This window comes from Lactuca sativa, chromosome 5 (genome assembly GCF_002870075.4).
Source record: "Lactuca sativa cultivar Salinas chromosome 5, Lsat_Salinas_v11, whole genome shotgun sequence".
Classification (NCBI taxonomy): Eukaryota; Viridiplantae; Streptophyta; class Magnoliopsida; order Asterales; family Asteraceae; genus Lactuca; species Lactuca sativa.
This window is the reverse complement of record NC_056627.2, coordinates 345,650,951-345,723,039: the sequence shown is the minus strand read 5'-3', so window position 1 is coordinate 345,723,039 and position 72,089 is coordinate 345,650,951. Positions and strand designations below refer to the sequence as shown.

The 72,089-nt window shown below is 38.4% G+C and overlaps 2 protein-coding genes across 2 annotated transcripts; both read left to right on the top strand.

Annotated features, from left to right (window-relative positions):
- The first annotated feature begins 6,031 nt into the window (after positions 1-6,031).
- On the top strand, positions 6,032-7,912 carry LOC111912974 (uncharacterized). Its single transcript, XM_052764088.1, has 6 exons — positions 6,032-6,122; positions 6,356-6,465; positions 6,560-6,628; positions 6,723-6,841; positions 7,100-7,154; positions 7,286-7,912. The coding sequence occupies exons 2-6, from the start codon at positions 6,364-6,366 to the stop codon at positions 7,490-7,492; spliced, it is 552 nt and encodes a 183-aa protein (XP_052620048.1). The 5' UTR covers positions 6,032-6,122; positions 6,356-6,363; the 3' UTR covers positions 7,493-7,912.
- A 23,010-nt stretch (positions 7,913-30,922) lies between these two features.
- On the top strand, positions 30,923-53,559 carry LOC128126146 (uncharacterized). The gene is made up of 12 exons (XM_052763904.1): positions 30,923-30,956; positions 31,041-31,505; positions 33,248-33,712; positions 35,453-35,917; positions 37,660-38,124; positions 39,865-40,332; positions 42,069-42,536; positions 44,273-44,740; positions 46,477-46,944; positions 48,681-49,148; positions 50,885-51,349; positions 53,090-53,559. Exons 1-12 carry the CDS (start codon positions 30,923-30,925, stop codon positions 53,557-53,559), a joined length of 5,169 nt encoding a protein of 1,722 aa, XP_052619864.1.
- The last annotated feature ends 18,530 nt before the right edge of the window (positions 53,560-72,089 follow it).

Below are 72,089 nucleotides of genomic sequence, written 5' to 3'. Positions count from 1 at the left end.
CCCTTCACACCTCGCACATGAGGTTCGTGAACCCAGAGGACATAACTCATGAGACTGACCACTATAACCAGGTATATGCATAAAGGTGGTATATAGTTGAGATCAAAAAGATTTAAGATGTGTGCTTCCTCCCTACTCCCTGTTCCTCGTTGGGTTGTGGGTCTGGGGTGGAGTCGCACAACTGAACATCCTGCCGACCTCAATTATATACGGCTTGCATACACCAAGTATTAGTGGTTAAGCCGAGTATGAGCTCTACCCCGAACCTCATAGTAAAGCCCTTCATCCTATTCCATAAAATAGGAGCTGGAGTCAAGAGAACCACTGCGGGTTGAGCTACTATAATGACCACAGATCCGAAATTTGCTATCATACCGGTTAAACCCACATAGTAGCTAACACCCTTAGTTAGTAAAGGGATTAAAGTTCCGAGTAATGGAACCCTATACTCACTAGATTTGACCTAGACCGGGAAAACACTCAGGAACTTCCAAAAAGTAGTTGTAGAAGATGTTCGCACTACTCAGGCGCTTCTTCCACCCTGTTACAGACAAGTAGTGCCTATAACCCTCCACCCTCTCGCATGGAGGAAATCGTCGTCGCCCTGTAGATGATAGACTTCATTCTCTGAAGTAAACACTAGAATACCAAGAACCACAGGATAACCTCCGCAGCCAAGAATACTTGATCAAAGTGCGAAAGTAGTTGCGTTAAGCCTCATGACCCAGATCCCGAAGAGATTATAGACTTAACACCAGCCTTGGTGTTAGCCGAGGGGTTATGCAGGAGCATGCGCTTTCCGCACTAGAATAAACCAAAGTCTTAGAGATTCATTGGACTATTAGGTGTTCCACGAATACTATCTCACGTAGAAATAGTAGAACCACCTCCCGAGGTAGTCCAACACTCGTCTAGTGAAACCCTGTCTCCTCGACCCTAAGGGTTTCCGTTAGAAATATCTCAAGCATCAGAAGTGCAGGTTCATTTCGCACGAGCTCGAGATAGACACCCTATAACAAAAAGATACCGTAGACACGCAACCCATCCGATGACATAGAAAGTCTCTAAAAGCCAATTGACAGGAAACGCAAAACCAAAGACAACCTGAGCTTCCTAAGAACCAACCTGAAGGACTACACATCTAGTACAAGTGAGAACGTTAGGAACTTCGAAATGGCGGTCACGCCAGTGATGATCTTGCCATAAAAGTACACTATGTTCTAAGTACTGAAAAGCTCTACCCTTCCTAGAGCTTAGGACCATTTGAGAATCCTCACGGAGATTTGGTCCAACCCTCGTCAGACCACTACTACTTCCGGATATTCCACAAGTTTCACACCCGATCGATCCACTTCTTAGACTTGATATGTGTTTACCCGACGTCACTCTTCGTATCCCACTCATCTTGATAGAGACCATTGAAATCCGCATCCCGTAGGTGAAGGTTTGTTGGAAAGACAAACACAAACCAAAGTTCACTTGGGAATGCGAGGACAAACAAAATAGGAAGTACCCTCCTGCCTCTACTCGGTCATTTATACCTACTTCCTTGCCTAGACCTGAATTTCGGGACGAAATTCCCTTTAACGGGGGGATGATGTGACAACCCAAAGTTTATTCCGTTACATTACCCCGTTTCCATTAACGAAATATTCCATGTTATAAAAGTTTCGTTAATAAGAGGTCGTCAAATAAATAAATGTTTTATTTATTTATATTCTATGTCGTTATTCGTCATAATAAAATAAAGTAAAAGCATGTAGATTACATTTCCATATTATTTTGGAAAAAGTTAAATTTTATTACGACCACTAAATCGGGTGCGACCAAAAGCCCCGTTTAACGGCAGTATTAGGTAGATTTCCACTGAGCTTCAACTCCAACCCCTATATAAGGGAGAGTAAACTCCATTTCCACCTTTTTACTCTCTCTCTAAACTCTCTCTCTACAAATTTTTCCCGAGCCAAAAATCACCTGTTTCGAGCCCTAAAGGAGTAGGTAAACTATCCTAACTTGTTGTATAGCCTATCTAGCATGCAAATTCATGTTTAAATCATAAAATAAGGACAAAATGATGTGTTTACGGCCCAAGAACACTCTTGGACCGTAAACACCATTTAATGGGGGGTTTTTAAGCCCCAAAACCCCTCCAAATTGTCCCTAAGGCTTAGGTACGACTTGTAGGCTTATGGATTCAGACTTAGAACAACTTGAACTATAATTTTAGGGAGTAAACTTGATTTTACTGCCCAAGAACTTTCTTGGGCCGTAAACTCCTCTTCATGGGGAGTAAACTAAAGATTGTGTGCTAGAAATGCCCCAAACACCCCTCTATGGCCTTGGAAAAATACCTTGAAGCAATTCCATCATTGTAAGGGCCTTAAACTTTAATAAAACTAAGGGAGTAGGAGTTCACGGCCGTGAAATCCCATGGAGGTGATTCATGGGCCGTAAACTCCCATTAGGTGTCCAAAAGGTGCCAAAACTCCTTCATTTGACTTGGAAAAATACATAGGATTTATTCTCTACCACTTAAGCCCTTAAAACACCCAAGGAACGTGTCAATAGGAGCTTACGGCCATAAACTCCCATTTGGTCCATTTAAGTGCCTTAAACCCATTCATACCTTTTATATTTGGACCTAGCAAAATTCCACAATTGAGATAAGGCCTTTAAACATCCTAGAACACCCTCACCATGAGTTTACAGCTGTAAACTCATGGGGAGTTGTCCCAGGGCCGTGAACTATGTATATAGAGTTTACTCTTGAAGAGTAAACTCCATTCCTAAGTCATTCAAGCCCTTAGATGTTACCCGGGACACCCCTAACGCTTAATTAAAAGTGTTTTCGCACTTAGGAAGCGTATACTTGTTTAATTAGTATTAAATGTACTAATTGTATGTGAACATATGTTATCATATGTTAAATAGGTCACTAAGTGTGTCCAAGTCTTTACTTGACACCAAGCACCCAACCGACACCTTCGTTGGATCCACTTACATCAGGTGAGTTCATACCCCTGAATGAACCTTTTAAATGTTTTTACATGTTTTATAGGGGGGAATACAAGTTAAACATGCCAGCTATCATATCAATCACATGTGATTGATAACCCGCATGCACAAGGATTTACCACACTGTAAACTGTTTTACCAAGTAGGATACTATAAATGGTTTTCCAAAAGGTTTTCACTTGTTCAAAACACTTAGTTATACTGTTTTATCAAAGTTCATTTTAAACTGGTTTATGAAAAGTTTCCAAAGAATTTCTAAAGGTTTTCAAACTTATTTTACCAAAGAACACCAAGTTGTGATTTTCTCAAGTATAAAGGTTTTCTTCCATGTTTTGATACTCCCTCTTAGTTTAAACTCCTACTTGATAACGCTTTCACTTCGTGATGCGTTTATACTTGTTATTGCCTCTATTTCGCTTATACTTGTAGTCGTTTATGCCTATTAGACGCTCTTACTTCACTTGTTGTCGCTTCTACTTCGTGATACACTTATATTTGGTAACGCTTATACTTCACGATCCGGTTATTCCACACTGTACGTTTATACTTCACGATCCGGTTATTCCACACTGTACGTTTATACTTCACGATCCAGTTATTCCACACTGTACGTTTATACATCACGATTCGGTTATTCCACATTGTACGTTTATACATCACGATTCGGTTATACTTCACGATACGTTTCCACTTGTTACATACTCAGACGTAGTTAGGTGTATGCCTGTGCTTGTATAGGTGCATATAAATAATGATTGAAGGACTTAGGAAGGCTTGTCCACCCTATTTCCTTTTCTTCATTGAGATGTGGTCTGGTGGGATCGGATGGCCGTCCGAAGGTCGTTTGATTCATTAGTTATATATTATGTATACGAGGATAGACATATAGGTTTACATTAGTCAGTTCAGTTGTGAGTCTCTACCACTAGTTCAACACTTATATTGGAAACCCACTACCCACTATTTGGGATGCATCTTCGGGACACGACCTTCTCCGTCGTCTAGTTGGTAACCAGAGTCTCCTGTAGGGAGAGCGGACATTGTGTGTATAGATCTATACGAGATTGACACCCCCGCACCCTGACTGCTAGCTATAGTCTACGGCCTACCAAGCCAAGGGGTGACAAATGTCATATTTTATATTGACGCTTGCAGGGCGTCAGGTACTCTAGTGTCGGTTAGTATGGTTACGAGTATCCCAGGTTACCTTATAATTCATGGCCTTAAGGTAACGGTATTTTACACGGTATTTTACATTGTATTCTACATTGTATGCTGGAAATCCACTCTCAAAGTCACACTGTTTTTAGACCTTGCTAGCTGTATCTTTCATTTGATATTGTCTGGGGTCTGTATTCCTTGTTTTAGACCTTACTAGCTGTATCTTTCATTTGATACTGTCTGGGGTCTATATTCTTTGTTTTAGACCTTACTAGCTGTATCTTTCATTTGATACTGTCTGGGGTCTGTATTCTCTGTTTAGACCTTGCCAGTTGTACCTTTCATATGGTACCGTCTGGGGTCTGTGTCTCCCTTTGTTAGACTGAGCCAGGCGTGTCGTTTGTTCGATACTCTCCTGGTGTCTAAGATTCCTTTTGCCTTAGTCAGCAGTGTTCACTGCTGAGGCATATGTTATTCTCCGATTTCTCTTGCTTTTTTTAATAATCAAATTTTGTATTTTGATAATGATAGCGATTAAGGGAAAACTACTTTTTACCACATAACTTCGTCCAGTCTTGGTAGAAGACTGCTTTTATTAAAGAAAATATAGGATTTTCTGGAAAGGACTCTAACTTAATGGATACTCTAAAACTACCACTTTTATTAAAGTTATTTGAATGAAATGACACTAAATACTTATGAACTCACTAGCATTTGTAAAAATGCTGATACTCGCTTTTCAAATAACTTGTATTCTCAGGTCAGCATTAGACAGGTACATTCCAGGAGCTTCTGACGAAGACATTTTAGTACCAAGCTGCACCTATATATTTACTTGTATTACTTTGATGTATTGTAATGTAAACCATGTAAAACTATTACTTTTAATGCAATGGTTGTTGTATTTTGATTACTATAATGCATGTGTTGTGATACTTGACATGACGTCATCCACCCCAGAACGTTTCCGCCGTTCCGGTTTTAGGGTGTGACAAGTTAAGACTTAAGCAATTAAAGTGTTGGTTTACCTTGCAACCATTGTTGGAAAACACAAAGCATAAACTCTCACAATTTTGTCATGTACCTGTAAGTTTCTGGTTAATAGTCTGTCCTTGGCTTTGTGTTGTTCATTTTTGATTGATTGGTTGATTTTGTCAACAAACAGGCTGCCAACATTCTTAATATACATGAAACAACCAGAACTACTGCGGTGAGCGCATGTTTATTGTCAATAGTATGTGTAGAAGGAATCTGATAATATTTATTGTCTCTTTCTCTCTCTCTCTCTCTCTCTCTCTCTCTCTCTCTCTTTCTCTCTCTCTTTCTCTCAGTGTAGCAAGAGCTCAAAATTTACAAGAGTGGACTAACAGGGCAGAAACTTTTGACAACCTCACCAATTCTGTTAGTATCATTTTCCTCCTTTACTACTTACTACTGTAGTTCAGTTCCTACTTGTATGTCTGAAAGAAGATTAAATTCCGTGTTGCAGGTGAAGATTGCAATGGTTGGGAAATATGTTGGCTTAACTGACTCCTATTTGTCTGTTGTTAAGGTACAATTAGAGTTATAGTTTTGCAATAACATTACAGTATGTTTGTTTTAGTTTTACTAAACTTGAACTTGAACTTGAAATCAAGTGCAGGCACACGATTTTGCATCTTCATGGACTGTATGGTTTATCATTTGGGTATTGTCTCATAATCTCATTATGTCTTTTCCCCTTTACTTCATCATTTCCTTTGTTAAAAAAAAGGTCTAATTACCCTTTGATTCCTCTCTGGATCCCCCATTTGTAACTTTATTTCCTTTTTGATTAATATATTTGTTTCTAATTCCAAACCAAGTTGATGAAGAAGACTACTATCATTGGAGACTTAAGAAAGGGAATGTCTTGAAATTTTCGCATGATTCTGTTGCCACAAAATCACAATTAGCTCAATGAATTAGTGAGTGAAAATTTTCTTATTGCTTTTTTGTAATTTAACGTTAGGTTAAATGCATATTTATGTAACAACATTAACCAAATGAGGACAAATTCCTGCATTAAGTGGAAACAAAAGTTTCCATCTTTTTAATATAACCGAGAGTCTGAGACTAGATGATCAGACAAGGCCTAAAGGGTAATCTTGTCATATCAAAATTAAAGCTTTTTATTTTCTTTTCCATGTATTGAATTTAGCTGATGTCATGGTTGGATCACGAACTCTGATTGGAGGAATTTTTAGACGCTCAGGCCTTAAGCGCTTTGAAAGTAATAAATATTTGGATTACACCCTCACTCCTATACAGGTAATTCATAAAGTGTTGTTTGGATAAAATTATATTTGAGGACAAATTTGGAAAAAAGTTAGGAGATAACAAAGTTTTATGCAACTTGTTTCAGAAGGAGCGTCTTCAAAGGCTTCAAGAAAGATTGAACATACCATTTGATGAAGAAAGCCTTGAACATCAAGTATATTTCAACACTGCTTTAGATTTTTGTTTATAATAATGAATAATGATTATTTTGGAAAATAGTTAACATAAATAAAAATTTATGTTATCAGTCGAAAGCTCTTATAGATTTGTGGTATTTAGCATATCCAGATGTTAAACTTCAAGGTTTGACCTCAGAGCAATGGAAGGATATGGGGTGGCAAGGAGTCAATCCATCAACCGACTTCAGGTTCCATTGCACTTTTTTTTTTAATTATTTGAATTTCTTGATAAATACAAATATCTATTTTGTTCATGATAACATATTAGTTATGAATGTATAAAAAATTTCAAATTGTTTGTTGGTATGATTATAGATAGATGGGTAATAAGGTCATTTACTCAAACATTACATTCGGTCCAAAAAAGAAACAGACTATTCTATATTCTATCACATCTCCTGTTTTTATACAAAATGTTTTTCTGATGGAGTTTTTTTTTTCTATAGGGGTTGCAGTTTTATTTCACTAGAGAATTTACTGTTTTTAGCTAAAAAAATTACGGTAAAGTTTTCTTAAATGCTGCAAATAATGATGTATCAGATTACTTTACTGTTTGTTGTATTTTTTAAGTTTTGTTTTATTTTCTATATATTGTTCAATTACTAATTGATATATACATGTTCAAAATAAAGTCTACTTTTCGTAGGTTATTATTTAAAGAATCTGGTGAACGAGCAACATGGAAATACCCTATTGCCTCAAGCTCTTGGAAGCCACTGGCATTTCTACTGTCCCTGGTTCAGGCTTTTGCCAAAAAGAAGGGTAGCTTACTTTTCTCCTTTGCCATTTATACCCTTCTTGTTTATTTATTTAATAAATTAGTTTTGAAGTCCTGGTAATATCTTTTTTTTATTTCATTTATTATCGAGTTATTTTTTTACATTAAGAATTATTTTGTTTTGTTTGGTATGATGGAATCGCAAGAATGGAATGAAATTGAGCATTCCCAAAGGCATTTGAATTTTGATTCCTTCCATTTTGTTAATTTTCATTCCGTCCTGGATTGGAATGAAAATTGTAATATAACCCTTTTTATTAAATTTTTTTTAGTATTTCATGATATTAATTAAATGTTATTAACAAATAGCCGCAATGAATAGCTCATGTCTAAAGGAAACTAATCATCACATTAAAACTATCTTTCGAAAGAAACTTTTTGCTGCCCGACGCTTAGCGCGGGTAAACGGCTAGTCATATTAAAGATGTTTATATGTTATGTTCTAGGATTTGGTTTTTGTCCCCTTAATTCTAGTATGTGTTCTGCCCCCGAACAACAAATATGTTCACTAAAGCACTTAGAGGTGAATGTTTCGAATTCTTACGTACCAATTTAGGTGTTTGTGATTTTCACAATCCAATTTGAAGAGAATTGTGTTGGTAATTTTAGTGTTATCAACATATTTTGATGTAATTATAATTAATAATAAGATAAGTTGAACTTCATTTACTAACTGAGCTTGGAGGTGCGGGGTGCATACTCGGTGTAATAATTGTGAACTCGGGAATATGGGTGTTTGTGGGCAACGCCCCTGGGTGCAGGATTCCAAGGGGCTGCAGCCCCTTAGTGGGGTCCAAGGGGCAGAGCCCCTGGCGGGGCTCGGGGCAGTGCTTCGAAACCTAAACGGATTTCTATGTCGAGTATGACTCATGCCATGCATTTTCTTGCCAAAACCTATAGTGATATCGTGATGATGTCATTAGTTGGTTATGTCTTAATAACCAATGATTTTTGGCGCCAAAAGGATGCAACTTCCGTTTAACTGCTATTCCCTCTAGTATGAGAATCCTTCTCTGGTACCAAAAAAAGGGTTGGAACTTTCATACACATAAATTATATATTGATTCATTATATCTCTCTAGAACACAAAAACAACAATGTATATTTTGTGTTTCTAATTTAGAAGTGACCTGACTTCTAAATTGAAATTCTTTGGATTATCTCAAATTTGATTTCGTAATACATTAGGCTATAAGGTCAAAATCACAGATTTTAGAAAGTGACTGTGTTGAGTCCATTTGTGTTGCGTCTTGGGCCATATATTTTGTATCCGGATTGGGCCTGTCCATCCGTGTCTATCTAGATTAGTTTCGTTGTTATCTAGATTTGCTGTTAGGGTTATAGTATATATGCATGCATGTATGCGTATATTGATAACGGTGATTAATTACGTAGATTCTTGTAACCCTAAACACCTCTACAGATTGAAGTTCTTTATCGAGCTCTTCTGAGGTGTCATCCCATTAATCATACGACATATTCAGTGCCATACTTGTGTTCTTTATTATGTTCTTGTTTAATATCCTGCTTAGAATCATACAATCCAAAAAGAACTTTGTTCTAACAATTGGTATCAGAGCAGGAGATTGTGTGATCAATACACATTACTTCTATATTCATAATACTTTAGGGTTTCCGCTTTTATCGTATAAATAGAAGCCGTCGTCTTCTTATCGACGACAACTCTGTTTTTTATAAAACTCTAATCTCATGTTTACAGGTTTGATTCTAGTAGCTCACCATGTCTCACGATGATTCGCATACAAACCCCATAAACATCTCAAACAGCATCAGATCAACAACCAGAGTACCCATACTCTATACTCAAGACTACGAAGTATGGGCTCATCACTTTGAAGATTACGTGGTTGGATCTGAAGACAATGGCTATCTCATCTGGGAAGCTATCACTCGTGGACCGTTTGTACATTCGGGAACAAACACGAATGTTAAGTCGCAAACGGATTACAACAAGCTGGTGACGGATGTTGAGAAGATGCCACAGGATGAGAAGGACAAGCTCTTGTGTAATGTTAAAGCCATGCGAATGATAAGATTCGCCCTGCAATCTGACACCTTTCGGCTAGTTGGTTCATGCATAACTGCTAAAGAGATATGGGATAGGTTGAAGGAACTTTACTCAACTGATGAAGACCTGGAACACTCCATTCAAACTCTGTTGCTGTCAGAATTTGGAGTTTTCGAATAGAAACCTGAAGAGAAGCTTGTACAGACCTTTGATCGGTTCAATCATCTCCTCAGTAAGATGATCAAGCATGGGATAGAGAGAAAGCTGATCGAGCAGAAAGTAACGTTCATGAACGGGCTGAGACCAGAATGGATGGCCGTGGTTTCCACTGTGAAGGCGCATGAACAATTCAAATTGTACTCGCTGGCGAAACTAGTAGGTATACTAAAGTCTCATGAAAGTGTTGTAACCAAGGAAGCGAAAGTGATCTATGGTGTGGGATCGTTGGCTCTTGTTTCTAAAGGAAAAAGTACTGCAAAAGAAGAAGAAGAGTCCGACATGTCAGAATGCGACCTTACAAGTGAGGAGTATGCCATGATGGTCACAAATCCAAAGAAATTTGCAAGAAGAAAATTTCCCGTCAGCAAGAACCGAAACTAGCAGGGAAGTTATAGTTCTGAAAAGATGAAGGATGAACCGAAAGTCTCCTCTCAAAAGGATGAAGAGAAAAAGGAGAGCAAGCTTGCTGGAGACTTTGGATACGACTGCAACTATTGTCACGACAAGAATCATTTTGCCAAAGATTGCATGTTGAGAAAGATGGCTGAGAAATGAGAGGGTGAAGATGATGAGGCATATTATATGCAAAAATTAGAAGAAGTAAAGAAGAAAAAGGCATCCAATAGCTCGATGAATGCCTTAATCGTACAGGAGAATGCAAGGGAAGATGAGTTTGGTGGCGTAGAAGTCTGGTCAACCGACTCTGAAGACGAGGAGGTAAGAAGGCCCACTCATGGAAAGGCATATGTGGCAAAGAATGAAGGTTCAGGTGGAAAGTGCTTTATCGTCACTGCTGGTCCATCAACCGAAAGCACAGATACGGAACTGAACCTGACAGAAAACAAGTGCTTTATGGCCAAGCCAGTGAGTGAGAAGATCAACGACTGCGATTGATTGATCAAAAAGGTACATTCTATTCTTGAGTCTCTTAAAATCTCAAAAACTGATTATCAAGAAGAATTAAATGAATTAAACTTTAAATTCTCTAACCTAAGTAGTAGCCTCATGCAAACCCGCTTAGCAAATTCTAACGTAACTGACCAACTCGGCAGGGTGTCTTCAAAAAGTGAGGAAAGGAGAATGTGGATTGAACTGAAGGAAGCGAAGTTAGTTAGAGCTAGGGATGAATGTATTTATTTGCAAAGGGACAATTTAAAGTTATTAAAACAAAGAAATGTTTTCTGTTTAATTGCGAAACGTCTTTATACTAACATTGCTCAATTACATTTAAGCTGTGAAATTGGCATTTAAATTCATAAAATGATTTTGCCCTTTCTTGAATTTAAGGAAGATGAAGTTATAGCAGAATGTGAATCAGAGGTGTCCTCTGAAGAGACATCAAGTTCGTATAGGCTAGGTTTGGATAAGATAGAAACCTTCATCGATTCTAAGGAACATAAGAGTATGTTAAAAAATATCTTAGATGAAAATGATAGGCAAAAGATTAAAACTGAAACTATACAAACATTCGATCTGTCAAATGCTAAGATTGTTCAAGATAATAAAATAAACTTAGATAATTCGTCTGAATTTGATACGGAAAGCGAGATGAGTGAAATCTCAGTAGAGGATGAAGTTGATTGCTCGAAGTTTATGAAACATGAAACCCGAGAATGAAAAACCTCTTATATCAGAAAACTCTGTTGAGTTTGCTCATCTGTCAAAAGAACATAAACCAAAACTCAAGGAAAAGGCCTTGGTCTACTAAAAGGTTCAGACCATGCCAAATCAGGTTTATGCTGTGACTGGGGTCACTCAAAGGCAAACGACAGAATTCAGAATCATAGTTGACGAAGATAACGCTGAAGGATGCGAAGACTATTTCTGGTATGCTCCTATTGACAACGCAGATGGGACTGTGGGACTATCTGAGAAAACCACATGGAGAGTTAAAGGTAGATACATACCAGAGCCCATCAACAAACCCTCCAGTTTCGATATTCCAAGCTCAAGTGGAACCAAAGATGTTCCTGAGGAGCCAATGGTTGAACCTGATGTTCCAATCAAGAGGGAAGAACCGAAAGTTCAAACTAAGAAGAGCACAGAATCTAAAATGAAAGGTAAGACAACTGCAACTCAGAAGGAGAAACCAAAGGCCAACTTCAATATTCACAAATCTCAGAAGGAGCTAGCTGAACATAAACGCTTGAGAAATCAGAGATATGCCACGAATCTGAATGAAAGGAAAAAGCATTGGAATTCTCAAAACCCCAACTATGAGCCTCTCAGGAAAGAATCCATGGACAAGGGAAAGGAAAAGTTAAAGGAAAATTTCAGTCCAAATTCCTACTATTCCAAATCCCAGAACCGAAAGTCATGTCTCGATCCTGAACCCACTTTTGGTCCTCGACCCAGACTCGGTCCCCGACCTAGATTCGATCCTCAACCCAGATTCGGTCCCAATCCTAGTAATGGATCCTCCAAGTCCCAAGTTGAAACAAATTCTTTAAAGGACATGAAAGGAAAAGGAAAGCTGGTATCAGACTCTGTGAAGGAAAATAAGAAATCCTCTTCTAAACCTAGGAATCAAACGAAAAATCCTAAACCATCAAAAACAACCCCAACTGATACACTAAAATTTAAAGAAGATAAAACAAAAATCAAGGTGTATACCATTAAAGAAAAGATCAAACCACTCTCATTAAACGAACCTTTTTAGTTGATGTTTCTGCAGTTATTCCTTTCTCTGTGAAAAACTCACCAGGACCCAAGAAACTTTGGGTTCCTAAATCTGCTTGAATTTGCAGGTAATCAGTGACGAGCAGTTTGACGACGAATGGTATATAGACAGTGGCTGCTCACGTCACATGACAGAGAGGAAGGATGAGATAAGAGAGTTTCGGTCCTTGAAAGATGGTGGGTCCGTGAAGTTTGGAAACAATTCCTATGGTACAATCAAAGGATACGACATGATAACAAATGGAGACTTCTGGATCAGAAAGGTGGCTTATGTAGAAGGATTGCAACACAATCTCATCAGCGTGTCACAATTAGTTGTTGGCACGGGTTTGAAGGTATCATTCGATGATGAGGGGTCTGAGATAGTGGAAAAACAATCCAAGAAGGTACTGCTGAAATTTGCACGAAAGGGAGAGATGTACCCTCTGAATCTTAACCCAATTCGAGGGACACCAGCTATCTGTCTGCTGTCAAAGGCAAACACCGATGAAAGCTGGTTATGGCATCGACGTCTATAACACCTGAATTTCAAAGACATCAACAAATTAGTGATTGGTGATCACGTTCGAGGCCTTCCTCTTCTCAAGTTTGAAAAGGAGCATTTATGTGCAGCATGTGAGATGGGTAAACAGAGCAGAAGAAGCCACCCTACACACATCAATACTAAGATAGTGGAAGCACTTGAACTGTTACACATTGATTTATGTGGACCTTCTACTATAGAGAGTATCGGTAGAAGTAAGTATATTCTTGTTATTGAAGATGATTTTTCACGCTTCACTTGGGTTTTCTTTCTTAAGTAGAAATCAGATGCAACTCCTAAGCTGAAGGCATTCATCACGCTTCAGTGTTTTTTTTAGAAAATTTCAAAAATTCCAAAAATATTTTATCTTTCTGTTTTTATTCTTTTTCAGAAAATTTCAAAAATTGCAAAAATATTTTATCTTTTTGTTTTTATTCTTTTTCAGAAAATTTCAAAATTCCAAAAATATTTTTTTATTTTTTTGCCTCGTATGTTTGTATGTTTGGTGTGTTTCTTTACTTTTCATAGGTGATATGAATACCCATATAATCGACTGTGGATCTAAGGAAGGTAAGATTCAATTTCAAAATGAACTAGTTAAGGGTCCCTAGAAGCATGCTGCTGCATGTTGTCTTAAGCCTCTATGATCTTGAGCAGGCCTTAATGATTCGATTAACACCCATCGTTTCTTCCAAATCAGGCTAATTTATAATACTCGGTCTAGAGCTACCTTACTCTTCTCATATGAGTAAAGAGTTTCTCTGCTTTGTCAGGATTATCTAGCAGAAGGTACATTCGGTTCTTTAGCCACCTCCTTATATTCTCCATCTACTTTCGGTTCACCAACGTAACCCTTGAGACTCTCGGTCTTTACCACTGAGGTTTATGGTTACACAACATCTATGTTTGTGATCTTAGATACGTATACCACGTGCTGAGTGAAACCCAATATCCAACACCAAAAATGGATTGACGGTGAATTATATATTCAAGAACTTACTGGTTACTTGAGGAAATCTCTCTTTTTATTTTTGTGTGATCTTTTATGAAATTGTCTACTACCAAGGCATTTCTTCCCAAAGAGATCCAGTTTATTTTTCTTTTGAGATTTCTGATTTCTCTATAGTCACTAAAACAATAAAACCCACCTACCTGTTCTATAGACCACATCGGTCTCACAGGTACTTCTTCCAATGTTCGGTTTTATGTTGAAACTCGAAGTTCGGTTGAAGATAAACTACCCTAAGCCTGTGATTAAAAGAAGCCTTTCAATGTTTATTAACAAACAGTTGATCGTATTTTTCGGGAAACCACACAAGCACTTCAAGTCTCTCTTAACTTTGAAGGAAGTGATTCTTGCCCAGAATCCTCTGCTTTCTGTCTAATTATAAGACATCACTCACATCCCATACACATTTGATTTGTTTCTTTATCTTTGTCACACTTATGCACGAAATTTTTTATTTTCCAACATTCTGGTTACTGTTTGGCTTGAGTTTTGGATTATTTATTGTAACCAAACGAGGGGCTAATGTGGAATTTTAAACGCTGATTGAAGATAAGATTTAGGCGCGTGAATTTCAACGGTTTTTAAAGCCATGCGTGCTGATGTATACCTGGGAGTAACCAAACTGTCACATCGCGTTTTTTTATCAGGCGACGTTTAGTGATCTCATCATAATCATCACGGTTTTCGTAAGAAGGAAGGCGAACATTTGATGATTGTTTAGATTTACGTTGATGATATCATCTTCGGCTCCACGAATCCTAGCTTAACAGCTGAATTCAGAAAGTTGATGGAGACTAAATTTGAAATGAGCACAATGGGTCCAATTAACTTTTTCCTTGGTTTGAATATTAGACAGGGACCAGAAGGTATCTTTATAAACCAGGAAGCATACACCAAGAACTTGCTGACAAAATTTGGAATGAAGGGTGACTCAAAAGTGAAGGTTCCTATGGCATTTGGAACTAAGCTAACCCCATCTTAGGAGAAACCTGCTGTGGATATAACACTTTATCGACAAATGATCGGGTCCCTTATGTATCTAACAGCTAGTATACCAGATATTATGTTTGCTGTTTGTTACTGTGCCAGGTTTCAAGCCAATCCAAGAGAACCTCACATGCTTGCTGTGAAGAACATTTTTCGATATCTGAAGAAAACTTCATCTCTCGGTCTCTGGTATCCTGCAAGATCTGGATTTTTCATCCAAGCCTTCTCTGATGCTGATCTAGGAGGATGTGGACTGGACAGAAAGAGTACTACAGGTGGATGCCAATTTCTTGACGGGAAACTTATTAGTTGGCAGTCCAAGAAACAAACCTGTGTTTCATTATCCACAGCTGAAGCTGAATATATTGCTGCAGCATCCTGCACCTCTCAAGTGGTTTGGATTCAAAGTCAACTAAGAGATTATGGGCTAAGTATGAAGAAGATTGCTCTTTATTGCGATTCTGAAAGTGCAATTAGGATTTGTCATAATCCAGTGCAACACTCAAAAACTAAGCATATTGCACTTCGGTATCATTTCATCAAGGATCATGTAGAAGATGGGAACATAGAAGTACACTTTGTACGATCTGCTGATCAACTGGCTGACATCTTTACTAAAGCCTTACCAGAAGCAACCTTTAGCAAAATCTTACAAGGCTTGGGTATGATGGAAGGAGAGTCGGTACCGAATCCTCAATACTCTCATTAAAATTAGACAACCGAAATGGACTGACCGCTCGGTCTATTTCGGATCTAGACATTTAGGGAACCGAAATGGACAGACCGCTCGGTCTATCTCGACTCCGTAATTTTATGGAACCGAAATGAACCGAACGCTCGGTCTATTTCGCTTCACTCATTTGAAATATGGTTTCGGTTGTATATTCTGTGTATATCTCTCTTTTGATTTGAACGTAATTATTTTATCTTTCTGTTTTTATTCTTTTTCAGAAAATTTCAAAAATTTCAAAAATATTTTATCTTTCTGTTTTTATTCTTTTTCAGAAAATTTCAAAAATTTCAAAAATATTTTATCTTTCTGTTTTTATTCTTTTTCAGAAAATTTCAAAAATTTCAAAAATATTTTATCTTTCTGTTTTTATTCTTTTTCAGAAAATTTCAAAATTCCAAAAATATTTTTTTATTTTTTTGTCTCGTATGTTTGTATGTTTGGTTTGTTTGGTGTGTTTCTTTACTTTTCATAGGTGATATGAATACCCATATAATCGACTGTGGATCTAAGGAAGGTAAGATTCAATTTCAAAATGAACTAGTTAAGGGTCCCTAGAAGCATGCTGCTGCATGTTGTATTAAGCCTCTATGATCTTGAGCAGGCCTTAATGATTCGATTAACACCCATCGTTTCTTCCAAATCAGGCTAATTTATATTACTCGGTCTAGAGCTACCTTACTCTTCTCATTTGAGTAAAGAGTTTCTCTGCTTTGTAAGGATTATCTAGCAGAAGGTACATTTGGTTCTTTAGCCACCTCCTTATATTGTCCATCTACTTTCGGTTCACCAACGTAGCCCTTGAGACTCTCGGTCTTTACCACTGAGGTTTATGGTTACACAACATCTATGTTTGTGATCTTAGATACGTATACCACGTGCTGAGTGAAACCCAATATCCAACACCAAAAATGGATTGACGGTGAATTATATATTCAAGAACTTACTGGTTACTTGAGGAAATCTCTCTTTTTATTTTTGTGTGATCTTTTATGAAATTGTCTACTACCAAGACATTTCTTCCCAAAGAGATCCAGTTTATTTTTCTTTTGAGATTTCTGATTTCTCTATAGTCACTAAAACAATAAAACCCACCTACCTGTTCTACAGACCACATCGGTCTCACAGGTACTTCTTCCAATGTTCGGTTTTATGTTGAAACTCGAAGTTCGGTTGAAGATAAACTACCCTAAGCCTGTGATTAAAAGAAGCCTTTCAATGTTTATTAACAAACAGTTGATCGTATTTTTCGGGAAACCACACAAGCACTTCAAGTCTCTCTTAACTTTGAAGGAAGTGAGTCTTGCCCAGAATCCTATGCTTTCTGTCTAATTATAAGACATCACTCACATCCCATACACATTTGATTTGTTTCTTTATCTTTGTCACACTTATGCACGAAATTTTTTATTTTCCAACATTCTGGTTACTGTTTGGCTTGAGTTTTGGATTATTTATTGTAACCAAACGAGGGGCTAATGTGGAATTTTAAACGCTGATTGAAGATAAGATTTAGGCGCGTGAATTTCAACGGTTTTTAAAGCCATGCGTGCTGATGTATACCTGGGAGTAACCAAACTGTCACATCGCGTTTTTTTTCAGGCGACGTTTAGTGATCTCATCATAATCATCACGGTTTTCGTAAGAAGGAAGGCGAACATTTGATGATTGTTGAGATTTACGTTGATGATATCATCTTCGGCTCCACGAATCCTAGCTTAACAGCTGAATTCAGAAAGTTGATGGAGACTAAATTTGAAATGAGCACAATGAGTCCAATTAACTTTTTCCTTGGTTTGAATATTAGACAGGGACCAGAAGGTATCTTTATAAACCAGGAAGCATACACCAAGAACTTGCTGACAAAATTTGGAATGAAGGGTGACTCAAAAGTGAAGGTTCCTATGGCATTTGGAACTAAGCTAACCCCATCTTAGGAGAAACCTGCTGTGGATATAACACTTTATCGAAAAATGATCGGGTCCCTTATGTATCTAACAGCTAGTAGACCAGATATTATGTTTGTTTTTTGTTACTGTGCCAGGTTTCAAGCCAATCCAAGAGAACCTCACATGCTTGCTGTGAAGAACATTTTTCGATATCTGAAGAAAACTTCATCTCTCGGTCTCTGGTATCCTACAAGATCTGGATTTTTCATCCAAGCCTTCTCTGATGCTGATCTAGGAGGATGTGGACTGGACAGAAAGAGTACTACAGGTGGATGCCAATTTCTTGACGGGAAACTGATTAGTTAGCAGTCCAAGAAACAAACCTGTGTTTCATTATCCACAGCCAAAGCTGAATATATTGCTGCAGCATCCTGCACCTCTCAAGTGGTTTGGATTCAAAGTCAACTAAGAGATTATGGGCTAAGTATGAAGAAGATTGCTCTTTATTGCGATTCTGAAAGTGCAATTAGGATTTGTCATAATCCAGTGCAACACTCAAAAACTAAGCATATTGCACTTCGGTATCATTTCATCAAGGATCATGTAGAAGATGGGAACATAGAAGTACACTTTGTACGATCTGCTGATCAACTGGCTGACATCTTTACTAAAGCCTTACCAGAAGCAACCTTTAGCAAAATCTTACAAGGCTTGGGTATGATGGAAGGAGAGTCGGTACCGAATCCTCAATACTCTCATTAAAATTAGACAACCGAAATGGACAGAACGCTCGGTCTATCTCGACTCCGTAATTTTCTGGAACCGAAATGAACCGAACGCTCGGTCTATTTCGCTTCACTCATTTGAAATAAGGTTTCAGTTGTATATTCTGTGTATATCTCTCTTTTGATTTGAACTTAATTATTTTATCTTTCTGTTTTTATTCTTTTTCAGAAAATTTCAAAAATTCCAAAAATATTTTATCTTTCTGTTTTTATTCTTTTTCAAAAAATTTCAAAAGTTCCAAAAATATTTTATCTTTCTGTTTTTATTCTTTTTCAGAAAATTTCAAAATTCCAAAAATATTTTTTTTATTTTTTTTGTCTCGTATGTTTGTATGTTTGGTTTGTTTGGTGTGTTTCTTTACTTTTCATAGGTGATATGAATACCCATATAATCGACTGTGGATCTAAGGAAGGTAAGATTCAATTTCAAAATGAACTAGTTAAGGGTCCCTAGAAGCATGCTGCTGCATGTTGTTTTAAGCCTCTACGATCTTGAGCAGGCCTTAATGATTCGATTAACACCCATCGTTTCTTCCAAATCAGGCTAATTTATATTACTCGGTCTAGAGCTACCTTACTCTTCTCATATGAGTAAAGAGTTTCTCTGCTTTGTCATGATTATCTAGCAGAAGGTACATTCGGTTCTTTAGCCACCTCCTTATATTCTCCATCTACTTTCGGTTCACCAACGTAACCCTTGAGACTCTCGGTCTTTACCACTGAGGTTTATGGTTACACAACATCTGTGTTTGTGATCTTAGATACGTATACCACGTGCTGAGTGAAACCCAATATCCAACACCAAAAATGGATTGACGGTGAATTATATATTCAAGAACTTACTGGTTACCTGAGGAAATCTCTTTTTTTATTTTTGTGTGATCTTTTATGAAATTGTCTACTACCAAGGCATTTCTTCCTAAAGAGATCCAGTTTATTTTTTTTTGAGATTTCTGATTCCTCTATAGTCACTAAAACAATAAAACCCACCTACCTGTTCTACAGACCACACCGGTCTCACAGGTACTTCTTCCAACGTTCGGTTTTATGTTGAAACTCGAAGTTCGGTTGAAGATAAACTACCCTAAGCCTGTGATTAAAAGAAGCCTTTCAATGTTTATTAACAAACAGTTGATCGTATTTTTCGGGAAACCACACAAGCACTTCAAGTCTCTCTTGACTTTGAAGGAAGTGATTTTTTCCCGGAATCCTCTGCTTTCTGTCTAATTATAAGACATCACTCACATCCCATAAACATTTGATTTGTTTCTTTATCTTTATCACACTTATGCACGAAATTTTTTATTTTCCAACATTCTTGTTACTGTTTGGCTTGAGTTTTGGATTATTTATTGTAACCAAACGAGGGGCTAATGTGGAATTTTAAACGCCGATTGAAGATAAGATTTAGGCGCGTGAATTTGAGCGATTTTTAAAGCCATGCGTGCTGACGTATACCTGGGAGTAACCAAACTGTCACATCGCGTTTTTTCAGGCGACGTTTAGTGATCTCATCATAATCATCATGGTTTTCTCTCTCCAGGCAATGGTATATAAAGGGTTGAACATCTTATTTGTCTTTTACCAGCGTTCAATTCTCTCAAACTTACCAGCATTCAAGTGTCTCAAACTACGAGTAAACAGTGTTCATCATCTTCTTCATCCATCAATGGCGACTTCTTCTTCAGTACATGAACACACGGCATCATCATCCTTGATTACCATTAAACCTAACCAAAATATGATCATTGAACTTAATCCGTTCTTATATGACTCATATATGATGCAGGTTGTGGAATGTTTAAAATATTCCCCCTGGTTTTAGCCCAAACCCAGGTTGAAGCAGTCCCAATGTCGCTATTATCACAGGTTTATTCCACGGCGACTTATGACAAAAACAAAGATCGTATCTATTTTACCATCCACGACAAGAAGGCTTCGGTTTCAAAGGTGAAGTTCTGTTCAATTTTGAATCTTGCAGTCGATTCCTCTGTCATCTCGCCGGACTTCATCACCACATCTCAGCTATTTTCAATGACGTACGAGATGGGGTATACCGATGTACTAACAACCATCACTAAAGTGAAGAAATCTTGTTTACCCTCTCAGTGGAATGGCTTGCTCACTCTACTGCTTAAGAGTTTGGCAGAACGATGTGGTGGTTCCGATACTACTAGCAAGGGTTTTCTCGCTATTCTTTACGGCCTCTACAACGGGATCAATCTTGATTATGGATCTATAATCTGGTCTCAGGTGGTGCAGAGTCTCAATACATCGACACGACATTCTGAAGTTTCATGTGGGCGTTTTTGGACCCTGATTACAAGGAAGGCAATTAATTCTTTAGAGATTCCGATCATGTAGGATGCTCTACTTGCTTCTGTTGCCACATTCCATAGAAAGAAGATAATTCTCTCTAATCCGCTTAAGTTTCCTCATTATGGAATGATTCCTGAGACTATGTATCGTGGCGTTACAGAAAAGAGCAATGTCTTGGCTGGCTATAGGAATCTTCCTTCTATCGGACCAAGAGTTTTGTCTCCAGAGCAACAAGCAACTTTGGATGCACTAGAAAAGCCTACCAACAGAGGAAAGAGGGTTTCAAAGAAAGAGGATCCTGGGGAACGTAAGTCCAAGAACTCTAAACGCAAGTCTGGTGAAGGAGATACTTCTCAACCGAAACAGAAGAAGATAAAGAAGATGGCTCGCAGACCTAGAGGGAACACTCCTCTAAGCACAGATCATGCAGATAAGCAAAGTGAGGAAGAAGAGGTTCATCATGTCTCACCCCGAGAGCCCACTCCTCCACAATCTCCTACTCCACCAGAATCTCCAAATCACAACAGAGTTCCAACTCCAACCCAATCGCCAAAACAGACTGTTCCACTTTCTGTTCCCCCTGTTACTACACCCCTTACCACTCAAGCAACAACTTTGCCAACCCCACCACCAATTACTTCAGTTCCTATTTCTACTATACCCTTATCTTCTCCACTTATAACCGAATCCACAACCACTACCATTCCCAAATCCACCATGGAAGTCAATATATCTGATACAGGGGCTACTACTGTGACTGCAACTCCAATCGATACCAAACTACCTTCACCAACCCCATCATCTGATTCTGGTGCTACTGTTGGGGGAGATGATGAAGAATTTGACTCGATTTACTACTGTCCTTACCGACTTCAAACCGATGATGAGATTGATGCTCCTGTCACAAGTCAACAAATACAGGGCGTTCATGAGAAGTTGTATCATTTGCTTGCTGACAACAAAGCTTATGGTGGTGTTGTTCTTAAAGCATTTCTGGAGACAGCCATTGAGCAGTATACTCAGGCAATTGACAATTCTACGAAGGTAGTTAATGAGTCTACCTCCACCTGTAAGCAGGCCACCAAAGACGTTTCTGAGATTGTTCATACAACTCAGATTTTTCTTGAGTCGTTAAAATCTCATGCTGACACCCATGCAGCACACTATCAATCCTCTGTGGACTCCTTTTCTAAGTCCCTTCATGATGAAACTACTAAGTTTGAGGCTGTACGCTCTGAGCTTAAAACAGAAACCACTTCTTTCTTAAAATCAGTGGATTCTCGTTTTGATGCTCTTGCTGCTAATCTTGCAACAGAGGGTGCCTTGAAGGAGGATTTGGCTAAAAAGCAAGCAACAATTGATGTTCAGAAAGTGCAGCTGGCCCAGGCAGAGAAAGAAATTTCTTTGATGAAAGTTCAGAGGGCTGTTTATAAAAGTTATGCAGGAGATGTAAAAGATTTGCTGACAAATTTGCTTGAAGCGCATGATCCGATCTTAACTCTGACTATTTGGAATCATCTTCAATCCAAACTTCTTCCTGCTATTGCCATTTTAAGTGAAATGAAAGGTGTTTCGGAGGGGGTTGTACCTCCAAAACAAGGGGAAGAGAGTAGCGCTCGTTATTTTGTTCGACCGAAACCGATTGTAAAGACAGAAGATGAACAACCGAAAGTCACAACAGAACTGAAGGTTAATTTAGCTTCGGGTTCTGGTTCTCAATCAAAGCAGAAAAGGATTAATGATGACAGTGAGAGTGATGTTGAATAAACTATAGCCGATGCTCTAAAACGAAAGAAAAGAAACAGAGAGCTTGATGAAACGATGAAAGTGGTTAGTGAAGCAGAGGAGCAGGAAAAGAGAAACAAGGAAGAAGAGGATGTCTTGTAATGCAAGAAGGCTTTGTTTCCTGAGTGGAACAGAGACACACTTATCAATCAAGCAATTGAATTTCCTTATGTTTATTGGTTGGAACCAGTTGCTTCATTTGATTGTGATAACTCTAAAGACTCGCAGTTTGATATGCCTATTACCAGAAAAGCTTTTACATTTCACTGCTTTGAGGCGACTGTTGAGTTTCCACATCCACACCCGAAGGTTGACAGGGAATTGATCGATTTTTACTTGAAGTATGGTCAACTGCAGTACTTAACTTGGAGTGCACAGAAGATTATAAAAGTTAAGGTACTGACACCTTCACCTGCTGGGAGATTCGTAAATGTCAATTTCAAAATCACCCGTGGTTCAGCAAACACGGTGTCTATAATCTCTCTAGCAGATCTTCCTAACCTCAATCCTCATGACTGGATTCTGCTATACAACATTCTGCTCTCTGATCCTAGGGAGTATGAGCCGATTTTAGATCATCTTAAGAGAATGTTGGCCTCCTATATTCATGAGCTTGCAACTATGGATCAGGAGATAGCAAAGGTAATGAATAAAAAGCCGACTGTGAAGCCAACGCCTAAACCTGGTGATGTAAACATGATGAAATTAGGACAGATAGATTCAGCAAATCTAACTGTCATGTTCACGAAAGGAGAAGGACTCAAGTTTCTGTTTGCTCTGGCTGATAAGCATCTGTTTTCAACAGACTGTTTGGAGCATATCATCAATATCATACACCGATGCAAGCAGAATTCAGCGGCTGATAAAAAGAATTTTACTGACATGCTTCGTTGGTATATTACTTTTCGCCATCATATGATAGCCATTATACTGAAGGTGTTCAAAACTGTGAAGAAGCCTCCAGCTGTTAAAAAGGAATGAGGTTTCGGCTCCAAAGACGCAAAGGAGGAGATTGTTGAGTCCATTTGTGTTGCGTCTTGGGCCATATATTTTGTATCCGGATTGGGCCTGTCCATCCGTGTCTATCTAGATTAGTTTCGTTGTTATCTAGATTTGCTGTTAGGGTTATAGTATATATGCATGCATGTATGCGTATATTGATAACGGTGATTAATTACATAGATTCTTGTAACCCTAAACACGTCTACAAATTGAAGTTCTTTATCGAGCTCTTCTGATGTGTTATCCCATTAATCATACGACATATTCAGTGTCATACTTGTGTTCTTTATTACGTTCTTGTTTAATATCCTGCTTAGAATCATACAATCCTAAAAGAACTTTGTTCTAACAGACTGCAATCACGATAAAAGAAATATCCAAATATATTGATATTTTTAAGACCCCAAATTCTAACATATTCTTGACATACATCCATTATCAACCTTATCCTCACCTTACCTTGTCCATAGCTAAATGTTATCCTAGCTTATTCTTTGGGATTACGTTATCGCATTTTTCTTATCTTTAGGCTTTATGTTAGCTACCTATTTTCTATATAAACCACAAGATGTAAGCTTTTGTAGTGAATTCATAATAACATTTGTTGATTTAAATCTGATAGTAAATTTATATGGAATTTGTGTACCTTAATCAATAAATTCTGAAATAACTTCTTCTAGCTTCTATCATTTTCTTTTTTGCTTTATTTGGGTTTTTATCCATTTCGTATTTTAATACTACCATGGCATCGTTTATTTGTCATACTAGTTTTTAACAGAAGTATATGGTGGTCATGAATGCTGCCGGTTTTGGTTACACATGGAACTAAAGTGTGGTCATGAGTGTCATGTTGGTTACTAAGTGGATTATCGGTTTTTCACTCGATCTCCCATTTTCCAATTACCAAATTTACATAACAGATAATTTATGGTGCTTTCATCTGATTTTTGCCTCACAGATTGTAAAAACAATTAAAGCGAAAACTTTAACAATATGAGTTTGTATTTTGGTTGTGGTTATTACATTAACGAAATTCGAAACTACGTCCATAACTAGTTTGATATTTGGTTCAGTCCTTGAGCTTTATTTGATCACAGAACAAAAAGAAGATAAATTAATAATTATTTTGGTTATAATGAAATATCAGTTTAAAAGTCTTATTAAAGTAAATACATGTACTATTAAGAAACCTTTGTAAAATAAAGTTCATGAAACACGACTAATTAATAAGAATATTACCATTTCAAATTACATATAAACTTTATTTTTCAACGATTACAGAGAGATTGATGCCGATTGTGTTAGATTTTGAGTTTCAAATATCAATAAAAAGACTTGTAAAATTCAAGGATCCGGTATATAAAATACTTTCCAAAATCTATGATTTTGATCCTATTGCATCGGTATCATGAAATTTGTTTTGAGATAATCCAAAAAAATCGATTTGATATTATAGCCATTTTCCAAATTTCAAACACATAAATATCTTGCTTTGTGTTGCATTCGTCAGATAAATTTTCATAGAGAAGAAACGGCTTTTGTGATATATATTTTCAACAAATTTCAAATTTTATATATATATATATATATATATATATATATATATATATATATATATATATATATATATATATATATATATATATATATATATATATATATATATATATATATATATATATATATATATATATATAGTTAGGTTGTGAGACAGCCTAATTTTGTGAGACCGTAAGACGCATTTTTTTAGTTTATTTTATTTTTTTAGTTAATTCAAGTTTCGAAAATAATATTTAAAAAAAGAATTTTTGGATTTTTCCATTTATTTTGCATTTTAAAATTATTTTTTAGAATATATACAGTGTAATATTCTATTAGAATAGTTCACGTATTTTAAAAAAAACGGAATTTTATTTATTTATTTTTATTTTTTTTAGTTAATTCAAGTTCCGAAAATAATATTTAAAAAAAGATTTTTTAGATTTTTCCATTTATTTTGCATTTTAAAATTATTTTTTAGAATATGTACAGTTTAATATTCTATTAGAATATTTCACGTATTTTTCAAAAATAAAAAAACGAGATTTTTTTTTAGTTAATTCAAGTTCCGAAAATAATATTTAAAAAAAGAATTTTAGGATTTTTCCATTTATTTTGCATTTTAAAATTATTTTTAGATTTGGTCTCACGGTCTCATAAAATTAGAATGGTCTCAAATGAACCTGAAAACACACACACACACACACACACACACACACACACACACACACACATATATATATATATATATATATATATATATATATATATATATATATATATATATATATATATATATATATATCAAAGATGATAGGTTTAATAGAAAACAAAACCCTTTTTTTGTAATGGACGCAGACCTTGTGTTTTGGCAGGAAAATTTTGGGTTGGGCTATCTTTATATGGATTTTTTTTAGGGTCGGGACATATTTTTTGGTCCGGGACAGTGTCCCGCTTCCACAAGAGTAGCTCCTTCTTTTTGAATATATATATATATATATATATATATATATATATATATATATATATATATATATATATATATATATATATATATATATATATATATATATATATATATATATATATATATATATATGAAATTTCTAGGTCCATACTAGTGCGACTTCCTCGGACCACTTGTTTCCAAGTTCTTATTAGTTATCTAAGTGTATATAACCAAATGAAACTCAAACTTGTTTTATATAAAATCATGACTACACAAAATGTATTACACTAAAATAATTGAAAAGTTTTAGGGTGTATATGGAGGTCGCTAACAAAAAACAAATGAGGTGTCACATTTAATTTTATTATGTGTGTAAACCTTTAGGTTTATCATAAAATCAAGAGCAAATTATACGAATGGTCCCTGCTGTTTGGAGTAATTTGTTTGTTTGGTCTCTAACTTACTTTTTTAAAACTCGGATAGTCCCTATCATTTGGTTTTGTTTCGCACTTGGTCCCTATCATATTTAAAAAAAACTATATTAACCTTCTTTATTTTATTTTAAAATTGCTTATTGTTTATTTTTTATTTATTTAATAAAAAATGTCTAATAATGTAAATTAAAGAAAAAGTCAAAATCAATTAAATACAAAAACCTAACATCTAGAAACATGGGGCACAAATGTTTCGTCCCCATTTCCTGACTTGCTACCTTTTTTCTAATTATCACCGCCGACGATATATCTGTTGATTTAGGTGTCTAAGTCAATAACTAAATTTATATATTTTTGAAATAAAAACAAAGTCTTTTTTGGGCTGCCTTCAAAACTAGCAACCGAGAAGAATTATATTTGGAGAGAGAGAGGATAATTTATTAATATTGTTGAGTCTATTTGTGTTGCGTCATGGGCCTTATGTTTTGTATCCGGATTGAGCCTGCCCATCCGTGATTATCTAGTAGTGTTATAGTATAAATATGCATGCATGTATGCATAATACAAAGTTAATTATTACGTTCATTATTTTTGTAACCCTAAACACCTCTACAGTCGAAATTTTTAATCGAACTCTTTTGAGGTGTTGAAATATTAATCATTCGACACATTCAAAGCCATACTTGTGTTCTTATTTACTTTCATAATTGTTTGCTTGCATAGAATCTAACGATCCTTAAAGAACTTTTGTTCTAACAATTGGTATCAGAGCAGGAGACTATGTGATCAATACACATTCCTTCTGTATTCAGAATTCCTTAGGGTTTCCGCTTTTATCGTATAAATAGAAGCCATCATCGTTGTTTCAACGGCAACTCTGTTTTTTAGATAAAACCTTAATCTCAACTTTACAGGTTTGATTCTAGAAGCTCACCATGTCTCACGAAGATTCACAAACAAATCCCATCAACATCTCAAACAACATTGGATCTACTACCAGGATACCCATACTCTACACTCAAGACTATGAAGTATGGGTGCATCACTTTGAAGACTACGTGGTTGGATCTGAAGACAATGGCTATCTCATCGGGAAGCCATCATACTTGGACCGTTTGTTCACTCGGGAACGAACATGACAGTTAAGACCCAAAAGGAATAGAACAAGCTGGTGGCCGATGAACAGAAGATGCCACAGGATGAGAAAGACAAGCTACTGTGTAATGTGAAGGCCATGAGAATGATAAGATTCGCCTTGCAATCTGACACATTTTGTTTAGTTAGTTCATGCACGACGGCCAAAGAAATCTGAGATAGGTTGAAAGAACTCTATTAAACTGATGAAGACTTGGAACACTCCATTCAAACGTTGCTGCTGTCAGAATTTAGAGTTTTCGAACAGAAACCAGAGGAGAAAATCATACAAACTTTTGATCGGTTCAATCATCTCCTAAGTAAGATGAATAAACACGGAATAACAAGAAAGTTGATTGAGCAGAAGGTGACTTTCATGAATGTGTTGAGACCGGAATGGATGGCTGTGGTTTCTACTGCGAAAGCGCATGAACAATTTAAATCTTACTCGCTAGCGAAACTTGTGGGAATACTTAAGTCCCATGAAAGTGTAGTAACCAAAGAAGCGAAAGTGGTTTCTGGTGTGGGATCGCTGGCTCTTGTCTCAAAAGGAAAAAGTGTTGCAAAAGAAGAGGAAGAGTCTGATATGTCTGAGTGTGTCCTTACAAGCGAGGAGTATGCTATGATGGTCACCAATCCAAAGAAGTTTGCAAGGAGAAAATTTCCCGTTAACAAGAACCGAAACTGGCAGGGAAGTTATAACTCTGAGAAGGTGAAGGATGAAACAAAAATCTCCTCTAAAAAGGATGAAGATAAGAAAGAGAGCAAACTTGCAGGAGACTCAGGATACGACTGCAATTACTGTCACGACAAGAACCACTTTGCCAAGGATTGCATGCTAAGGAAAAAGGCTGAGAAAAGAGATGATGAAGATGACGAGGCGTACTATATGCGCAAGTTGGAAGAGATCAAGAAAAAGAAGGCGAATAACAGTTCTATGAATGCCTTGATTGTACAGGAGATTGCTGATGAAGTCGAGTTCAGTGGCATCGAAGTTTGGTCAACCGATTCTGAAGATGAAGAGGTGAGAAAGCCCACTCATGGAAAGGCTTATGTGGCAAAGGAAGTAGGTCAACCGAAAGTGCGAGTGAGGAACCGAACCTGACTGAGAACAAATGTTTTGCAGCAAAGCCAGTTAGTGAGCAGATCAACGACCGCGATCGTTTGATCAAAAAGATACAATCTATCCTAGAATCTCTTAAAGTTCCAATAACAGAATATGAAGAAGAATTAAATGAATTAAAACCTAAATTTTCTAATCTAAGTGGTAGTCTCATGCAAACTCGGTTAACAAATTCTAACCTAACTGACCAAATCAGCAGGGTGACAACGAAGAGTGAGGAGAGACGGATGTGGATAGAGCTGAAGGAGCAGGAGTTAGTTAGGGCTAGGGATGAAAGTATTTATTTACAAAGATACAATCTAATGTTTTTAAAACAAAGGAATGTTTTTTGTTTAATTGCTAAGCGTTTATATACTAATATTGCTCAATTGCATTTAAATTATGAGATAGGAAAGAAAATTCATAAGATGATTTTGCCCTCTCTTGAATTTAAGGAAGACGAGGTCATAGCTGAATGTGAATCAGTAGTGTCATCAGACGAGACATCCATGTCTTACAAAATAGGACTGGAAAAGATAGAAGCCTTCATTGATGCTAAGGAACACAAATGTATGCTAAAAGACATTTTAGATGAAAATCATAGGATGAAAATTAAGTCAGACACTATTCATTCATTTGATCAATACAATGCCAAATTAACTTCTGATAATAAAATGGACTTAGAAAATACGTCTGAATTTGATGAGGAAAGTGAGATGAGTGAAATCTCAGTAGAAGACGTGGTTGATTGCTCTGAGTTTATGAAGAGCGAAACCGAGAATGAGAAACCCCTAATTTCTGAAAATTTGGTTGAATTCACTCGCCTGTCAAAAGACAAGATACAGAAACTCAAAGAAAAGGCGATGGTTTATCAAAAGGTTCAAACTGTGCCAAATCAGGTTTATGCAGTTACAAGGGTCGCTCCAAAGCAGACGTCAGAATTAAGAATCCTAGTCGATAAAGATAATGCTAAAGGGTGCGGCAACTACTTCTGGTCAGCCCCTATTGACAACGCAGACGAAACCGTAGGCTTGTCTGAGCAGACTTCCTGGAAAGTTAAAGGAAGATATATTGCTGAACCCATAAACAAACCCTCAAATTTTGACAAACCAAGCCCAAGTGGGACCAAAGAAATCCCTGAAGAACCAAAGGAAGAACCAAAAATTCCAACCAAAACAACCGAAACTCAAAAGGAGAAGCCAAAGGCCAACTTCAACATCCACAAATCGCAGAATGAGCTAGCTGAACAAAAATGCTTAAGAAATCAAAGATATGCAAAGAATCTGAATGAGCGAAAAAGTTACTGGCAATCTAAAAATCCCAACTATGTCCCTCCTAAGAGAGCATCATCGGACAAAGGAAAGGAAAAACTAAAGGAAAATTTCAGAGCAGGAGACTATGTGATCAATAGACATTCCTTCTGTATTCAGAATTCCTTAGGGTTTCCGCTTTTATCGTATAAATAGAAGCCATCATCGTTGTTTCAACGGCAACTCTGTTTTTTAGATAAAACCCTAATCTCAACTTTACAGGTTTGATTCTAGAAGCTCACCATGTCTCATGAAGATTCACAAACAAATCCCATCAACATCTCAAACAACATTGGATCTACTACTAGGATACCCATACTCTACACTCAAGACTATGAAGTATGGGCACATCACTTTGAAAACTACGTGGTTGGATCTGAAGACAATGGCTATCTCATCGGGAAGCCATCATACTTGGACCGTTTGTTCATTCGGGAACGAACACGACAGTTAAGACCCAAAAGGAATATAACAAGCTGGTGGCCGATGAATAGAAGATGCCACAGGATGAGAAAGACAAGCTACTGTGTAATGTGAAGGCCATGAGAATGATAAGATTCGCCTTGCAATCTGACACGTTTCGTTTAGTTAGTTCATGCACGATGGCCAAAGAAATCTGAGATAGGTTGAAAGAACTCTATTAAACTGATGAAGACTTGGAACACTCCATTCAAATGTTGCTACTGTCAAAATTTGGAGTTTTCGAACAGAAACCAGAGGAGAAAATCATACAAACTTTCGATTGGTTCAATCATCTTCCGTTATATTACTGGGCTGATGCTGTTGCGACCGCATGCTACACTCAGAATCGGTCCTTTCTAAACAAGAGATTCTCAATTACTCCATATGAGAGCTTAAACAAAAAAAAGCCAAATGTCAAATTTTTCCACATATTCGGCTCAAGGTGCTTTATTTTCAATTCAAAAGAGAACCGAAATAAGTTTGACGTCAAAGCCGATGAGGGAATCTTTCTAGGTTATTCACTAACATCAAAAGCATACAGAGTGTCGAATAAACGCTCCAAACGAATTGAAGAAACCTACTATGTCACCTTTGACGATAATTACATGAAGAATGTTCAAAGAAGTGAAAGTGACTTAGGTGAAATATTTCCATAGTCTGGACAAGTCTCGGTTCCAATATCCAACTTGTTTGAAGAATACATGCGACTGTTTGATGAACCAGAGAAAGCCACAAACTCAGAGGCGAATACAGCAGATAACAAGATTGATAATCTCAAAAAGGTGATAGATGAAGCTGCCAAAGAAATGGAAAGTAAACCTTCCAAATCAACAGGTGGTCCATCGTCAAATGACTCTCCAAGTAACGTCTCAAAGCTCAAGGGGGAGAGTTCAACTACACCAAAGGCAACCGAAGTATATTCTGAGGGGGAGCATCCAATTCCGTCACCAACTAATAAAGATCCAGGTGAAGGGGAAAGTACTGCTCCAATACCACCCAATAGTAGTCCTATCAAGGGGGAGAATCCGACTCCCACAGAGGATGCAAACTCTGATGCTGCCACAGGATACACTTCGCTAGTTGAGGGGGAGAAAGGAAATACAACTGACGAAGGTGATGATGATCAATCAGAATTTGAAGTTGAAGTGAACGTTGAGTTAGATCCAGCATATGATCCAACTATCCTCCGTTAGTAAAATGGACCAAGGACCATCCCAAAGCACAAATTATTAGTGAGGCTTCAGAAAAATTTCTTACTCGTTCTCAATTGAAAGCGAAACAAACTGCATTATTCTCTAAAGTTGAATTCTGTATGTTTAATTTGTTTGTTTCCAAGATTGAACCGAAAACTGTAAATGTTGCACTAGATCATTCAGATTGGGTCCAAGCAATACAAGATGAACTTCATGAGTTTGAACACAACCGAGTTTGGAGGCTGATTCCCACACCAAAGGATGCTTCTGTGGTTGGCTTGAAATGGGTCTTCAGAAATAAGTTGGACAAGGAAGGGAATGTCATTCGCAACAAGGCTCGGTTGGTGGTCAAAGGTTATTGCCAAGAGGAAGGAATAGACTATGAGGAAACCTTCGCTCCTGTAGCTAGGTTGGAATCAGTTAGAATCTTCTTGGCGTATGCTGCTCATAAAAACTTCGAAGTTTTCCAAATGGATGTCAACTGTGCCTTTTTGAATGGAGAATTGGAAGAAATTGTTTATGTTGAGCAACCACCTGGGTTTGTGAACGAGAAATTCCTTGATCACTGCTATGTGCTGGATAAAGCAGTCTATGGATTAAAGCAAGCACCGAGAGCCTGGTATGAAATTTTAACTCGCTTCTTAAAAATGTCCAAATTTAAACAAGGTTCGGTTGAACCAACCTTCTTCCGAAAGAAAGAAGGCGAACATCTTATGATAGTTCATATTTATGTTGATGATATCATCTTCGGCTCTACGAATCCTAGCTTAACAACTGAATTCAGGAAGTTGATGGAGACTAAATTTGAAATGAGCGCAATGGGTCCACTTAATTTTTTCTTTGGTTTAAATATTAGACAGGGACCAGAAGGTATATTTATCAACCAGGAGGCCTACACAAAGAACTTACTGACGAAATTCGGTATGACGGGTGACTCAAAAGTGAAGGTTCCTATGGCATTTGGCACTAAGTTAACACCATCTCTGGAAAAACCTGCTAACGACATAACACTATATCGTCAAATGATAGGGTCCCTTATGTATCTAACAGCTAGTAGACCGGATATTATGTTTTATGTTTGTTATTGTGTTAGATTTCAAGCTAATCCAAGAGAACCTCACATGGTGGCACTGAAGAATATATATTCCGTTACCTGAAGCGAACCTCATCTCTCGGTCTCTGGTATCCTGCAAAGTCCGGATTCTTCATTAAAGCTTTTTCTGATGCTGATCTTGGAGGATGTTGTCTAGATCGAAAGAGCACTACATGTGGATGCCAACTTCTTGATGGAAAACTTGTTCGCTTCTCTTCCGTTATATTTCTGGGCTGATGCTGTTGCGACCGCATGCTACACTCAGAATCGGTCCTTGCTAAACAAGAGATTCTCAATTACTCCATATGAGAGCTTAAACAAACAAAAGCCAAATGTCAAAATTTTCCACATATTCGGCTCAAGGTGCTTTATTTTCAATTCAAAAGAGAACCGAAATAAGTTTGACGTCAAAGCCGATGAGGGAATCTTTCTGGGTTATTCACTAACATCAAAAGCATACAGAGTGTCGAATAAACGCTCCAAACAAATTGAAGAAACCTACTATGTCACCTTTGACGATAATTACATGAAGAATGTTCAAAGAAGTGAAAGTGACTTAGGTGAAATATTTCCAGAGTCTGGACAAGTCTCGGTTCCAATATCCAACTTGTTTGAAGAATACATGCGACTGTTTGATGAACCAGAGAAAGCCACAAACTCAGAGGCGAATGCAGCAGATAACAAGATTGATAATCTCAAAAAGGTGATAGATGAAGCTGCCAAAGAAATGGAAAGTAAACCTTCCAAATCAACAGGTGGTCCATCGTCAAATGACTCTCCAAGTAACGTCTCAAAGCTCAAGGGGGAGAGTTCAACTACACCAAAGGCAACCGAAGTATCTTCTGAGGGGGAGCATCCAATTCCGTCCCCAACTAATAAAGATCCAGGTGAAGGGGAAAGTACTGCTCCAATACCACCCAATAGTAGTCCTATCAAGGGGGAGAATCCGACTCCCACAGAGGATGCAAACTTTGATGCTGCCACAGGATACACTTCGCTAGTTGAGGGGGAGAAAGGAAATACAACTGACGAAGGTGATGATGATCAATCAGAATTTGAAGTTGAAGTGAACGCTGAGTTAGATCCAGCATATGATCCCACTATCCTCCGTTAGTAAAATGGACCAAGGACCATCCCAAAGCACAGATTATTAGTGAGACTTCAGAAAAATTTCTTACTCGTTCTCAATTGAAAGCGAAACAAACTGCATTATTCTCTAAAGTTGAATTTTGTATGTTTAATTTGTTTGTTTCCAAGATTGAACCGAAAACTGTAAATGTTGCACTAGATCATTCAGATTGGGTCCAAGCAATGCAAGATGAACTTCATGAGTTTGAACACAACCGAGTTTGGAGGCTGATTCCCACACCAAAGGATGCTTCTGTGGTTGGCTTGAAATGGGTCTTCAGAAATAAGTTGGACAAGGAAGGGAATGTCATTCGCAACAAGGCTCGGTTGGTGGTCAAAGGTTATTGCCAACAGGAAGGAATAGACTATGAGGAAACCTTCGCTCCTGTAGCTAGGTTGGAATCAGTTAGAATCTTCTTGGCGTATGCTGCTCATAAAAACTTCGAAGTTTTCCAAATGGATGTCAACTGTGCCTTTTTGAATGGAGAATTGGAAGAAATTTTTTATGTTGAGCAACCACTCGGGCTTGTGAACGAGAAATTCCTTGATCACTGCTATGTGCTGGATAAAGCAGTCTATGGATTAAAGCAAGCACCGAGAGCCTGGTATGAAACTTTAACTCGCTTCTTAAAAATGTCCAAATTTAAACAAGGTTCGGTTGAACCAACCTTCTTCCGAAAGAAAGAAGGCGAACATCTTATGATAGTTCATATTTATGTTGATGATATCATCTTCGGCTCTACGAATCCTAGTTTAACAGTTGAATTCAGGAAGTTGATGGAGACTAAATTTGAAATGAGCGCAATGGGTCCACTTAATTTTTTCTTTGGTTTAAATATTAGACAGGGACCAGAAGGTATATTTATCAACAAGGAGGCCTACACAAAGAACTTACTGACGAAATTCGGTATGACGGGTGACTCAAAAGTGAAGGTTCCTATGGCATTTGGCACTAAGTTAACACCATCTCTGGAAAAACCTGCTAACGACTTAACACTATGTCGTCAAATGATAGGGTCCCTTATGTATCTAACAGCTAGTAGACCGGATATTATGTTATATGTTTGTTATTGTGTTAGATTTCAAGCTAATCCAAGAGAACCTCACATGGTGGCACTGAAGAATATATTCCGTTACCTGAAGCGAACCTCATCTCTCGGTCTCTGGTATCCTGCAAAGTCCGGATTCTTCATTCAAGCTTTTTCTGATGCTGATCTTGGAGGATGTGGTCTAGATCGAAAGAGCACTACATGTGGATGCCAACTTCTTGATGGAAAACTTGTTTGCTTCTCTTCCGTTATATTTCTGGGCTGATGCTGTTGCGACCGCATGCTACACTCAGAATTGGTCCTTGCTAAACAAGAGATTCTCAATTACTCCATATGAGAGCTTAAACAAACAAAAGCCAAATGTCAAATTTTTCCACATATTCGGCTCAAGGTGCGTTATTTTCAATTCAAAAGAGAACCGAAATAAGTTTGATGTCAAAGCCGATGAAGGAATCTTTCTGGGTTATTCACTAACATCAAAAGCATACAAAGTGTCGAATAAACGCTCCAAACGAATTGAAGAAACCTACTATGTCACCTTTGACGATAATTACATGAAGAATGTTCAAAGAAGTGAAAGTGACTTAGGTGAAATATTTCCAGAGTCTGGACAAGTCTCGGTTCCAATATCCAACTTGTTTGAAGAATACATGCGACTGTTTGATGAACCAGAGAAAGCCACAAACTCAGAGGCGAATGCAGCAGATAACAAGATTGATAATCTCAAAAAGGTGATAGATGAAGCTGCCAAAGAAATGGAAAGTAAACCTTCCAAATCAACAGGTGGTCCATCGTCAAATGACTCTCCAAGTAACGTCTCAAAGCTCAAGGAGGAGAGTTCAACTACACCAAAGGCAACCGAAGTATCTTCTGAGGGGGAGCATCCAATTCCGTCCCCAACTAATAAAGATCCAGGTGAAGGGGAAAGTACTACTCCAATACCACCCAATAGGAGTCCTATCAAGGGGGAGAATCCGACTCCCACAGAGGATGCAAACTCTGATGCTGCCACAGGATACACTTCGCTAGTTGAGGGGGAGAAAGGAAATACAACTGACGAAGGTGATGATGATCAATCAGAATTTGAAGTTGAAGTGAACGCTGAGTTAGATCCAGCATATGATCCAACTATCCTCCGTTAGTAAAATGGACAAAGGACCAGCCCAAAGCACAGATTATTAGTGAGACTTCAGAAAAATTTCTTACTCGTTCTCAATTGAAAGCGAAACAAACTACATTATTCTCTAAAGTTGAATTTTGTATGTTTAATTTGTTTGTTTCCAAGATTGAACCGAAAAGTGTAAATGTTGCACTAGATCATTCAGATTGGGTCCAAGCAATGCAAGATGAACGTCATGAGTTTGAACACAACCGAGTTTGGAGGCTGATTCCCACACCAAAGGATGCTTCTGTGGTTGGCTTGAAATGGGTCTTCAGAAATAAGTTAGACAAGGAAGGGAATGTCATTCGCAACAAGGCTCGGTTGGTGGTCAAAGGTTATTGCCAAGAGGAAGGAATAGACTATGAGGAAACCTTCGCTCCTGTAGCTAGGTTGGAATCAGTTAGAATCTTCTTGGCGTATGCTGCTCATAAAAACTTCGAAGTTTTCCAAATGGATGTCAACTGTGCCTTTTTGAATGGAGAATTGGAAGAAATTGTTTATGTTGAGCAACCACCCGGGTTTGTGAACGAGAAATTCCTTGATCACTGCTATGTGCTGGATAAAGCAGTCTATGGATTAAAGCAAGCACCGAGAGCCTGGTATGAAACTTTAACTCGCTTCTTAAAAATGTCCAAATTTAAACAAGGTTCGGTTGAACCAACCTTCTTCCGAAAGAAAGAAGGCGAACATCTTATGATAGTTCATATTTATGTTGATGATATCATCTTCGGCTCTACGAATCCTAGCTTAACAGCTGAATTCAGGAAGTTGATGGAGACTAAATTTGAAATGAGCGCAATGGGTCCACTTAATTTTTTCTTTGGTTTAAATATTAGACAGGGACCAGAAGGTATATTTATCAACCAGGAGGCCTACACAAAGAACTTACTGACGAAATTCGGTATGACGGGTGACTCAAAAGTGAAGGTTCCTATGGCATTTGGCACTAAGTTAACACCATCTCTGGAAAAACCTGCTAACGACATAACACTATATCGTCAAATGATAGGGTCCCTTATGTATCTAACAGCTAGTAGACCGGATATTATGTTTTATGTTTGTTATTGTGTTAGATTTCAAGCTAATCCAAGAGAACCTCACATGGTGGCACTGAAGAATATATATTCCGTTACCTGAAGCGAACCTCATCTCTCGGTCTCTGGTATCCTGCAAAGTCCGGATTCTTCATTCAAGCTTTTTCTGATGCTGATCTTGGAGGATGTGGTCTAGATCGAAAGAGCACTACATGTGGATGCCAACTTCTTGATGGAAAACTTGTTCGCTTCTCTTCTGTTATATTTCTGGGCTGATGCTGTTGCGACCGCATGCTACACTCAGAATCGGTCCTTGCTAAACAAGAGATTCTCAATTACTCCATATGAGAGCTTAAACAAACAAAAGCCAAATTTCAAATTTTTCCACATATTCGGCTCAAGGTGCTTTATTTTCAATTCAAAAGAGAACCGAAATAAGTTTGACGTCAAAGCCGATGAGGGAATCTTTTTGGGTTATTCACTAACATCAAAAGCATACAGAGTGTCGAATAAACGCTCCAAACGAATTGAAGAAACCTACTATGTCACATTTGACGATAATTACATGAAGAATGTTCAAAGAAGTGAAAGTGACTTAGGTGAAATATTTCTAGAGTCTGGACAAGTCTCGGTTCCAATATCCAACTTGTTTGAAGAATACATGCGACTGTTTGATGAACCAGAGAAAGCCACAAACTCAGAGGCGAATGCAGCAGATAACAAGATTGATAATCTCAAAAAGGTGATAGATGAAGCTGCCAAAGAAATGGAAAGTAAACCTTCCAAATCAACAGGTGGTCCATCGTCAAATGACTCTCCAAATAACGTCTCAAAGCTCAAGGGGGAGAGTTCAACTACACCAAAGGCAACCGAAGTATCTTCTGAGGGGGAGCATCCAATTCCGACCCCAACTAATAAAGATCCAGGTGAAGGGGAAAGTACTGCTCCAATACCACCCAATAATAGTCCTATCAAGGGGGAGAATCCGACTCCCACAGAGGATGCAAACTCTGATGCTGCCACAGGATACACTTCGCTAGTTGAGGGGGAGAAAGGAAATACAACTGACGAAGGTGATGATGATCAATCAGAATTTGAAGTTGAAGTGAACGCTGAGTTAGATCCAGCATATGATCCAACTATCCTCCGTTAGAAAAATGGACCAAGGACCATCCCAAAGCACAGATTATTAGTGAGACTTCAGAAAAATTTCTTACTCGTTCTCAATTGAAAGCGAAACAAACTGCATTATTCTCTACAGTTGAATTTTGTATGTTTAATTTGTTTGTTTCCAAGATTGAACCGAAAACTGTAAATGTTGCACTAGATCATTCAGATTGGGTCCAAGCAATGCAAGATGAACTTCATGAGTTTGAACACAACCGAGTTTGGAGGCTGATTCCCACACCAAAGGATGCTTCTGTGGTTGGATTGAAATGGGTCTTCAGAAATAAGTTGGACAAGGAAGGGAATGTCATTCGCAACAAGGCTCGGTTGGTGGTCAAAGGTTATTGCCAAGAGGAAGGAATAGACTATGAGGAAACCTTCGCTCCTGTAGCTAGGTTGGAATCAGTTAGAATCTTCTTGGCGTATGCTGCTCATAAAAACTTCGAAGTTTTCCAAATGGATGTCAACTGTGCCTTTTTGAATGGAGAATTGGAAGAAATTGTTTATGTTGAGCAACCACCCGGGTTTGTGAACGAGAAATTCCTTGATCACTGCTATGTGCTGGATAAAGCAGTCTATGGATTAAAGCAAGCACCGAGAGCCTGGTATGAAACTTTAACTCGCTTCTTAAAAATGTCCAAATTTAAACAAGGTTCGGTTGAACCAACCTTCTTCCGAAAGAAAGAAGGCGAACATCTTATGATAGTTCATATTTATGTTGATGATATCATCTTCGGCTCTACGAATCCTAGCTTAACAGCTGAATTCAGGAAGTTGATGGAGACTAAATTTGAAATGAGCGCAATGGGTCCACTTAATTTTTTCTTTGGTTTAAATATTAGACAGGGACCAGAAGGTATATTTATCAACCAGGAGGCCTACACAAAGAACTTACTGACGAAATTCGGTATGACGGGTGACTCAAAAGTGAAGGTTCCTATGGCATTTGGCACTAAGTTAACACCATCTCTGGAAAAACCTGCTAACGACATAACACTATATCGTCAAATGATAGGGTCCCTTATGTATCTAACAGCTAGTAGACCGGATATTATGTTTTATGTTTGTTATTGTGTTAGATTTCAAGCTAATCCAAGAGAACCTCACATGGTGGCACTGAAGAATATATTCCGTTACCTGAAGCGAACCTCATCTCTCGGTCTCTGGTATCCTGCAAAGTCCGGATTCTTCATTCAAGCTTTTTCTGATGCTGATCTTGGAGGATGTGGTCTAGATCGAAAGAGCACTACATGTGGATGCCAACTTCTTGATGGAAAACTTGTTCGCTTCTCTTCCGTTATATTTCTGGGCTGATGCTGTTGCGACCGCATGCTACACTCAGAATCGGTCCTTGCTAAACAAGAGATTCTCAATTACTCCATATGAGAGCTTAAACAAACAAAATCCAAATGTCAAATTTTTCCACATATTCGGCTCAAGGTGCTTTATTTTCAATTCAAAAGAGAACCGAAATAATTTTGACGTCAAAGCCGATGAGGGAATCTTTCTGGGTTATTCACTAACATCAAAAGCATACAGAGTGTCGAATAAACGCTCCAAACGAATTGAAGAAACCTACTATGTCACCTTTGACGATAATTACATGAAGAATGTTCAAAGAAGTGAAAGTGACTTAGGTGAAATATTTCCAGAGTCTGGACAAGTCTCGGTTCCAATATCCAACTTGTTTGAAGAATACATGCGACTGTTTGATGAACCAGAGAAAGCCACAAACTCAGAGGCGAATGCAGCAGATAACAAGATTGATAATCTCAAAAAGGTGATAGATGAAGCTGCCAAAGAAATGGAAAGTAAACCTTCCAAATCAACAGGTGGTCCATCGTCAAATGACTCTCCAAGTAACGTCTCAAAGCTCAAGGGGGAGAGTTCAACTACACCAAAGGCAACCGAAGTATCTTCTGAGGGGGAGCATCCAATTCCGTCCCAACCTAATAAAGATCCAGGTGAAGGGGAAAGTACTGCTCCAATACCACCCAATAGTAGTCCTATCAAGGGGGAGAATCCGACACCCACAGAGGATGCAAACTCTGATGCTGCCACAGGATACACTTCGCTAGTTGAGGGGGAGAAAGGAAATACAACTGACGAAGGTGATGATGATCAATCAGAATTTGAAGTTGAAGTGAACGCTGAGTTAGACCAGCATATGATCCAACTATCCTCCGTTAGTAAAATGGACCAAGGACCATCCCAAAGCACAGATTATTAGTGAGACTTCAGAAAAATTTCTTACTCGTTCTCAATTGAAAGCGAAACAATCTGCATTATTCTCTAAAGTTGAATTTTGTATGTTTAATTTGTTTGTTTCCAAGATTGAACCGAAAACTGTAAATGTTGCACTAGATCATTCAGATTGGGTCCAAGCAATGCAAGATGAACTTCATGAGTTTGAACACAACCGAGTTTGGAGGCTGATTCCCACACTAAAGGATGCTTCTGTGGTTGGCTTGAAATGGGTCTTCAGAAATAAGTTGGACAAGGAAGGGAATGTCATTCGCAACAAGGCTCGGTTGGTGGTCAAAGGTTATTGCCAAGAGGAAGGAATAGACTATGAGGAAACCTTCGCTCCTGTAGCTAGGTTGGAATCAGTTAGAATCTTCTTGGCGTATGCTGCTCATAAAAACTTCAAAGTTTTCTAAATGGATGTCATTTGTGCCTTTTTGAATGGAGAATTGGAAGAAATTGTTTATGTTGAGCAACCACCCGGGTTTGTGAACGAGAAATTCCTTGATCACTGCTATGTGCTGGATAAAGCAGTCTATGGATTAAAGCAAGCACCGAGAGCCTGGTATGAAACTTTAACTCGCTTCTTAAAAATGTCCAAACTTAAACAAGGTTCGGTTGAACCAACCTTCTTCCGAAAGAAAGAAGGCGAACATCTTATGATAGTTCATATTTATGTTGATGATATCATCTTCGGCTCTACGAATCCTAGCTTAACAACTGAATTCAGGAAGTTGATGGAGACTAAATTTGAAATGAGCGCAATGGGTCCACTTAATTTTTTCTTTGGTTTAAATATTAGACAGGGACCAGAAGGTATATTTATCAACCAGGAGGCCTACACAAAGAACTTACTGACGAAATTCGGTATGACGGGTGACTCAAAAGTGAAGGTTCCTATGGCATTTGGCACTAAGTTAACACTATCTCTGGAAAAACCTGCTAACGACATAACACTATATCATCAAATGATAGGGTCCCTTATATATCTAACAGCTAGTAGACCGGATATTATGTTTTATGTTTGTTATTGTGTTAGATTTCAAGCTAATCCAAGAGAGCCTCACATGGTGGCACTGAAGAATATATTCCGTTACCTGAAGCGAACCTCATCTCTCGGTCTCTGGTATCCTGCAAAGTCCGGATTCTTCATTCAAGCTTTTTCTTATGTTGATCTTGGAGGATGTGGTCTAGATCGAAAGAGCACTACATGTGGATGCCAACTTCTTGATGGAAAACTTGTTCGCTTCTCTTCCGTTATATTTCTGGGCTGATGCTGTTGCGACCGCATGCTACACTCAGAATCGGTCCTTGCTAAACAAGAGATTCTCAATTACTCCATATGAGAGCTTAAACAAACAAAATCCAAATGTCAAATTTTTCCACATATTCGGCTCAAGGTGCTTTATTTTCAATTCGAAAGAGAACCGAAATAATTTTGACGTCAAAGCCGATGAGGGAATCTTTCTGGGTTATTCACTAACATCAAAAGCATACAGAGTGTCGAATAAACGCTCCAAACGAATTGAAGAAACCTACTATGTCACCTTTGACGATAATTACATGAAGAATGTTCAAAGAAGTGAAAGTGACTTAGGTGAAATATTTCCAGAGTCTGGACAAGTCTCGGTTCCAATATCCAACTTGTTTGAAGAATACATGCGACTGTTTGATGAACCAGAGAAAGCCACAAACTCAGAGGCGAATGCAGCAGATAACAAGATTGATAATCTCAAAAAGGTGATAGATGAAGCTGCCAAAGAAATGGAAAGTAAACCTTCCAAATCAACAGGTGGTCCATCGTCAAATGACTCTCCAAGTAACGTCTCAAAGCTCAAGGGGGAGAGTTCAACTACACCAAAGGCAACCGAAGTATCTTCTGAGGGGGAGCATCCAATTCCGTCCCAACCTAATAAAGATCCAGGTGAAGGGGAAAGTACTGCTCCAATACCACCCAATAGTAGTCCTATCAAGGGGGAGAATCCGACACCCACAGAGGATGCAAACTCTGATGCTGCCACAGGATACACTTCGCTAGTTGAGGGGGAGAAAGGAAATACAACTGACGAAGGTGATGATGATCAATCAGAATTTGAAGTTGAAGTGAATGCTGAGTTAGACCAGCATATGATCCAACTATCCTCCGTTAGTAAAATGGACCAAGGACCATCCCAAAGCACAGATTATTAGTGAGACTTCAGAAAAATTTCTTACTCGTTCTCAATTGAAAGCGAAACAAACTGCATTATTCTCTAAAGTTGAATTTTGTATGTTTAATTTGTTTGTTTCCAAGATTGAACCGAAAACTGTAAATGTTGCACTAGATCATTCAGATTGGGTCCAAGCAATGCAAGATGAACTTCATGAGTTTGAACACAACCGAGTTTGGAGGCTGATTCCCACACCAAAGGATGCTTCTGTGGTTGGCTTGAAATGGGTCTTCAGAAATAAGTTGGACAAGGAAGGGAATGTCATTCGCAACAAGGCTCGGTTGGTGGTCAAAGGTTATTGCCAAGAGGAAGGAATAGACTATGAGGAAACCTTCGCTCCTGTAGCTAGGTTGGAATCAGTTAGAATCTTCTTGGCGTATGCTGCTCATAAAAACTTCAAAGTTTTCCAAATGGATGTCATTTGTGCCTTTTTGAATGGAGAATTGGAAGAAATTGTTTATGTTGAGCAACAACCCGGGTTTGTGAACGAGAAATTCCTTGATCACTGCTATGTGCTGGATAAAGCAGTCTATGGATTAAAGCAAGCATCGAGAGCCTGGTATGAAACTTTAACTCGCTTCTTAAAAATGTCCAAATTTAAACAAGGTTCGGTTGAACCAACCTTCTTCCGAAAGAAAGAAGGCGAACATCTTATGATAGTTCATATTTATGTTGATGATATCATCTTCGGCTCTACGAATCCTAGCTTAACAACTGAATTCAGGAAGTTGATGGAGACTAAATTTGAAATGAGCGCAATGGGTCCACTTAATTTTTTCTTTGGTTTAAATATTAGACAGGGACCAGAAGGTATATTTATCAACCAAGAGGCCTACACAAAGAACTTAATGACGAAATTCGGTATGACGGGTGACTCAAAAGTGAAGGTTCCTATGGCATTTGGCACTAAGTTAACACCATCTCTGGAAAAACCTGCTAACGACATAACACTATATCGTCAAATGATAGGGTCCCTTATATATCTAACAGCTAGTAGACCGGATATTATGTTTTATGTTTGTTATTGTGTTAGATTTCAAGCTAATCCAAGAGAGCCTCACATGGTGGCACTGAAGAATATATTCCGTTACCTGAAGCGAACCTCATCTCTCGGTCTCTGGTATCCTGCAAAGTCCGGATTCTTCATTCAAGCTTTTTCTTATGTTGATCTTGGAGGATGTGGTCTAGATCGAAAGAGCACTACATGTGGATGCCAACTTCTTGATGGAAAACTTGTTCGCTTCTCTTCCGTTATATTTCTGGGCTGATGCTGTTGCGACCGCATGCTACACTCAGAATCGGTCCTTGCTAAACAAGAGATTCTCAATTACTCCATATGAGAGCTTAAACAAACAAAATCCAAATGTCAAATTTTTCCACATATTCGGCTCAAGGTGCTTTATTTTCAATTCAAAAGAGAACCGAAATAATTTTGACGTCAAAGCCGATGAGGGAATCTTTCTGGGTTATTCACTAACATCAAAAGCATACAGAGTGTCGAATAAACGCTCCAAACGAATTGAAGAAACCTACTATGTCACCTTTGACGATAATTACATGAAGAATGTTCAAAGAAGTGAAAGTGACTTAGGTGAAATATTTCCAGAGTCTGGACAAGTCTCGGTTCCAATATCCAACTTGTTTGAAGAATACATGCGACTGTTTGATGAACCAGAGAAAGCCACAAACTCAGAGGCGAATGCAGCAGATAACAAGATTGATAATCTCAACAAGGTGATAGATGAAGCTGCCAAAGAAATGGAAAGTAAACCTTCCAAATCAACAGGTGGTCCATCGTCAAATGACTCTCCAAGTAACGTCTCAAAGCTCAAGGGGGAGAGTTCAACTACACCAAAGGCAACCGAAGTATCTTCTGAGGGGGAGCATCCAATTCCGTCCCAACCTAATAAAGATCCAGGTGAAGGGGAAAGTACTGCTCCAATACCACCCAATAGTAGTCCTATCAAGGGGGAGAATCCGACACCCACAGAGGATGCAAACTCTGATGCTGCCACAGGATACACTTCGCTAGTTGAGGGGGAGAAAGGAAATACAACTGACGAAGGTGATGATGATCAATCAGAATTTGAAGTTGAAGTGAACGCTGAGTTAGACCAGCATATGATCCAACTATCCTCCGTTAGTAAAATGGACCAAGGACCATCCCAAAGCACAGATTATTAGTGAGACTTCAGAAAAATTTCTTACTCGTTCTCAATTGAAAGCGAAACAATCTGCATTATTCTCTAAAGTTGAATTTTGTATGTTTAATTTGTTTGTTTCCAAGATTGAACCGAAAACTGTAAATGTTGCACTAGATCATTCAGATTGGGTCCAAGCAATGCAAGATGAACTTCATGAGTTTGAACACAACCGAGTTTGGAGGCTGATTCCCACACTAAAGGATGCTTCTGTGGTTGGCTTGAAATGGGTCTTCAGAAATAAGTTGGACAAGGAAGGGAATGTCATTCGCAACAAGGCTCGGTTGGTGGTCAAAGGTTATTGCCAAGAGGAAGGAATAGACTATGAGGAAACCTTCGCTCCTGTAGCTAGGTTGGAATCAGTTAGAATCTTCTTGGCGTATGCTGCTCATAAAAACTTCAAAGTTTTCTAAATGGATGTCATTTGTGCCTTTTTGAATGGAGAATTGGAAGAAATTGTTTATGTTGAGCAACCACCCGGGTTTGTGAACGAGAAATTCCTTGATCACTGCTATGTGCTGGATAAAGCAGTCTATGGATTAAAGCAAGCACCGAGAGCCTGGTATGAAACTTTAACTCGCTTCTTAAAAATGTCCAAACTTAAACAAGGTTCGGTTGAACCAACCTTCTTCCGAAAGAAAGAAGGCGAACATCTTATGATAGTTCATATTTATGTTGATGATATCATCTTCGGCTCTACGAATCCTAGCTTAACAACTGAATTCAGGAAGTTGATGGAGACTAAATTTGAAATGAGCGCAATGGGTCCACTTAATTTTTTCTTTGGTTTAAATATTAGACAGGGACCAGAAGGTATATTTATCAACCAGGAGGCCTACACAAAGAACTTACTGACGAAATTCGGTATGACGGGTGACTCAAAAGTGAAGGTTCCTATGGCATTTGGCACTAAGTTAACACCATCTCTGGAAAAACCTGCTAACGACATAACACTATATCGTCAAATGATAGGGTCCCTTATATATCTAACAGCTAGTAGACCGGATATTATGTTTTATGTTTGTTATTGTGTTAGATTTCAAGCTAATCCAAGAGAGCCTCACATGGTGGCACTGAAGAATATATTCTGTTACCTGAAGCGAACCTCATCTCTCGGTCTCTGGTATCCTGCAAAGTCCGGATTCTTCATTCAAGCTTTTTCTTATGTTGATCTTGGAGGATGTGGTCTAGATCGAAAGAGCACTACATGTGGATGCCAACTTCTTGATGGAAAACTTGTTCGCTTCTCTTCCGTTATATTTCTGGGCTGATGCTGTTGCGACCGCATGCTACACTCAGAATCGGTCCTTGCTAAACAAGAGATTCTCAATTACTCCATATGAGAGCTTAAACAAACAAAATCCAAATGTCAAATTTTTCCACATATTCGGCTCAAGGTGCTTTATTTTCAATTCGAAAGAGAACCGAAATAATTTTGACGTCAAAGCCGATGAGGGAATCTTTCTGGGTTATTCACTAACATCAAAAGCATACAGAGTGTCGAATAAACGCTCCAAACGAATTGAAGAAACCTACTATGTCACCTTTGACGATAATTACATGAAGAATGTTCAAAGAAGTGAAAGTGACTTAGGTGAAATATTTCCAGAGTCTGGACAAGTCTCGGTTCCAATATCCAACTTGTTTGAAGAATACATGCGACTGTTTGATGAACCAGAGAAAGCCACAAACTCAGAGGCGAATGCAGCAGATAACAAGATTGATAATCTCAAAAAGGTGATAGATGAAGCTGCCAAAGAAATGGAAAGTAAACCTTCCAAATCAACAGGTGGTCCATCGTCAAATGACTCTCCAAGTAACGTCTCAAAGCTCAAGGGGGAGAGTTCAACTACACCAAAGGCAACCGAAGTATCTTCTGAGGGGGAGCATCCAATTCCGTCCCAACCTAATAAAGATCCAGGTGAAGGGGAAAGTACTGCTCCAATACCACCCAATAGTAGTCCTATCAAGGGGGAGAATCCGACACCCACAGAGGATGCAAACTCTGATGCTGCCACAGGATACACTTCGCTAGTTGAGGGGGAGAAAGGAAATACAACTGACGAAGGTGATGATGATCAATTAGAATTTGAAGTTGAAGTGAATGCTGAGTTAGACCAGCATATGATCCAACTATCCTCCGTTAGTAAAATGGACCAAGGACCATCCCAAAGCACAAATTATTAGTGAGACTTCAGAAAAATTTCTTACTCGTGCTCAATTGAAAGCGAAACAAACTGCATTATTCTCTAAAGTTGAATTTTGTATGTTTAATTTGTTTGTTTCCAAGATTGAACCGAAAACTGTAAATGTTGCACTAGATCATTCAGATTGGGTCCAAGCAATGCAAGATGAACTTCATGAGTTTGAACACAACCGAGTTTGGAGGCTGATTCCCACACCAAAGGATGCTTCTGTGGTTGGCTTGAAATGGGTCTTCAGAAATAAGTTGGACAAGGAAGGGAATGTCATTCGCAACAAGGCTCCGTTGGTGGTCAAAGGTTATTGCCAAGAGGAAGGAATAGACTATGAGGAAACCTTCGCTCCTGTAGCTAGGTTGGAATCAGTTAGAATCTTCTTGGCGTATGCTGCTCATAAAAACTTCAAAGTTTTCCAAATGGATGTCATTTGTGCCTTTTTGAATGGAGAATTGGAAGAAATTGTTTATGTTGAGCAACCACCCGGGTTTGTGAACGAGAAATTCCTTGATCACTGCTATGTGCTGGATAAAGCAGTCTATGGATTAAAGCAAGCATCGAGAGCCTGGTATGAAACTTTAACTCGCTTCTTAAAAATGTCCAAATTTAAACAAGGTTCGGTTGAACCAACCTTCTTCCGAAAGAAAGAAGGCGAACATCTTATGATAGTTCATATTTATGTTGATGATATCATCTTCGGCTCTACGAATCCTAGCTTAACAACTGAATTCAGGAAGTTGATGGAGACTAAATTTGAAATGAGCGCAATGGGTCCACTTAATTTTTTCTTTGGTTTAAATATTAGACAGGGACCAGAAGGTATATTTATCAACCAAGAGGCCTACACAAAGAACTTAATGATGAAATTCGGTATGACGGGTGACTCAAAAGTGAAGGTTCCTATGGCATTTGGCACTAAGTTAACACCATCTCTGGAAAAACCTGCTAACGACATAACACTATATCGTCAAATGATAGGGTCTCTTATGTATCTAACAGCTAGTAGACCGGATATTATGTTTTATGTTTGTTATTGTGTTAGATTTCAAGCTAATCCAAGAGAACCTCACATGGTGGCACTGAAGAATATATTCCGTTACCTGAAGCGAACCTCATCTCTCGGTCTCTGGTATCCTGCAAAGTCCGGATTCTTCATTCAAGCTTTTTCTGATGCTGATCTTGGAGGATGTGGTCTAGATCGAAAGAGCACTACATGTGGATGCCAACTTCTTGATGGAAAACTTGTTCGCTTCTCTTCCGTTATATTTCTGTGCTGATGCTGTTGCGACCGCATGCTACACTCAGAATCGGTCCTTGCTAAACAAGAGATTCTCAATTACTCCATATGAGAGCTTAAACAAACAAAAGCCAAATGTCAAATTTTTCCACATATTCGGCTCAAGGTGCTTTATTTTCAATTCAAAAGAGAACCGAAATAATTTTGACGTCAAAGCCGATGAGGGAATCTTTCTGGGTTATTCACTAACATCAAAAGCATACAGAGTGTCGAATAAACGCTCCAAACGAATTGAAGAAACCTACTATGTCACCTCTGACGATAATTACATGAAGAATGTTCAAAGAAGTGAAAGTGACTTAGGTGAAATATTTCCAGAGTCTGGACAAGTCTCGGTTCCAATATCCAACTTGTTTGAAGAATACATGCGACTGTTTGATGAACCAGAGAAAGCCACAAACTCAGAGGCGAATGCAGCAGATAACAAGATTGATAATCTTAAAAAGGTGATAGATGAAGCTGCCAAAGAAATGGAAAGTAAACCTTCCAAATCAACAGGTGGTCCATCATCAAATGACTCTCCAAGTAACGTCTCAAAGCTCAAGGGGGAGAGTTCAACTACACCAATGGCAACCGAAGTATCTTCTGAGGGGGAGCATCCAATTCCGTCCCAACCTAATAAAGATCCAGGTGAAGGGGAAAGTACTGCTCCAATACCACCCAATAGTAGTCCTATCAAGGGGGAGAATCCGACACCCACAGAGGATGCAAACTCTGATGCTGCCACAGGATACACTTCGCTAGTTGAGGGGGAGAAAGGAAATACAACTGACGAAGGTGATGATGATCAATCAGAATTTGAAGTTGAAGTGAACGCTGAGTTAGACCAGCATATGATCCAACTATCCTCCGTTAGTAAAATGGACCAAGGACCATCCCAAAGCACAGATTATTAGTGAGACTTCAGAAAAATTTCTTACTCGTTCTCAATTGAAAGCGAAACAAACTGCATTATTCTCTAAAGTTGAATTTTGTATGTTTAATTTGTTTGTTTCCAAGATTGAACCGAAAACTGTAAATGTTGCACTAGATCATTCAGATTGGGTCCAAGCAATGCAAGATGAACTTCATGAGTTTGAACACAACCGAGTTTGGAGGCTGATTCCCACACCAAAGGATGCTTCTGTGGTTGGCTTGAAATGGGTCTTCAGAAATAAGTTGGACAAGGAAGGGAATGTCATTCGCAACAAGGCTCCGTTGGTGGTCAAAGGTTATTGCCAAGAGGAAGGAATAGACTATGAGGAAACCTTCGCTCCTGTAGCTAGGTTGGAATCAGTTAGAATCTTCTTGGCGTATGCTGCTCATAAAAACTTCAAAGTTTTCCAAATGGATGTCATTTGTGCCTTTTTGAATGGAGAATTGGAAGAAATTGTTTATGTTGAGCAACCACCCGGGTTTGTGAACGAGAAATTCCTTGATCACTGCTATGTGCTGGATAAAGCAGTCTATGGATTAAAGCAAGCATCGAGAGCCTGGTATGAAACTTTAACTCGCTTCTTAAAAATGTCCAAATTTAAACAAGGTTCGGTTGAACCAACCTTCTTCCGAAAGAAAGAAGGCGAACATCTTATGATAGTTCATATTTATGTTGATGATATCATCTTCGGCTCTACGAATCCTAGCTTAACAACTGAATTCAGGAAGTTGATGGAGACTAAATTTGAAATGAGTGCAATGGGTCCACTTAATTTTTTCTTTGGTTTAAATATTAGACAGGGACCAGAAGGTATATTTATCAACCAGGAGGCCTACACAAAGAACTTACTGACGAAATTCGGTATGACGGGTGACTCAAAAGTGAAGGTTCCTATGGCATTTGGCACTAAGTTAACACCATCTCTGGAAAAACCTGCTAACGACATAACACTATATCGTCAAATGATAGGGTCCCTTATGTATCTAACAGCTAGTAGACCGGATATTATGTTTTATGTTTGTTATTGTGTTAGATTTCAAGCTAATCCAAGAGAACCTCACATGGTGGCACTGAAGAATATATTCCGTTACCTGAAGCGAACCTCATCTCTCGCTCTCTGGTATCCTGCAAAGTCCGGATTCTTCATTCAAGCTTTTTCTGATGCTGATCTTGGAGGATGTGGTCTAGATCGAAAGAGCACTACATGTGGATGCCAACTTCTTGATGGAAAACTTGTTCGCTTCTCTTCCGTTATATTTCTGTGCTGATGCTGTTGCGACCGCATGCTACACTCAGAATCGGTCCTTGCTAAACAAGAGATTCTCAATTACTCCATATGAGAGCTTAAACAAACAAAAGCCAAATGTCAAATTTTTCCACATATTCGGCTCAAGGTGCTTTATTTTCAATTCAAAAGAGAACCGAAATAAGTTTGACGTCAAAGCCGATGAGGGAATCTTTCTGGGTTATTCACTAACATCAAAAGCATACAGAGTGTCGAATAAACGCTCCAAACGAATTGAAGAAACCTACTATGTCACCTTTGATGATAATTACATGAAGAATGTTCAAAGAAGTGAAAGTGACTTAGGTGAAATATTTCCAGAGTCTGGACAAGTCTCGGTTCCAATATCCAACTTGTTTGAAGAATACATGCGACTGTTTGATGAACCAGAGAAAGCCACAAACTCAGAGGCGAATGCAGCAGATAACAAGATTGATAATCTCAAAAAGGTGATAGATGAAGCTGCCAAAGAAATGGAAAGTAAACCTTCCAAATCAACAGGTGGTCCATCGTCAAATGACTCTCCAAGTAACGTCTCAAAGCTCAAGGGGGAGAGTTCAACTACACCAAAGGCAACCGAAGTATCTTCTGAATGGGAGCATCCAATTCCGTCCCCAACTAATAAAGATCCAGGTGAAGGGGAAAGTACTGCTCCAATACCACCCAATAGTAGTCCTATCAAGGGGGAGAATTCGACTCCCACAGAGGATGCAAACTCTGATGCTGCCACAGGATACACTTCGCTAGTTGAGGGGGAGAAAGGAAATACAACTGACGAAGGTGATGATGATCAATCAGAATTTGAAGTTGAAGTGAACGCTGAGTTAGATCCAGCATATGATCCAACTATCCTCCGTTAGAAAAATGGACCAAGGACCATCCCAAAGCACAGATTATTAGTGAGACTTCAGAAAAATTTCTTACTCGTTCTCAATTGAAAGCGAAACAAACTGCATTATTCTCTACAGTTGAATTTTGTATGTTTAATTTGTTTGTTTCCAAGATTGAACCGAAAACTGTAAATGTTGCACTAGATCATTCAGATTGGGTCCAAGCAATGCAAGATGAACTTCATGAGTTTGAACACAACCGAGTTTGGAGGCTGATTCCCACACCAAAGGATGCTTCTGTGGTTGGATTGAAATGGGTCTTCAGAAATAAGTTGGACAAGGAAGGGAATGTCATTCGCAACAAGGCTCGGTTGGTGGTCAAAGGTTATTGCCAAGAGGAAGGAATAGACTATGAGGAAACCTTCGCTCCTGTAGCTAGGTTGGAATCAGTTAGAATCCTCTTGGCGTATGCTGCTCATAAAAACTTCGAAGTTTTCCAAATGGATGTCAACTGTGCCTTTTTGAATGGAGAATTGGAAGAAATTGTTTATGTTGAGCAACCACCCGGGTTTGTGAACGAGAAATTCCTTGATCACTGCTATGTGCTGGATAAAGCAGTCTATGGATTAAAGCAAGCACCGAGAGCCTGGTATGAAACTTTAACTCGCTTCTTAAAAATGTCCAAACTTAAACAAGGTTCGGTTGAACCAACCTTCTTCCGAAAGAAAGAAGGCGAACATCTTATGATAGTTCATATTTATGTTGATGATATCATCTTCGGCTCTACGAATCCTAGCTTAACAACTGAATTCAGGAAGTTGATGGAGACTAAATTTGAAATGAGCGCAATGGGTCCACTTAATTTTTTCTTTGGTTTAAATATTAGACAGGGACCAGAAGGTATATTTATCAACCAGGAGGCCTACACAAAGAACTTACTGACGAAATTCGGTATGACGGGTGACTCAAAAGTGAAGGTTCCTATGGCATTTGGCACTAAGTTAACACCATCTCTGGAAAAACCTGCTAACGACATAACACTATATCGTCAAATGATAGGGTCCCTTATGTATCTAACAGCTAGTAGACCGGATATTATGTTTTATGTTTGTTATTGTGTTAGATTTCAAGCTAATCCAAGAGAACCTCACATGGTGGCACTGAAGAATATATTCCGTTACCTGAAGCGAACCTCATCTCTCGGTCTCTGGTATCCTGCAAAGTCCGGATTCTTCATTCAAGCTTTTTCTGATGCTGATCTTGGAGGATGTGGTCTAGATCGAAAGAGCACTACATGTGGATGCCAACTTCTTGATGGAAAACTTGTTCGCTTCTCTTCCGTTATATTTTTGGGCTGATGCTGTTGCGACCGCATGCTACACTCAGAATCGGTCCTTGCTAAACAAGAGATTCTCAATTACTCCATATGAGAGCTTAAACAAACAAAATCCAAATGTCAAATTTTTCCACATATTCGGCTCAAGGTGCTTTATTTTCAATTCAAAAGAGAACCGAAATAATTTTGACGTCAAAGCCGATGAGGGAATCTTTCTGGGTTATTCACTAACATCAAAAGCATACAGAGTGTCGAATAAACGCTCCAAACGAATTGAAGAAACCTACTATGTCACCTTTGACGATAATTACATGAAGAATGTTCAAAGAAGTGAAAGTGACTTAGGTGAAATATTTCCAGAGTCTGGACAAGTCTCGGTTCCAATATCCAACTTGTTTGAAGAATACATGCGACTGTTTGATGAACCAGAGAAAGCCACAAACTCAGAGGCGAATGCAGCAGATAACAAGATTGATAATCTCAACAAGGTGATAGATGAAGCTGCCAAAGAAATGGAAAGTAAACCTTCCAAATCAACAGGTGGTCCATCGTCAAATGACTCTCCAAGTAACGTCTCAAAGCTCAAGGGGGAGAGTTCAACTACACCAAAGGCAACCGAAGTATCTTCTGAAGGGGAGCATCCAATTCCGTCCCCAACTAATAAAGATCCAGGTGAAGGGGAAAGTACTGCTCCAATACCACCCAATAGTAGTCCTATCAAGGGGGAGAATTCGACTCCCACAGAGGATGCAAACTCTGATGCTGCCACAGGATACACTTCGCTAGTTGAGGGGGAGAAAGGAAATACAACTGACGAAGGTGATGATGATCAATCAGAATTTGAAGTTGAAGTGAACGCTGAGTTAGATCCAGCATATGATCCAACTATCCTCCGTTAGAAAAATGGACCAAGGACCATCCCAAAGCACAGATTATTAGTGAGACTTCAGAAAAATTTCTTACTCGTTCTCAATTGAAAGCGAAACAAACTGCATTATTCTCTACAGTTGAATTTTGTATGTTTAATTTGTTTGTTTCCAAGATTGAACCGAAAACTGTAAATGTTGCACTAGATCATTCAGATTGGGTCCAAGCAATGCAAGATGAACTTCATGAGTTTGAACACAACCGAGTTTGGAGGCTGATTCCCACACCAAAGGATGCTTCTGTGGTTGGATTGAAATGGGTCTTCAGAAATAAGTTGGACAAGGAAGGGAATGTCATTCGCAACAAGGCTCGGTTGGTGGTCAAAGGTTATTGCCAAGAGGAAGGAATAGACTATGAGGAAACCTTCGCTCCTGTAGCTAGGTTGGAATCAGTTAGAATCCTCTTGGCGTATGCTGCTCATAAAAACTTCGAAGTTTTCCAAATGGATGTCAACTGTGCCTTTTTGAATGGAGAATTGGAAGAAATTGTTTATGTTGAGCAACCACCCGGGTTTGTGAACGAGAAATTCCTTGATCACTGCTATGTGCTGGATAAAGCAGTCTATGGATTAAAGCAAGCACCGAGAGCCTGGTATGAAACTTTAACTCGCTTCTTAAAAATGTCCAAACTTAAACAAGGTTCGGTTGAACCAACCTTCTTCCGAAAGAAAGAAGGCGAACATCTTATGATAGTTCATATTTATGTTGATGATATCATCTTCGGCTCTACGAATCCTAGCTTAACAACTGAATTCAGGAAGTTGATGGAGACTAAATTTGAAATGAGCGCAATGGGTCCACTTAATTTTTTCTTTGGTTTAAATATTAGACAGGGACCAGAAGGTATATTTATCAACCAGGAGGCCTACACAAAGAACTTACTGACGAAATTCGGTATGACGGGTGACTCAAAAGTGAAGGTTCCTATGACATTTGGCACTAAATTAACACCATCTCTGGAAAAACCTGCTAACGACATAACACTATATCGTCAAATGATAGGGTCCCTTATGTATCTAACAGCTAGTAGATCGGATATTATGTTTTATGTTTGTTATTGTGTTAGATTTCAAGCTAATCCAAGAGAACCTCACATGGTGGCACTGAATAATATATTCCGTTACCTGAAGCGAACCTCATCTCTCGGTCTCTGGTATCCTACAAAGTCCGGATTCTTCATTCAAGCTTTTTCTGATGCTGATCTTGGAGGATGTGGTCTAGATCGAAAGAGCACTACATGTGGATGCCAACTTCTTGATGGAAAACTTTTTAACTGGCAGTCCAAAAAGCAAACCTGCGTGTCACTTTCAACAGCCGAAGCTGAGTATATAGCTGCAGCATCCTGCACTTCTCAAGTTATATGGATTCAAAGTCAACTGAGAGATTACAAACTGAGTATGAAGAAGATTCCTCTCTATTGTGACTCGGAGAGTGCAATAAGGATTTGTCACAATCCAGTCCAACACTCAAAAAACTAAGCACATTGCACTTAGATATCATTTCATCAAGGATGACATAGAAGATGGGAACGTGGAAGTACATTTTGTTCGATCTTCTGATCAATTGGCTGACGTATTCACTAAGGCTTTACTTGAAGCAAGTTTCAATAAAATTTTACAAGGTCTAGGAATGATGGAAGCAGAGTCGGTACTGAATCCTCAAATCTTGCACTAAAAATCTAAACAGGCGAAATGTAGTGAACACTCGGTCTATTTCGGCTCATTAATTTTCGGGAACCAAAATGAACCGACCGCTTGGTCCATTTCGGCTCCAGAATTTTAAGGAACCGAAATGAACCGAGCGCTTGGTCTATTTCGCTTCACTCAATTAAGATAAGGTTTCATTTGTATATTCTGTATACTCTTTTCTTTTAACTACTTTCTGTTTTTATTATTTTTCAGAAAACTTCAAAAATTCCAAAAATATTTTCTCTTTTTGTTTTTATTATTTTTCAGAAAACTTTAAAAATTCCAAAAATATTTTCTCTTTCTGTTTTTCTTATTTTTCAGAAAAGTTCAAAAATCCAAAAATATTTTTGTTTTGTTTGTGTGGTGTGTTTGTTTGCTTGTTCTTTTAATTAGGTCACGGGTGTACTAGTACAACAGAATTTGGAGCTAAGGCAGGTAAAATCTTTACATCAGAACTAGTTAAGGGTCCCTAGAAGCATGCTGCTGTATGTTAACCAATGCCTCTATGACTTCAAGCAAGGCCTTAATGATTCGATCAATACCTATCGTATCTTCCCAATCAGGCCGTTGAAATCTACTTAGTCTAGAGCTACCTTACTCTTCTCATATGAGTTAAGAGTTTTTTCTACTTAGTCCTAAGTTTCTAGCAGAAGGTACTTTCAGTTCTTTAGCCAACCTCCTTACATTCTCCATCAACTTTCGGTACACCACTGTAACCCTTGAGACTCTCGGTCCTTACCACTGAGGTTTATGGTTGCATAAATTCTATGTTTGTGATCTTAGATACGTACACCACGTGTTGAGTGAAACCCAAAATCCAACACCTATAATGAATTGACGGTGAATCATTGCATTCAAGTTCTTACTGGTAACTCATTGAAATCTTATTTTTATTTTTGCGTGATCTTCTATGAATTTGTCTAACACCAAGGCTTTTCTTCCCATAAAGATCCAGGTTTTTTTTTTTTTTTTTTTTTTTTTTTTTTTTTTTTTTTTTTTTTTGAGATTTATATAACTTCTTTAGTCATTATAAAATATATCCTACCTACTTGGTCAACAGACCATATCGATCTCACAAGTACTTTTTCCAATGTTCGGTCTTACATTAAGAATCGACGTTCGGTTGAAGTTAACCCACCTTAAGCCTATGACTTAAAAATAAGCCTTTCAATGTTTTTTTATAAACACTTGATCATATTTTTCAGGAAACCACACAGGCACTTTAAGTCTATCTTGAATTTGAAGGAAGCGATTCTTGCTTGGAATCACCTGCTTTCTGTCTTATAACGAGACATCACTCACATCCCATACACATTTGCTTTATTTCTTTATCTTTTGTCACTCTATTGCACGAAAATTCTATTTTCCAAAATTCTAGTTGCTGATTGGTTCAATTTTTGTTTATCTTATGGATTAACAATGAATTTCAAACGATGATTGAGGATAAGATTTTGGGCGCGTGAATTTGAACGGTCTCTATACCCACGCGTGCTGACGTTTACCTGGGAGTATCCAACCTGTCACATCGCGCTTTTTCAGGCGACGTTTTAGTGATCGCGTCGTTATCGTCATGTTCATTCTCTCTCCTGGAAACGGTATTTAAAGGGGTTTTCCTTTATTTGTCTTTTACCAGCAACAAATTCTCTCAAGATTACAAAGCAAGTTTCAACTGTTTATCTTCCTTCTTCGTTCAACAATGGCGACTTCTTCTTCCACTCACAATCAGACTGCTTCGTCTACATTGCTTTCAATCAATCCAAATCAAAATATGATTATCGAACTTAACCCGTTTTTGTATGATTCATATATGATTCATGTTGTTGAATGTTTGAAGTATTCTCCACTAGTTGTAGCCCTAACGCAAGTTGAAGCCGTTCCGATGTCACTATTATCGTAAGTCGACTCTACGGCCTCATATGACAAGAACAAAGAACGCATTTTCTTTCAAATACATAATAAGAAGGCTTCTATTTGAAAGGGGCAATTTTGTTCATTGATGCATCTACCTTCTTCTAGATAACCTTATTGTAGTGGAAACATATTAGTACCCTATGCCTGCAAGATCTGTTGATGTGTACAATTTGGCCGCACTTGAAGTAACCACCTCCATTCACACGGAAAGGTCCCTCGTTCAATTTCTCACTCCTGCTACAATGGCACTGGCCCCAGATGGCCTCCAAATCATGGATTAGAAGTACCATACTTCTTCGCTGAAACCACTATAGTCTGAACCTGTGCTGCCTTCCGCTTCTTCTTAAGCTCGTACTCAATCTCCTGGTCATGGTCTCTGTCAATCATCTGCTCAAAAGTCTAGCAGCTCGAAATAGTAAATAACTCCATAATATTCTCTCTCAGCATGTCATGATACCTTGACTTTTTTTATCTCTTCATCCACAACATACTAAAGAACCAAACAAGCCCCCTCTCTTAACCTGGAAATAATCTCCGTTACCGTCTTCATCATCTGCTAGATATCATGAAACTCTATAGCTAACTTTTGTACCTCAATAATATTTACGAACTCCACCTTGAACCTAGTAACAAAATACACCCAGGTCATCGCCTCTTTACCCTCTGTTCCAAGGGCATGACCTACCTCTTCTCACCAGTCACGAGCTCATCTCTCATCAGAAAAGTAGCAAATCTAGTCTACATGCGCTTATCCATCATCTCAATCAACCCCTCCTTGACCGTACCAAATAGGTCATTCATTTCCTTCACAATGACTCTCAAAACCTCTACAACGATCAACTCACGCAACTCAATAACCCTTGGTTTAGAACCAGATCCTGAATCAGAACCAAATCACCTCCATTCTAAAAACAAAGGTTATAAAAGATTAAAACATACTCATAGAGCCATTCATAATACAAGCTCCATAGAGTCTTTGTGACTTTCCTTAATTCGAGTATAAATCTTGTGCTTTCAGTAGTATGAACCCACACTACCTTCCCCACTTATCCATACTTTCCCCAGGAATCATCCCAAAACTACTAAGTCGCTTCCCTACAACCACATATTGAATCTCTCTCTCTCTCTCTCTCTTGCTCTCTCTCTCTCTCTCACACATAACGTCATACCCATACTCAATTAAAATTGCTTCCTAGGCGCCCTTAGGATTCTACTCCACTCACGTGCCAATGGGTGCCTTTTGATGTAGGGAAATTACATCACGAATATGGTCCTACATAATAAAAATTAAATAGACATTCAAATAAATGTCTCTACAATAAGACCTTCATCAAACAAGAATGGGAAATAAGGTTGAAACAAGCATTCAAAGGCTATATAGTCTTAATTATATACCACCCTAATGCATTTATCAAATAATTTCTCAGTATCAGCATGAATCCTAAAGCACATAGACATGTAACAGACATAAAGGCACATATCCTAAGCATGCACTCTAACATGCAACATGAGCAGATCAATAACCTACTTTTAGCATGTATTTCATATAATAGCATACTTAACATAAAAATCACGTATGGGTACTATGAAAATACTTACTTAAGCTACGGTTGATTTCATGCATCGCATCCCTTTCTATATAAAACCTTTTTGGAAAACATTTTCTTCTAAAAAGATTTCTGTTAATCCTTAGTTTGAGTCTGGATGCACCCCATGCTAGTCCGAATCTCTAAAACCAAGGCACAAATAAAACCTTGAAGCATCCTAAAAAATACTAGGAAACGTTTTCATTTGTAAAACAATAAAACCGTTACATAATTTACATAAGTCAAATAATCCAAAACATGAATATGCAGTTTTCAAGAAAACATCAAAGTAATCCCAAAATCTTAAAGTACGAAAACCATCGGTGGATGTAGTGCAATCAAGCCGACTCTTTACCCTTGCTACTAGAAGTACCTAAAACAAATAAACCTTAAACAATAAACATAAAGCTTAATGAGTTTCCCAAATACCACATACCAATACGGGCCCCACCCATCACTTGTAACGGGACTCGCCCAACATTAATAACGGGCCCCGCCCAACATACATAACTGGCCATGTCGAACATACTTAATGACCCCACCCAACATACATAGCAGGCCCCTCCTAACATACATGGAAGATATATTGAGACAATCTCGCGTTCTACACAGTATAGTGAGAAGACTCAACTCACAAATCTAAGTAGACTATACTACAATTCACGAGGTCGGAAAGATGATACTACACCCTACCTAATGTAAAAATTAAGTGACACCTTAGTCTACTATCTAAAAATATCAAATTGACCAAAAGTCAACCAGGTCAAAAAGTCAATGGCCAATGAAACTCTGTAGACCACCACACTGTGGCAAGATCTTGGCCACATCCTAGTTTGCTTAATCCGAATCGCGATGGATTAGCCCATCGCACCGTGGTCAACACCTGGCCACACCGTGGTTACAATGGCAGATCCATAATTCTATTAAGTACTTAATACATTAAGTTAGTCACTCTAACTTTCCAGAAGGCTTCTTTACATCCAACATATTTATAAAACCATAACTTTATAGGCATGTATGTCCAATGTAGGTACTACCCTAACTTAGGTCAAAATGATGAGAAATAGGGCTGCAACCCCATACATGGAACCTAATCAACATAAAAGTCCAAATCTGAGACATATATTACATTTGGGACATCCTTGATCCATAAAGTTGCAAATTTTATTGAAACCAAACACTCAAACTCCACCATAATGGACCAAAAAATCTTAGATCTTCATTTCTACAAGAAACAAACAAACAAGATCTGGTTAAGAGGAGTTAAAAATCTCTAGAAGTTTCTCAAAAGGATTTCTTTAACTTGCCACGAGGTTCCATCCACCATAATGCTCTTCTTTTTCTTCAAAGTGAGCTCAAAATGAAAACAAGGGATTATAGTTTGTTCTTTGGAATTGAGAAGGTGATGGAGGCTGAGGGTGGATGGAACATAGCCATCATATCCCTTAAATAGGGCCCAAGAACCAAGATCTAGGGTTTTAAGCCACATCCGCCACCGCTCCACGGTGGAAGTGCCACCACACCATGGTGACAGGGAAAAAAATTCAAAACCAAAACTTTGTAATGCACCAACAACTATACCTGAAAACCGATTGTTAAAAATTAACATGTAATTATTCAATAATTCAAAAAAGGAAGCAAATCCCAATATCTGTTGCAAGGAAAGGCGCGGCGCGTAAAGCAAAGGAGCGCGACACACCTACGATTCAGCAGGTATCTTCCAGGTTTTTAGTTTTTTAGATTTTCACCAATTCGTATATAAGAGAAAATATAGGATTTGATAACACTGATGGGTTTTCTAGGTTACACTAAAAAAATAAACAACACAACAAAATTCATAGAACTATTTATGCGCAGATGTAACCTAGAGATATATGACATTTTCTCATTATAGCAACATACTATGAAAATCGATCTAATCTACTTATAAGAAAATATGAATCAGATTAGTAAGATACCTTTAAGTATAATCGAATATACTTATTCATTTTATCTTTAGTTTCTTCATGGAAAGCTAGTGCCAACAGTGTAAACGCCTATAGGGACAGACTTATGAAATTTGTATTTCACCTTGTGTGAGGTAAAATCCATGAAATTTGGGAGCCAAGGTAAGTATTTATATCTACTAGATCTCCATGATAATCCTTGGTTTGAATAATTAAATATTCAGATTTAACCTATCAAACGTAGTTATCCTTATTTGTTATCAAGAGGCTACCAAAAACCCTAAAAGCCACCCTAAAACCTTGAATGCCTATAAATGGTTCCATAATTGGATTCATTTCCCAATTATGAACAATTACAGTTCAGTCCATACACCTTTAAGTAATTTCAACTAATCCCGAATTAATTACAGATTAATTTCGATTAATAATTAATTAGTTCCAACTATTTGTAATTAATTTATTAATCATATAATAAATTAATAAAGGATTTTATCTTTCCCTTATAGTTGTTCGTAGGCTTCTAGCTATTTGTGGTTATGGAGGGCAACCCAAACACGACTTTACTTTTATTCCGTAAAGTTATACCAATTTAGTTATGACCTTGGACACATATTCCAATAATATTGACTAAAAAAGAAATATCAAGAACATCACTACCCCAAACGTCCCTATTTTAAGGTCACACCTTATGATCTGATGAGTCAAACACTCTATACGCTAACTGCCAGCTTCAGCACCAACGTCAAGATCAGCATCAGCTCCAACGTCTCATGTCTATCAACGTCAATGTGTGGTTGTATTATCTTTTGTAGCATTTGTATATTAGGTAATGATACATATATGTAAAAAATAGATAGCAGATCCGATATCTTTGTGATGAGGATCGGTTCTTAATATAGATTAGATACAATCCTTCAATAGAGGGGTATACTTGTATATATATTAGTATATATTTAACATTAGGGTGAGACCCTAATATAATCGTCTTGGCGACCATCTTTGTGTCAACTCGTTTTTGTGGTGAAAGACAATTTGGTGAATCCTCTATGTTATTTACTTTTCTATTCTTTAATTACTTAGTAATTTTGTTCTTGTTTCATTATACTTAAAGTGTACCCGATCGTCACAAACCATTAATTGGTATCAGGGTGGGTTTTTGACACACTCAAGTAATGTCAACTTCCAAGAATCCCAAATCCTTTGGTCTCAACAATATTCCTCCTTTCGATGAGCACAACTTCGCCATGTGGAAAATAAGGCCATGGTTGTTCTTGAAACAATGGACTATGAGATGCATAATTTTTTTGAAAAAGGTCCTCACATTCCTATGTATCAACCTATGGTCAATACTGCTCATGTTGGTCCTTTGAAGCAAAAGCCAGAGAGGAGTTATAATGGCGATGATAATAAACTTCTTAGTCTTGATGTAAAAGCTAGGGATGCAATAGGAAACTATCTTCCCTATCATGTATATCACCTTGTACAAAATTGTGAGTCAGCTCAAGATATGATGGATATGCTGACGGTGGCTTATAAAGGCACCGTGGAAGTACAGGCCATAACTATCAACAATCTCAATCAGAGATACAGACACTTCTTCAGTTAACAAGGTGAATCATTAACCCAAATGTTTAGCATATTTAACATCTTGGTTTATGATATGTTCAGGCTAGGAGTTGTGTAACATTCCGACTCCTAGGTATAATATTTAACTAATTTACATTCATAATGTTAGAGTAACTCGACAAGTTGGATGCCCCAACTCTCCGAGTAGAGGAGTTAATGGCCGCGTGATTTTTAGAGTCTACTCGACGAGTTGGTGGACCCTAACTCGATGAGTAGGTGCTGAGTGAGAAAACCCTAATTTTCAGGGTTTATGTCCTATTTAAAGGACCTTAAGCCTTCATTTCCGCCTCCCTTGTCATCTTAACACTCTGAGATAAACCCTATTCGAGCTATATCCTTGTGTGAGATAAAGAGAGGCTAATATTGCATATTTTTGTGCATTTTTGGAGGAAGATTAAGGAACAAAAGGCCTGGGACGAGAGAGAGATAGAGAGAGATCTTGGATCCGGCGTTCATTCATTCTTAGCTTCTGTTTGAAGGTAAAAAGCTACCACCTTGCTCATTGTTTGGTTTGATCCCTTTTCAAGGGATTTTAGGGCCTTTTTCCATCCTTCTTTGAGTCATTGAGTTGTTGAGATTGCCCTGGAGTTGAGACTTTAGATCTGGACAATATGAGGTCCCTTGAGCCTAAAGATCCAATCGTTATCCAACTAGTGGCAACCTTTTATGCATTAAACCCTATATAGAGCTTGTGTTAGCATTTCGAGCCATAAATGTAATGCATGGACGTAAAGCTTGCAGCTTTGCATGGTATTTCAGCCTTGGGAGGGTAGATCTCGAGTTTGAGACCTTATTTCTGCTTAGAATTGTTTGAATGAGAATTGGTCTAGAGGGACTCGATCAGTGCTTGAGCCAACTCGACGAGTCAGCTAGGGTTTTCCCCGATAGCCTAGACACACTACAACTCGGTGAGTTGATGAGACAACTCGACAAGTTGAGTTGGATTTTCCCGATACTTCATAGAAAATGAAGGAACTCGACGAGTCGCATAGATGCACTTGACAAGTTGGGTCAAGATGGACTATTAACTCAGGCGTTGACTTCCATTGACTTTTAGGGTTTGGTCAAGACATGAGTGAGGAGACTATGGAAGGGTAAAATAGTCTTTCACCCTTTCCGAGAGTGAGGAATGGGGTTGGTATATCTTTTTAGAGTTGTGATTATTAAGTGTTAATTAGAGATGATTATATTATGTAGGCAGAGTCTAGACTGTTCGTGGGGTACTAGATCTACTTGTTTACATACGAGGTGAGTCTTCTCACTATACTTACTTGAATGGTAATACTGTGTGACCGGAGGGTCCCATGTGCTTATACTGAGTTATGTGATATTATGCATTTTGTCTTTGTGATATATGTTATATTATTATGTGCTTTACTGAGTTAGGACCGGAGGGTCCAAACTGAGTTGTGAGATCGGAGGGTCTTCACTGAGATACAGGACTGGAGGGTCCAACGCGAGCTATGAGACCGAAGGGTCTTCACTCAGACTCTTTACCGGAGGGTCCACACCGAGCCATAAGACCGGAGGTTCCTCATCGAGATGCATGACCGGAGGGTCCATGCCGAGCTATAGCCATGAGAGGCTTATTATTTGTGTATGTGGTATTTTGGGGAACTCACTAAGCTTCATGCTTACCGTGCTGTGTGATATGTGTTTCAGGTACTTCTCAAAATCGCAGGAAGGCGCCAGCTTGATTGTACACACCTGTTCGAGATTATGTTTGAGGACTTTGGGATATTATCTGTTGTTGATTTGTGTTTTTGACAATTGATACATTGTGGTTTTGAGAAAATGTGATATTGAGTTTTATGTGATTTAAAAATGAAAATTTTGCTTGAAAATTTAGAGTGTTACAAGTTGTCAAGCATTCGTCTCAGTTAGTTTTGAAGTTTCTGGGCTCTCTTGGGAAAAGCTGGGAACATCATGTTGATGTCCTTAAAAGCAGTGAAAAGATCGATTCCATGGATCTACACTCCATGTTTTGAAACCTTCGAAACTATGAAGAGACCATAGCTCTCCGTAACGATATTATGAAGGAATCAAGCAAGGAAAAGTCTGTAGAATTGGTTTCTCGAAAGGAATCAATGAAGCACTTCAGTGACTTAGATGACTTAGATCCGGGTGAAGAGAGCGGTGAAGATATCACTGATGAAATATTTTCCAATGTTGCACATATTGTCAAACATTATAAAGATAGTAGATCAAATTAGGGAAAAATAGATCAATTCAAGGGAGGCAGTTCAGCGAGAAGATCCACTTTAGAAAAGAAAAACTCAGGTAACTATTTTAATTTTGGAACCCTGGCCATTTTTATAGGGACTGTAAAGAGAAGAAATAAGCTCATAGTGATAAGAATTATGAAGTGATGTATAAGAAGTTGTTGGCTCACATGATGAAGGAGAACATCTCTCCACCAAAAGCTTTCATTGCAAAATAAGAGGATCATGAAAAATGGGTGGAAGAAGAGGATCTGAAGATGAGGGAATAAATGTTAAGGGTCTAGTGTATCTTATCAATGATGATGATCATATCATGTGTCATGCTGATACCTCTCAAGCTGTCCAAGGATCATGTCAAAATCTGGAACATACTTGGTTCTTAGATAATGGGTGTTCTAAATACATGAGTGGTTTCAAGTCTCTCTTAAAAGACTTTGAAGAGAAGGATGGTCCAATAATGGTCTTTGGTGGCAATAGTGGAAGAGTTGTTATGGGTAATGGAACATTTGAGTGCATGATGATCAAGCTAAAGGACATGTTTTATGTCGAGGGTCTAAAAGTCAATTTTATCTCCATTAGTCAACTTTGTGACGCTGGTTATATCGTTTTTTTCGATTTCCAAGAAGGAAAGGTTTTTGATCCTGAGAACAAAAATGTGCTTACTGCACTCAGGGACCACAACATTTATATGATTTGATTTTCCTTGTTTAGACAATGCTACTCTATGTTTTTGATTTTATGCTTCGCTACTTTAAAATTTCTAAACATAAGCTGGTAAAGTTTTAATTTATTTTGATCTTGCTTCAAAAAATTTCTTTTAACTTTGATTTTACCAAAGAAGTATACATTGTATGTTATTCTACTAACATTTGTGTATGCGTGTTCTTGTTTCTCGATAGTGACCTGAACTGATTTGTTTCTTTTGAATGGATCAGTGTGTCATTCCTTGAATGTAGCACCTTCCTAGCAGAGATAGTTGAAGTTGGGTCTGCATCTTTTGTTTAGCGCCAACCACTCTCTCCCTGATGCTGATACTCGAGCTGATTGAATAGTTGCATCATGTTGATGAGACCAGATAGGAAAGAACTATGTCACTAAGTGTTCTTTTGGGCAGATATCTCTTACTTATTGAATAGCCATCTCTATTGAAATAGAATGAGGTGAATTTAAGTAACATATCACATCTATTTTCATAGATTCTCTCACTGTAAAACCAACTCCCCTCAGAAATCTAGTGGCGTATTCAACAAGACAGTGGTCCCACCTTCTCTTCCTTCAAGGATCACAACGAGTGGAACCTTTGAGTTTTGTCTTGGTGAATCTCAAAAATCGAAGGTTACAAATATTGGATCCACTAAAACCATTGGTTACAAAGATTGGTTCACATCCTTTTCTTGTTCTTGGTGAACATGAAGCTTGGAATCAATCTGCAAAACCTTAACGATTAAAGGCATTCTCTCTCTTTGTTTACTATGAATTGCGTTTTTGTTTGATGTGGTTGACCATGTTTTCTCTCTTTTATAGACAGTCTTGAGGAGTAGATATTTCATAAAATCGAAGTTTATTTATGTCCATTCAATTCAAAAGATTTGATGGATCAGGTCTTTATCATGCTTCTAAAAAAAGTGCAAAAATATTGCTTTTAGAGGATTTGACGGTGGCAATTCATGAGCCAAGTATGTAACTATTGATAAATTATCGTCCCTAGAAGCATGTTGTTGTATGTGACTAAATCTCTTTAAGTATCTCATCAGCGAGACCATTTACTGAGAACATTGAGTCACCCCCTCACGCTGATTGTGTAGCATCATCTCAACTTTCTAAGTGAGATTTCCTGGGCGAAATAAAAAAGTGATAGAAAGGCTTGGGTGTTTATTTTTTGTTAACTATCTTAGTTGACTCTATCCCTGGAAGCATGCTGGCCGTATGCATCAAGTCTTATGTTCTGCTGAAACTTTGAGCATAACCAAATGGCTTATTCTGATTGCATAGTCACCAGCGTAAGAGTTACTTGTCTGGTCCTCAAATTACAAAGGGATATCCTTGACCTACCAGTCTGTGGTATGACATGGTACCATAATGAATTGACGGTGAATCTTTGATTACAGACTGCAATTAACTCTATGATGCAAGGATTGAACCATTTCTTGCTGATGCGTTATTACTGTTGATGATTCACATTGATTCCACCTCAGCATTACAGAAGCAATCCACTCTCTCCTTGTTTTCTTTTTAAAGCCTTACGATTCAACGTAATGTACGATAAGCTTAAGAGAGCTTTAAAAATCTATGCTGATGGTTAAGCTAAAACACCACAAATTATCACCAGCTGTGACATCCCCTAATTTCTCGGCCAGAAAAGACCGATTTAATTTATGCTTTTTAAAATAAAATCAGAAAAATCTTTTTTTTAAGATGTTGCGGAATTGGTTCCCAAACAACATATGATAAAAGTTTATCAAAACCCTTCATTAAGAAGGTATATGTTTTCCATATATATATATATATATATATATATATATATATATATATATATATATATATATATCAAAACCTTAGGATGTCATGTTCCGATACAGATCAAAAGCATAAAGAAGACATTATAAGCCTTTCAACAGTTATTTACAACTACTGGCCAATAATCCAAAAATCTCTCGTTGTCCTCCGACTATGCTCGGGGTCCACTACCTGTAACATAAAAAGCTGAGTGGATCAAGCTTGGGAGCCTGGTGAGCATATAGGGTTTTCAACCCACAATAATAATAAACTTATTAAGTTCACCAATCAACAATAACCCTGATTACCCGTTCCCGTTATCCTCACTTTATGTCCCTAAACACTTTTCACAAGGGACCTAGCCGAAAGAATATCATCGGGATGGACACTACTGCTAAGGGGTTTCCTTAGCCATACATGTCCTAAAGGCAACCATGAGGGGGATGGAGTACAGCGAATGAACACTCTCAGTTCATTAACACCTACAGGTTGCGGACCTGCTAATGTTTCCCACTGGACTGTCTAGAAAGTCTGTGGTCATCATCCAAACTCTGCTAGATGACTGGATCTCAAAACACATCGAGGCCTCTCATCAATTTTATTTTATCACACATCACTATCTACCCATGTTCTACCCAACATATTTGTAGAAAAAAAATACTTATACAGTTTAAAACTTGTATAAAACATCAACACAACAGTCACCTCAAATAAACAATTAATATATTTACACATAGCACGTATTATAAGGTAAATACTACATATCTATGTGTAAAATGAAAGTGACTATACACTCACATGATTTGATGATAATCGGGCAGCAATTCGTTTCCTAAAACGATCGTTTCTAATAAAACCGAGAGTTTTATTGAGAAACCGGGATTTGTAAAAGTCGGGCTTCGAAACCGAAAAAAATAAATTTTCCGGGCTTCTCGGGCACTTCGTGGCGTATTTCGGACTTTACAATCGATACCGGGGCTTTAGGGGATTCTAAGATGATGAAAATATGAAGAGAGGGCTAAATATGGCAAAACTCCAAAATTAACCGAGAGCCTTCGCAGGTACCCTGCTATTTATAGGGTCCGAAGTCCTGATCCAAGGGCTGAGAGTCTTCTGATCCGACGACTGAGAGGCTTCGTAGGGGGGTGGCTCGCACGAGAGTTGCGCGTACGAGGGGCTCGGTGGCAGCTTCTGATTAGACCGCGACCTACTGGTGCACATGCGAGGTTTGGAGCTAGGCTATGCGAGGCTCGGAGCTAGGCTATGCGAGGCTCGGAACACGCGGCAGAAGGGCGGAGCTTCGGCCGGAGAGCTGGCTGCTTCGGATTGGGCCTCCCCCTCGGTCGAATCAGGATCCGACACGTGGCTTCGCATGACTCAGCAGCTTCGGTGACTCAGTAGCTTGGTGACTCAGCAGCTTGGTGACTCATCAGGACACGTGGCACTTTTTCAGCGAGGGTGACGTGGCAACTCGTGACTATGCGAATTTTCTCGATTTTCGTGCCAAAACTTCTAAAATCCATAACTTTCACATACGAGCTCTGTTTTTGAAGTTCTTTATATGCACACGTAGCTAACATTACGCTCTACAACTTCCGTTTAGACTTCGTCGGCTAATTCTGAGTTTAAATTTTATATTATTATTTTTAACAGACCGGGACAGGAAATCCGTTAAAAATTCATAACTTCTTCATCCGACGTCCGTTTTTGTCAGACTTTTTACCGTTTTGTTCCTAATGACGAGACCTTCAATTCTTGTTTAGGTTGTGTCGGCTAAAAATCACTCGATCTAAAATTCGAGTTCTTACCTGTCTACTGCTAAGTTGAAACTTCGAAAAATCATAACTTCCTCATACGAAGTCAGATTTGGGCATTCTTTTTATCGAACTTCTTGGTTTAACGAATACTACGACTTTCGTTTAGATTACTAAGGCTAAAAAGTAGTTTATCGAAAACTCACTTTTTACAACATTCAGCACCGTGTCGGTTTTGTCGCAAAACTTCGACAGGTCATAACTTTTTCGTTATAACTCGGATTTTGGTATTCTTTATATCCCCGAAATCCTTGTTTCGACCACTACAACTTTATGTAAAGATATCGGGCTTATCTTACACTTTAATTTTGACGCTTATTTTTTAATCTTAATTAATTAAGCCCTAATAATTAAGCATGAAACACATAATTCACATAGTATTCACATAATTCCTTTTCATTTCTTCAAAATGAGTTACAAAGGTTAACCTAGACTATCAACTCAATATAGATGCCTAGGCTAGAAACACGAGTGTTACAATTCTCTCCCCCTTAGGATGTTTCCGTCCCCGGAATCACATATCACCAAACAACTGCGGGTAGCGACTCATCATGTCACTCTCCGTTTCCCAAGTGAGATTTGGTCCATTCGTATGTTTCCAGCGCACAAGCACTAAATCGACCATCTTGCGTCGTAACTTCATAGTCTTATGGTCAACGATTGCCTCAGGTTCTCCGATCAACCTCTTATTTTCATCCAACCTTAACTCAGAAATCGGAATTATGTCGGGCACATCTCCCGTGAACTTTCTCAAGTAACACACATGAAAGGTGTTATGAATACCTCCAGTTCCTCCGGTAACTCTAGCTTGTAAGCTTGATTTCCGATCCTCTGAAGAACTTTAAATGGTCCAATAAACCTTAGACTCAACTTCCCTCTTTTACCAAATCTTATAAGTCCCTTCCACGGCGAGACTTTAAGTAAAACCGAATCTCCAACTTCCAAGGTTATCGGTTGTCTTTTCTTGTCAGCATAACTCTTTTGTCGATCTTGAGCAGCTAACATCCTTTCCCTTATCACTTTCAACTTTTCAGCAGTCTCATGGACTATTTCAGGTCCCATAAACTGCTTTTCCCCAGCTTCCAGCCAACATGATGGCGTTCGACACTTTTCCCCATACAAGGCGTGATAAGGTGCCATCCTAATGCTTGAGTGGAAACTATTATTATAGGAGAATTCTACTAAAGGTAAGTGTTCATCCCAGTTACCTTGGAATTCTAGGGTACATGTTCTCAGCATATCCTCCAATGTTTGAATCGTTCGTTCTCTCTGACCATCGGTTTGCGGATGGTAAGTTGTACTCAAACACAACTTGGTACCCAATTCCTCTTGTAGACTCCTCCAAAATCTCGAGGTAAAACGGATATCACGATCGGACACAATCGTTAACGAAACACCGTGAAGCCTCACAATTTCCTTCACGTAAGAATTCGCAAGTTTATCCATAGACCACTTCTCTTTGGCTGCTATGAAATGCGCACTCTTAGTGAAGCGATCAACGACCACCCAAATCATGTCGTGACTGTTCGTTGTTCTGGGAAGTTTAGTCACAAAATCCATGGTGATGTCTTCCGATTTACCCATAGGTACGGGTAAAGGTTCTAAACTCCTATACGGTTTCTTTATGTTGTGCCTTAACCCTAGCACAAGTGACACACTCGGCCACATACTTAGCAACATCGAGCTTCATCGTCGGCCACCAATAATAGGGCTTTAAATCCTTATACATTTTTGTACTGTCGGGATGAATCGAGTACATGGTCTTGTGAGCTTCTTCCATCAGAAGATCTCTTTCTCCGCCCGTCTTAGGTACCCAAATCCTATCTTGGAATACCTTCAACCCTTGGTTGTTTGTACCAAACACTAACGTTTTGCCTAAACGTTCTTCCTTTCGGTCACTTTTCTCCAAAGCTTCCTCTTGAGCTTTCTTTATACTTTCCAAAATTGTCGAGACAACTTCAATTCTCAACGCTTTTGGCCTTTTCTTTTCAAGGTTTACCTTCCAACTAAGAGCATCAACAACAACATTTGCTTTACCAGGGTGGTAAAGTATCTCACAGTCGTAGTCCTTGAGTAACTCTAGCCAGCATCGTTGCCTCATGTTCAATTCCTTTTGATTAAAGAGATATTGAAGACTCTTATGATCAGTAAAAAGTTTACACTTTGTGCCATAAAGATAATGCCTCCATATCTTTAAGGCAAATACTACCGCTGCCAACTCTAGATCATGAGTGTGGTAGTTCTTTTCATGTTCCTTCAATTGCCTCGATGCATATGCTATCACTTTATCCGTTTGGGTCAGAACACAACCTAACCTAACTCCAGATGCATGGCTATAAACTGCGAAGTCATCAACTCCTTTAGGCAACGAAAGAATCAGTGCTTCACACAATCTCTTCTTCAACTTCTCAAAGGCTTCCTTATGCTTCTCATTCCAAACATAAGTAGCTCCTTTGTGAGTCAAAGCTGTTAATGGAGTAGCAATCGAAGAAAATCCTTGGATAAACCTTCGGTAATATCCAGCTAATCCTAAAAAGCTTCGAATCTCCGTAGGGCTTTTTGGTTGTTCCCACTTCATCACAACTTCAATCTTTGCTGGGTCGACCATTATTCCTTCTTGGTTAACCACATGACCTAAAAATTGGACTTCTTGAATCCAAAATTCACATTTGGAGAACTTTGCATACAACTTCTCCTTTTTCAGGACTTCTAGCACTTCACGCAGATGCTTTTCATGCTCCTGCTTGCTTTTCGAATAAATCAAGATGTCATCTATGAATACTATCACGGATTTATCTAAGAATGGTTTACAAACCCTATTCATCAAATCCATGAAAGCTGCTGGGGCATTGGTTAGTCCGAACGACATAACCAAAAATTCATAGTGTCCATATCTTGTTCTAAACGTAGTCTTTTCGATATCCTGCTCTCTCACCTTTAGTTGATGGTATCCCGACCTAAGATCGATCTTCGAGAAATAGCTCGAACCCTGCAACTGGTCGAACAAGTCATCGATCCTTGGCAACGGGTACTTGTTCTTTATCGTCACTTTGTTCAGCTCTCTGTAATCGATGCACATTCTCATGCTTCCATCTTTCTTCTTTACAAATAACACAGGGGCTCCCCAGGGCGATGAACTAGGTCGAATGAAACCTTTGTCCAATAACTCCTGAAGTTGTGTCATAAGTTCTTTCATCTCTGTTGGTGCTAATCG

Coding starts and splice junctions, on each gene's coding strand:
- LOC111912974 (XM_052764088.1), top strand. CDS start 6,364: ATGGTTGGATCACGAACTCTGATTGGAGGAATTTTTAGACGCTCAGGC. Junction 6,466..6,559: donor ACACCCTCACTCCTATACAG/GTAATTCATAAA, acceptor AACTTGTTTCAG/AAGGAGCGTCTTCAAAGGCT. Junction 7,155..7,285: donor TTTTAGCTAAAAAAATTACG/GTAAAGTTTTCT, acceptor TTCAAAATAAAG/TCTACTTTTCGTAGGTTATT.
- LOC128126146 (XM_052763904.1), top strand. CDS start 30,923: ATGAAGAATGTTCAAAGAAGTGAAAGTGACTTAG. Junction 33,713..35,452: donor ATATGATCCCACTATCCTCC/GTTAGTAAAATG, acceptor TTGATGAACCAG/AGAAAGCCACAAACTCAGAG. Junction 46,945..48,680: donor GATCCAACTATCCTCCGTTA/GTAAAATGGACC, acceptor TTGATGAACCAG/AGAAAGCCACAAACTCAGAG.